At 41.2% G+C, this 72089-nt stretch overlaps 2 protein-coding genes and 1 pseudogene across 2 annotated transcripts; all 3 read right to left on the bottom strand.

Annotated features, from left to right (window-relative positions):
* Positions 1-20720: 20720 nt before the first annotated feature.
* LOC101613180 lies at positions 20721-21120 on the bottom strand (annotated as a pseudogene).
* A 24630-nt stretch (positions 21121-45750) lies between these two features.
* LOC123456650 (DDB1- and CUL4-associated factor 8-like) lies at positions 45751-47595 on the bottom strand. The gene has a single exon (XM_045140485.1). It carries the CDS (start codon positions 47593-47595, stop codon positions 45751-45753), a length of 1845 nt encoding a protein of 614 aa, XP_044996420.1.
* Positions 47596-52217: 4622 nt separating this feature from the next.
* LOC101605056 (DDB1- and CUL4-associated factor 8-like) lies at positions 52218-54065 on the bottom strand. The gene has a single exon (XM_045140484.1). It carries the CDS (start codon positions 54063-54065, stop codon positions 52218-52220), a length of 1848 nt encoding a protein of 615 aa, XP_044996419.1.
* Between the last annotated feature and the right edge of the window lie 18024 nt (positions 54066-72089).

Below are 72089 nucleotides of genomic sequence, written 5' to 3'. Positions count from 1 at the left end.
GCGTGATTGCAGAAATTGAAACCAGGCCCTCGCATATTCCAAAGAGGCTCTCCACAACTGAACTACACCACCACAATAACAAAATTTTGAGATTTGTTTGCTATTCTAGATAAATCTTGCCTGAAAGTAACCATATACCTGTCTCAGCTTCCTGACTGTTGAAATTCGAGAGGTGCACCACAACGTGTTCTGTGAAACTATCCCTCACATATTAGAGTTGTCTCAGCAATAAAAGACCCAGAGGGTCTTTAAGAAAATCCTGAGGAAGGGCGGGTCATCTGTGAAAATCCAAATGTAGCTGTTGGTAAGAGAGGTGGAGCACAATGAGAGGTTCCTAGCAGAGTGGTAACACAGATATCCAAGTGTATGTGGCAGTGAAAGGGCATGGAATCGGAAGCTTCATGCCCAAATGTGACTCTAAGATGGTGGTGGGGAATAAAGTGTAACACTGGACTTCCACTCTTAGCTATCCCACAGAATGAGGGTATTAGCTTGGATGTCTTGTAAGGTTATTAATGGAATTCTTAGACTCTAGCACAGATGAATGAATCTGCTGTGTGAGTTAGGTGGGAGCTGTGTCTGTAGAAGAATGAAAGCCTTACATATCCATCCATTTTCTTTGCTTAAATTTTCAATGATCAAGGGGTGTATAAATACCTGAGTCTAGTGCTAGATAATTTAAGACAACAGAAGTAGTCTTTGGAGTGACTGTGTGGTAGTTTGAATTAGATATTCTACACCATCTCACTGTGTTTTGGATACTTGGACCCCAGGTGGCAATTTTGGAGGTGGAGTCTTGATGGCTGAGGTGTGTCATTGAGATGCAGTGCTAGATATTTTAGCTCACTCTTATTGAATTTTTGCCAGATGCTGTGGTCAGATGTGATGTCTAGCCTCTGGCATCATTTGTCTGTCATCATGAAACATCCCCTTAAAGTTGTAGGCAGAGATAACCCTTTCTTCCTGTCAGCTGGTTTTGGTTGAGGGTCTTGTCCTAGCTAGATGAAAGTAACTACTACAGAAATTTGGTGGTGAGGAGTTGGGCTATTGCTGTGATAAGCCTAACTATTATGTTTTATATATTTTTGTGGTTTTTATGTTATTTATTTTACTTATTTGAGAGACACACACAGAGAGAAAGAGGCAGATAGAGAAAGAGAGAAAAAGAAAGAAGAGAGAGAGAATTGGCATTTCAGGGCCTTTAGTCACTGCAAACAAACTCCAGTCTCTTGCACCACCTAGTGTATGTAGTTTATGTGTGTCCTGGGGAAATTGAACCTGGGTGCTTTGGCTTATAAGGCAAGCACCTTAATCACTAAGCCATCTCTTTAGCCCTGTTTTCTAGATTTTTGAAGTGACTTCTGGGAGAAATATTCAAGGATTTTGAACCTTGAACTAAAGCATCCTTGCATTGCTATAATCAGAACTGACAGAATATTCTGGTGAGGATCTGAAAGACTTAAATGCAACAAGAAATGTGGAGGCTCTCAAAGGGAAAAGGCACTTTCTCGGCACTGGTCTCGAAGCTGGATGCATCCTTCCTATGTCCTGAGAACTTGAGTAAAGTTGAATTGTTAATGGGCTGCTTATTTGACATGGAAGGCAATAGAAGGATATAAGTTGACACAGAAAGAAATTAAAGCTTAAGGCCAGAAACTACAGCCCAATTCAGCTGTAGTTTTTGAGAGATTACCACCATTCATATTGGATTAGAAGAAAGGGGCAATAAAAAAGAATGGCGGCAAAATTTTCTGCTCTAATTTTTTTTTTTTTTTTCTGCTCTTCACTCAACTTTATTCCACTCTAGATCAACAAATTTGGTAGCTCACCTGGTACTGGTTTTGGAAGTATGACAAATGCAGAAAAAGAGATAGATGGCCAATGAATTTGCAACATTATTCTTTGTAGATGGTCTGTAGTCAATGTGGAACAGGGTCATGGTCCCCAAATAGAGGTCATGAGAGTTCAAAACAAGGAACCATGAAGACAAATCATGGATTTCAGTGGAGACCTCAGAATTTTGGAGATGCCAGGACTCTGGCAAAGGAAAACTGTGAGCTTGACATGAATTTTTCCCAAAACTGTAAGCAACCTACTAAGGAGGGTGTAATTTGTAGCCCATGGATTTCAACATAGGTCTTAGATGCCAGGAATAGAGCTGCAGGATTTGATGTGCGCACTTTTTGTTTATGATTATGCATTGGTTTTTTTCTTTCCTTGTTATGTCTCCTTTAGAAGTAGGGATGTTTCCTTTGGGCCATTATTTGTTGGAAGTATGTAACTTGTGCTTTGATTTTACAGGGTTCACAGAATGCTTCAGATGAGACTTTGGGCTTTATGAACAATGTTGACACTGGGAAGGACTATGGAGACTTTTAAAGTTGAATTGATTGTATTTTATATCATGAGATGGTTGTGAATCTTTGGCAGCCAAGAGTAGAATATGGTAGTTAGAATGAGATGCTCCCCTACAGTCTTGTGTGATTTGAATATTTGGTCTTCAGCTAGTAGCAATTTCGGAGGTGGAGCCTTGCTTGAGAGATATGTCACAGGGGGGTAGAGCATGAAATTTATTAGACTAGCTTGCCAAGGCTAGATAGTCCAGCTTACCCTTGTTGCTTTCTTCCAACTGTCACGGCAAGATGTGATGCCCAGATTCTACCATCCTTTCTTTGCCATGATAAAGCTTCTCCTCAAGACTGCAAGATAACATCATGGTTCTTTGCTGCCCATCAGAAATGAAAGTAAAGACTCTCTCTACAGCTGAATACCACACATCAGGTATGTACAAGACACAGATAAACCAAGTTGGAGCTGAGGCAGCAACTACCTTTTGCTGGCTACTTTTCATAGTGTTGGAAGGTATTATACAGGCTGCTAGCAGAGAATAATTATCTATAATATCACACAGTGGTGAATCCTGCATTGTACAGTATTGAGGCTCTAGGTAAAACAAGCCACCCTATGCAATAGTGGTATGTATGTAATGGGAATGACCAACAGTTTTCTGATTAGATTTGAGGCCTGTTTCACAGAAGGAGTACATACCGGTCACTGAAATAGGGGGAAAGGGAAAAGTAGTGAGAATATAGGCACAAGGGAAGAATCTAGGATTGATATATGGTTAAATGTAGGCACTGACAAAATGTCTCTATAGTTCATCTAACTAATGTTCTGTTCTTAGCCACAGACAGAAAAGCTTTTATTTTTGGGCAGTGGATGGTGGTCAATCTAAAGATTCATAACTGGTATAATGCTGAAGATAAGAGTGCATGGATCTGAACAAGACATAAGCATTACAAAATATCACAGAAGATGAGATGAGACAGAAGAAATGTATGAACTGTAGGATGGGGAGGCATGCTATGCAACCTTAGCAATTGGACATGACAACCCATTGCACTGTGAACTCCCAGCAGATGTGGTTGCCTACAAAATACCTAAACATGATGGGGCCTATCAGCATTCTATTACAGAAAGGGGAGGGGTTTGGAAAGCTACCCCCATCCCAAATGAGCTAATGACAGTTTTATTTTATTTCATTTATTTATTTTTATTTTTATTTATTTATTTATTTGATAGAGAAAGAGGGAGAGAGACAGAGAGAGAATGGGCACACCAGGGCTTCTAGCCACTGCAAATGAACTCCAGATGATTGTGCCCCCTTATGCTTCTGGCTTACATGGGTCCTGGGAAATCAAATCTAGGTTCTTTGGCTTTACAGGCAAATGCCTTAACTGCTAAGCCATCCCTCCAACCCAAAATTATTTTTTTAAAACAAATGAAAAACCAAATATTTTTATTAAAAAATTATGTAGGCCTCAGATTATAAGGTTTTCCCTGGGCATCCACATTAGAATGAAAGCACTTGAACCCCACCTGCTCTCAGTACTATTTCCTCATTATTATCTATCCATGACTGCTTAATATCATCTTCTGTGAAGGCTTTAAGCCTGTATCAGTCACACCAAAATATATACTTACTTGACATTACAAAATATGCAGTGCAGGGGCTGGAGAGATGGCTTAGTGGTTAAGTGCTTGCCTGAAAAGCCTAAGGACCCCAGTTCAAGGCTCGATTCCCCAGGACCCGCATAAGCCAGATACACAAGGGGGTGCATGCATCTGGAGTTCGTTTGCAGTGACTGGAGGCCCTGGCCCACCCATTCTCTCTCTCCCCACCCCCCTTCCTCTCTGTCTGTCTATCCTCTCAAAAAAACTAAATAAAAATAGCCAGGTGTGGTAGCACATGGCTTTAATCCCAGCACTTGGGAAGCGGAGGTAGGAGGATCACTGTGAGTTCAAGGCCACCCTGAGACTACATAGTGAATTTCAGGTCATCCTGGACTAAAGTGAAACCCTCCCTCAAAAAAAACAAATTAATTAATAAATTAATTAATTAATCAATTAATTAAATTAAATATGCAGTGCATCTGTGTGTTGAGGGTCAAGGAGTGCCTCACTAAATGAGACATCACTGTGGGGGTTCACAAGAGTCTCCACAGAGGCAGACCTGAATAATTCAAGTGGGTTCATTCTAATCACCTGCCACCATCCCATGAAAACAAAGCCCTTATCCCCTGTCACAAGCAAGAAGGAAGTGAACGGTACCTTAACCAAACTGTACTGCTTATGAAGTGAACCAACTCACAGAGTGGGTAATACAATACTGGGTCTCCTTTGTCCCCGGTGAGAATGCCTCCTCAGACTGTTGAATATTCTGCACCTAGCTGTGTCTGTTTGTGAAGGCCTGTAAGCCAGATACTTGGGAGACTAAGTCACAATCAGGGGCATTTTCTAAGTTCAGTGTGTCCCTGGGCTACAGAGTGAGTTCAAATCCAGCCTAAGTCAATTAATGAGACCCTTTTCAAAAAAAATAAAATAAAGAAAAGGGCTCAGTGTGTAGCTCTGTATTAAAGTGCTTGCTTATTATGCATGAAGCTCTAACAAGCTGTAGTGTCATGGGACCAAAAAAAAAAAAAAACAGATTCTGAAATTAACACCTATTACCTCAGAAGACCTCTCCCTCTGCTGATTTATACTGTGTTAGTCTAGACAGGATTTTATACCCTCCACTATAACTGAAAGTGTAAGCAATGTCAGTGGCTTCCCCAGGGCCTGATGGCAGATACCAGTCTGTAAAGCCTTCACTCTTCTGGGGAGGGTTTTACACAACCGCAGTGGCCACGCCTAAGATTCATGCTAATAATCTGAGCAGACTCCTGGGATAACACCCTCACCTCCAGGTGCCCTGTAAGTGGAAGGACTTTGTAATGTTTTTAAATCCCACCACCAATTAGCAATCTCCAAGTTACCTCCCTGTTTGGCCTTTCCAAGCTCAGTATACTTGAAATGTCCCAGAATTTCCCTCCTTTCTTCCTACACCCCTGCCACTTTGGCCTCTGCGAATCTTCCATGTCCTTCTGTCTTATTGGAAGAGACTTCCAGGCAACTCACCACAACAGGCTCCCAGGGCCTCACTTTGCCGGGCAAACCCTGTGATACTGATTCCAGCATTCAGCAGGCTGTGGCAGGAAGGAATATGGCCTCTTCCAGGTCAGCTTTGATGAAGTCTTTAAAGCTCTAAAAACAACCAACCAGAGGAACTAAGTAAAGACAAACATTAAAGCTGGACGTGGTGGCGCAAGCATTTAATCCCAAAACTCCGGAGGCAGAGGGATCATGGCTGTGAGTACGAGACCACCCTGAGACTACATAGTGAATTTCAGGTCAGCTTGGGCTAGAGCAGAGACCCTTCCTCAAAAAACAAACCAAAACAGGGCTGGAGAGATGGCTTAGTGGTTAAGCGCTTGCCTGTGAAGCCTATGAACCCCGGTTCGAAGCTCGGTTCCCCAGGACCCACAATAGCCAGATGCACAAGGGGGCGCACGCGTCTGGAGTTCGTTTGCAGAGGCTGGAAGCCCTGGCGCGCCCATTCTCTCTCTCTCTCTTCCTCTATCTGTCTTTCTCTCTGTGTCTGTCACTCTCAAATAAATAAATAAAAAATGAACAAAAAAAAATAAATAAAATATATTTTAAAAAATCAAAACAAAAACCAAAAGTACAAACAAACAAACATTAAAAACTTCTATAGAGCTGAAAATGTATTTCTGGGCTGAGGCGCTGCTTTTAATTTCTGGGATGACAAAAATCCAGCGAATGGACCAACCAACATACAAACTTCAAATTCTTTTTTTTTTAATTATTTTTGTTGTTGTTCATTTTTTATTTGTTTATTTGAGAGCGACAGACATAGGGAGAAAGGCAGCTAGAGGGAGAGAGAGAGAATGGGCGCGCCAGGGCTTCCAGCCTCTGCAAACGAACTCCAGATGCATGCGCCCCCTTGTGCATCTGGCTAACGTGGGACCTGGGGAACCGAGCCTCGAACCGGGGTCCTTAGGCTTCACAGGCAAGCGCTTAACCGCTAAGCCATCTCTCCAGCCCTCAAATTCTTAATAATCTCTTTTGAGGTCTCAAAATATTCATATATCAAAACCATGCTGAATCTCCTGAATCAGAATTCAGCAGGACATTGGTGAAGGGACCCCGGAATGGGGCATTCGAGACTGAGGATAGCTTCTACTGGGACCACAGAGCCTATTCTCATTGCTTGGTAAGGTAGCTGTCACTCGACATCCTAACTACCTGGCCGGGACCCACTAGAGCTCTGCCAACAAAACGGCACCATTCCTACAATTTTTCCACCTCTCTCATATCGAAATGCTTAAGTCAGCGGGTAGCACCCAGGCACATTCGGGCCCAATCGCCTATAGCGTTTCAAGGCTGTCAACGCAGTGGCACAAAGCAGCACCTGATTGTGTGGCGCCCCCATCTGTTCTGGAGTGAACTTACCAAAAATCCTTTCTTCAGAGGAATAGCCTCATTTTTGCTTGGTGCGCTGACTAAAGGCTCAGTGGGGTAAAACACACCTTCTTGTAAAGCCCTGCAGACCCCCGACTTGAATTCTTACAGATAATGGGTTTATGTCCCAGGTGGGAGGTCAGATGGAGAGGATGCTGCCCACAGTGAATGGCCCAAGGCAGCATTTGAGATGGAGAAAATGTAGTCACCTTGGGATCTCCATCAACACATTTAGATTTTTGGGAAACTTTTATTCTAAAAGATATATTTTCTCCACAGAAAATGTGTATTTTCTCAGTTTGTTGAGATCCCAGATCTACAGCTTTATCTAACAGTGCATTGTACTCTATAGTAAATTTACTTGAACTTTTAACTTAAAATTTGACATCATATATATGCATGGCCTAATAATGAGTGTATTGGCAGTAAGGCTCTTCATTTGAATGCCTTCAGAACTAAATTATGTATTTATGTATTATTATGTATTTGCTGTTCCTAAAATGATGATAATAATTTCACCAAATAACCTTTTTTCTTTTAAATAATCTATCCTTTACTACTTTTCATTTCTTAATTTCATCCAGTTATGTATTTCATGGAAATGTAGTGCAATCATGTACCTTCATGGGGATGCTCTCCACATTTGACATATCACACTTGTCTGAATGCAGTAGATTTGAAGATAGTTTTCTTTTAAGGTTATAAATGCATTTTTGTTACTGTTTGGTATCCTAACATTACATTTGTCCTATTTGCTCCTTTTTAATATATATTATTTTATATACTATATCTATCTATCTATCTATCTATCTATCTATCTATCTATTTATATATTATATCTTTATCTCTCTATATATGTGTATATATTTCTAAGCACAAAAAGAAAGAGAGATTATGGGCATCTTGCCTCCCCCCCCCACCCCCGCTGCACATCAACTCCAGACACATGCACCAATTTGGGTATCTGGCTTTACATGAGTACTGGGAAATCAAACTTGGGCTGGCAGGATTTGCCAGCAAGTGCCTTTTTCTTTTAATAAAACAAAAAATGCTGGGTGTGGTGGCACGCGCCTTTAATCCAAGCACTTGGGAGGCAGAGATAGGTGGATCGCCATGAGTTTGAAGCCACTCTGAGACTACATAGTGAATTCCAGGTCAGCCTGGGCTAAAGTGAGACCCTACCTCAAAAATCATACACACACACACACACACACACACACACACACACACATATATATATAAACACACATATATATATACATATATATGTGTCTGTGTGTGTGTGTGTGTATATATATATATATATATATATATATATATATATATATATATATATATATTAAGGAATGTATACTTGTTTATTGCAAATACTTTTTGATTTTTTATTACCATACAAAATAGCAAGGCTATGACATGACATTTTCATACATGTAAAACACTGCACTTTGCATATATATATGTGTGTGTGTGTGTGTGTGTGTGTGTGTGTGTGTTGTGTGTGTGTCCAAGTTCATGTTCTCCATGGGCTAAAGAATAATTTCAAGGTTTGATACTACCCAGTATGAATTAAAAAGTAGAGAAAATGAATGGTGATGCAGAATTCATGAATCTCTAAAAGCAATGTACAACAACAACAACAAAAAGAATCTCTATATAATATCCAGTTATCTTGAAGACAACTCTCTCTGATAATTTGAATTGTGTGACCCTAGACTGAAGTATTGATGCAGTCCACTGTTATTGAAAATTTAAGCAACACCAGTGACTTCCCCAGGGCCTGGAGGCAAGGGTCAATCTATAATGCCTACATGCTTCTGGGGAGGGTTTTCCATAGAACTCACATGGTCATTTTAGTCATGTGTGGTAATAAGACTCTGGATAAAAATCAGAGCCAACACCTGAATAGTATGCTCACCTTCAAGAGCACTTAGGAGTGGAAGTCCAGTGTAACACTTTAAGCCCTCATTACCACCATCTGGAAATCTCTAGGCTGACTTCCTACTTGGCATTTCTAAGTCCATGCCCATCCTCTGCCCAATATACTTGAAAGATCTCAGTGTTCCTCCCAACTTGGTCACCTACACTCAAGCAGGAATCTTGTAGTGTGGCTACCTTCCCAGTCATTAAGACTCATCAAACCCTGCACCTCCACCTTACTGTCTCCCAAGAAACTTCCCCTGCTCAGTCTCTCAGGGCCTTGCATTGCTTGGATACTCTGATTTGGGAGGGATAGTTCTACAGCAATGCTGATATAGCCCATGTCTGTCTAACTCCAGCACTTGTGAGGCTCAGGATAGAAGATGGCAACTTACAGAACAGAAAAAATTTAGCTAAATCTATTCTTAAATGAACAAGAAATTATACAACAATAAACCAGAAAGAAATATTAAAAGCTTCCTGGAGCTGGGGGTTTAGTACAGTGATAGAAAGCTTTTCTAGCATATGTGAGGTCCTCGGTTTGACTCTGGCATTATGAAGATCAACCAATAAACCTACCAGCAAACAAAACACCATGTTCCTAATAATCTCTTGGAATATAAAATACCTGTAATCCTATCAAAACCATCCTGGCTCTACAGAAGTACAATCAGAAGGCCCTACATGAAGCCATTCCAGACATCAGCCTTTGAGGCTGAAGGTAGTTGTAGGTGCAGCAGTAGAGCATTCTAGCCTTGAAAGGCAATGGATGAGTTTTCAAACCATACGTGATACCCTTCACTCCTGGCTGGGATTCCACTCAGCCGTTGCTAGCCAAATGGTTCCTACCCACAACAAAGCCCACCTCCCTCAAAATCCATTTCTCCCACTCTGAACTGCACAGTGAACCCAGGGCATCACATATGCCTCATAAATGCTCTTCTGCCGAGTCTTAACCCTTATGTTTTGTTTCTTTGGAGCCTGATTCCTCTTTCAAGATTGACATGAGACCTAGCAACACTCTCTCTCTCCCCTTCATGTTCTTGATACTAATGAAGACAAAAAAACAGGGAGGGAGGCTGGGATTGTAGCTTACTCATAGAGTGCAAGTCTAATGTGCCCTAAGTCCTAGGTCTATAACAGAAAATATCCTCTTTGACACCAGGTGTAGTGCTGCATGACTATACCACCAGCACTCAGGAGTGAAGCCATCATGTACAGCAGAGGGACATCAAAGCCAGTCTGGGCTACACAATGAGAGTTTGTCTCAATGGAATGCAACTGGGGAGATGCACAAGTAGAGGTGGGGTAGAGAGGGTTGAGCACAATTTAGGAGATATTAAAAAGCCATAACAAAACCTACTATATGGAAATAAATGCACACAGATATGAGTATATATTTGAGTGGACAAAGGTATCCTACAAAGTTGGATAATGCTGCTGTTGCTCCTGGTGGTCATTGGATATCAAATAATCAGTGCCAATCATGGGATACCTCCCATTGAGTTGTTGGGGTATAAGGCCTCTATGGACCATAAAATAATACAAGATATTGCTATGAATCTTGGCTGGCCAAGAAATGAAGAGGATAACCTATTGCTAAGATAAGTCAAGATGGAGCTGAGGCAGAAGCTTCTTTCCTGCTGGCCAGTTTTCACAGTGCTATTTGGTGCTATTCCGAATGCTGGCAAAGAACACTCATCAACAATACCACCCAGCAGTGAATCCCTCATTCTGCAATACTGACCCACCAGATAAAACATGCTATGCTGTGCAATAGTGGCATGAGGACAATGGGGGTAACCAATTGCTCTTTGAGTGGATTTGAGACCCATTCCATAGGAGAGAATGCAAGCCTGTTACTGAAGATCAGGTGAAAAGGCATGGGTGGGAATAATATAGATCCAAGGAATGAAACTATTATTGATGTGTTTAAATGGATAAAAGGATATGTTTTCAATCTGCCTGCTAAATATTAATCTTCATATCCAAGACTAGTTTTGCTCTCTGCTCACAGTGCTATTTCCTCATCGTTACATTTTACCTTGGCTCCTTGATTTCATCCCCTCTGTAGACTTTAGGCCTATACTACTCACACCAAGCCATATTCTCACCTGGTGTTACAAGATATGCATTGTATGTGTGTGTTTGTGGGAAGAGTGCACTACTAAATGACAGATTTTCCCAGGGCATCACCAGACTCTCTACAGAGGCAAAGTCTGACTTATCAGTCTATACCTTCATAAAAGTCCATGTTAGTACCCCATAATCACCAGCCACACCTGATGCATCAGGCCAAAGTTCTCACACTCTCGTAACCACTAAGAAGAAAATGAAGAATATCTCATACTAACAGTCATGCCTAAGAGGCGAACATATTCATTCTCTGTGTATTTGTGTTTCTCTCTTTCTCACTCTCTCCATGTCTCTTTCTCAAAAATAAAACAATAGCCAGGCATGGTGGCACACACCTTTAATCCCAGCACTCAGAAGGCAGAGGTAGGAGGATTGCCATGAGTTCAAAACCACCCTGAGACTCCATAGTGAGTTCTAGGTCAGCCTGGGCTAGAGCGAGAACCTACCTTGAAAACAAAAAAAAAAAGTAATAATAATAAAAATAAATAAATAAAATAATAGTGATTTTTTTAAAAAGGGCTGGAGAGATGGCTTAGCAGTTAACGCGCTTGCCCGTGAAGCCTAAGAACAAGTGTTCAAATTTCCCAAGTGACACAACCATGCAATGTCACACATGCACACAAGGGGGCGCAGATGTCGAGTTAGTTCACAGCTGCTGAAAGGCCCTGGTGCACCCATTCTCTCTCTCTCTCTCTCTCTCTCTCTCTCTCTCTCTCTCTCTCTCTCTCTCTCTCTCTATCTTTGCCTCTTATTCTCTCTCTCTGTCTGTCTCTAAAAAATAAAATAATAATAAATAATATTTTTTTAAAAAAGAGTTGAACATAGCTCCCAGCAATAGGAGTACACTATGGGGCGGGGTTTTTGTGTGTGAGTCTGCTCAGTCTATTCAAGATTCTGAACTTTGCTGGGCCTGATTATCAAGGAATGTAAGCACTGGTATTTGGGAGACTGAGGCAACACTGAGGGAGATTCCAAGTTCAGTGTGTCCCTCGGCTACAGAGTTAGTTCAAGGTTAGTCTGTATGAATGAATGAGACCACATTTAAAAAGAAAAAAGACCTGGACGTGGTGGCTCACATCTTTAATCCCAGAACTCAGGAGGCAAAGGTAAAAGGATCACTGTGAGTTTGAGGCCGCTCTGAGACTACATAGTGAATTCCAGGTCAGCCTGGACTAGAGTGAGACCTTACCTGGAAAACAAACAAACAAACAAAACAAAACAAAACAAAACAAAACAAAACAAAACAAAAAAGAAAGAAATCATAGAGAAAAGGGTGGGGAATGTAGTTCAGTGTTAAAGTGATTACCTAGTATGCGTGAGGTACTAAATTCAAGCTGTGGCACCATGAATAAAGAAAGATTCTGAACTTAACACCAAGGCACCCAGAAGACTTCTGCTCTTATGAACTTTGTAATCCTAGACTAAGGATTTTATACACTGCACTGTAGCTAAAAATTTAATCAATGCCACTGGCTTCCCCAGGGTCTGGTTGGCAGAGACTGATCTGTAAGGATCCCAATTTTCTGGGGAGAATTTTCCACAGAACTTACCATTTCATTCATATGTAGTGGAATTTAAGACTCCTGCTAATAATCTCAGCTGATCACCTGGATTAATCCCCTCACTTTATGTGTCATTTGGACTAGAAGTCCAGTGTAGCAATTTAAATCCTGACCACCACTTTTGACTCTCCATGCTGCCTATCAGCATTGCATTTCCAAGTCCATCTCCCTGCCTTGCTTAATACACTTGAAATGTCCTGAAGTTACCCTAATTTTGCATATGCCCATTAGGACTCTCCCAGTGCCCCATACCTCTTTGAACCTTCAATGCACCCCCTACATGCATGTTCATGGAGAGTCCCAGGAGACTCACCTCCTCATGCTTCCAGGCTATTGCTTTACTGGGACCACTGTGATAGTGTAGGCATAGTACTTAGTACATGGTACACTTTTCTAATACCAGCACTCAGGAGGCAGAGTGATGAAGATGGCATATTGGTGGCTTGCTTCGACTAGACATTATATTAAAAGAGCAACAAGTAAGCAACACAACAAACCAAAAACAAACCTAAAAATGTTGTTTCTCATTGTTTGGCAAGTATTCCTGTGGGTGAGAGCCTCTTTTACATATGTTAGGTTCTAATTTCAATTTCCGGGATCACCAAAATCCAGACAATGGACCAACCACCACACAAATCCCACGTTCCCAATCATCTCCCTTGGAATTTCAAAATACTCACAATCATATCAAACTGATGCTGAGTATCCATATTGGGCATTCAGAAGGATACCAGAGAAGTGCTCCCTGGCAGGGGTCTTCAAGGCTGAGGGAATGTGCAGTAGAGCCTATTCTCGTTGCATGGTAAGAAGTCATTCAAAGCATACTTGATATCTTTACCTCCTGGAATAGACTCTATTTGACCTCTGCTAACAAAATGAAACCACTCCTACAATGTTTCCAGCTCTCTTAGATCCAGACATAGAAGTCAGTGGGTGGTGCCCAGGCACATCTGGGCTCAGCAGACTGCATTTTCAAGGCTGCCAAGAGGACTGCATGATGTAGCCCATATTTCTGTTAGCTCCCCTATCTGTTCTGGAGTGAACTCAATTATGAATGAACTTCCTTCAGAGCTACAGCCACATTTTTGGCTTGGTGCATGGATTAAAGACTCCAAGGGGCAAACATACCTCACTGTATGCTATGCTGTTTCAAAACGTGAACTCTTGGAGATAATGAATTTGTGTATCTGGTGGGAGGTCAGATGGAAAGGATGCAGTCCAAGGCAGGTGGTCCAAGGCAGTTTCTGAACTGTTGGAGAAAACCTTGGAATCTCCATCAACATATTTAGATTTCTGGGAACCTCATATTCTAAAAGATCTATTTACTCTAGGAAAGATGAAAATTTGCTTATTTATGCAAGACCCCAGATATTTGGCTTTATCTAACAGTGCATCCTCTAGTCAAATTCTGTTAGTTTTTATTCTAATTATTTATATCAAATATTTGCATGTTCTGATATGGCTATATTATCAGTATTTCTCTTCCTTTTTATACAGTGAACCATAAAACAACTTCAAGAATTCATTTATGCATTTAAATAGTCTGTGGCCTATTCCTTGTGTTTTCAAAAATGATGGCAATATTTTCACCAAATAACACTTTTCATAGTTTAGTGTTCTTATCCTTTAATTCTTTTCATTTTATTCTTCCAGCTATGTTTCCTGGAAATGTATTCCTATCATCTTCCTTACCTGGTGGGATTCATTTCCACATTTGATATTTGTGTTATCTTTTGGTATTATAATATTGCATCTGTGAAATTTTGTCATGTTTTGCTTTCAATAATGAACAAAACATACCAATGCTTATACACATGCTTAATGCATATCTTCTTGATTTATTGTTTTTAAATAATTTTACTTTTTTTATTTCTTCATCAAGAACCTCAAACTCAGATAAGAAGAAAATACAAAATAACTGTAAAAAAAGTTATCATGTTATCATGTCACTGATATTGTGTATACTTCCTTTTATAATTTGCTGATTGTTTTTAAATGAAAATTGCATACTTAAACTCATTAGCGAAATTACCCCACTTCTATAAATTTATCCTAAGGAAAGTTATAACCAGTGCTGCTGCACTCATAGGCAAATTTTTCTCACAACATATTATGAGTATAGAAAAATTATTGTTTTTCCCATTCATATGAAAATTGGCAACTTTCTGGACATATGGAGGTCACATACTGGTTTTCGAAATTTTAATATTTATGCAGAACAATAGAAATTTCCTCTTATTTTCTAAACAATGTTACTTAAACAAAATATATACATATTTAATGTGTACAATTAGATTGGTATATATATAATAAATGTATGTACAAAGCCATGATAATTTTTTTAACCCTCCAAATCCATTTTTCTTCTTTAAATATGGCAGAGACAAACACAGATACAGAAGGGAAAGGGACTAATACAGGGAATGGGCACACCACGGGCTCCAGCCCGCAGGAGAGCGAGCAAGCCCTGGTGCAACGGGCTTGTGAGCAACCTGGGGATTCGAACCCGAGTCCTTTGGCTTCATAGTCTGACGCCCTAACCGCTAAGCCATTTGCCCTTTCCGCCCACGATATTTTTTTTCATTTTAAAAGTATTTTTATTTATTTGAGAGAGACAATGAAGTAGACAGAGACAAAATGAGGATGGGCATGCCATCCACTGCAAGTGAACTCCATATGCATGTGCCACCTTGTGCATCTGGCTTTATATAGGCACTGGGGAATCAAACCCAGGTCATTAGGCTTTGCAAGGAAGTGCCTTACCGCTGAGCCATCATTATCATTTATTTTTTTTTATTAACTAGTTTTGTACTCAGTGAATACAGTCAAGTCATTTTTGGTCTGCTTCCATGATGAGGTGTTGGGGGCCTCTGGGTCTCTGGTTTGGTAGGAGTTGATTTTTCTCTGTGTTGATCTCCTTCACCCTTGTGTTTGTACCCAGTTTACCAAGAAAACAGCATCCTTACTGGTTTTGCCAATTGTTCTTGATTAATTGCTTTTTATCACCATACAAAATAATGAGGTTCATTATGACATTTTCATGCATGCATATCCCTTACTTTCCATACATTCACACTCCCCCAAGGACCCTCTATCCAGTAATTTGGTTCTTGCTCCAATAGTCTCACTTTGGCTTTCATGACAAGTGCACTCACACACACAAATACACATTTGTTTTTCTTATACATATTAGTTTGTAATACTGGGGATTGAATGTAGATACTCCCACATACTTGCCAAGAACTTTACTACTCATCAATATTCCCATCACTCTTTTTCATTTTGTAAGCTAGGTATCACTCGGTTGCTCAGCCTGGCCTTCAACTGACTCTCTATACCATAAAGGCCTTGGAATTGCAAACCTCCAGAATAGGTGCCATTCATACCTTCCCTACTAGGCCCAGTGTGTTTGTGTGTGTGTGTGTCAGGTTCATGGTCCCCCTGGGATAAAGACTGATTTTTAGGTGTTATGAGATCTAGTCTAAAAATTAAAAAAAAAAAAGGAGACTGGAGAGATGGCTCAGCAGCTAAGGCACTTGCCTATAAAGCCTAACAACCTGGGTTTAATTCTCCAGTACCCAAATAAATCCAGATGCACAAAGTGGCATATGCATCTGGAGTCCATTTGCAGCAGCTAAAGAGCCTGACATTTCCATTTTCTCTCTGTGTGTCTCTTCTCTCATTCTCTCTTCCTCCTTGCAAATAAAGAAAACACATAAATAATTTTTTTTAAGGAGAGAAAAAAACTGGAAATGATGCTCAATGTTCATGGAACATGCATAAAGCACTAAATGCAAGCTCTAATACCACCAAAACAAAAAGTGATTATAAAATCAATACCTAGGCATCAAGAATATTAAACTCTCTGCTGACTTGAACTGTGTGACCCTAGACTTATGTCATTGTTACTGAAAATTTAAGTCTCCCCAGGGCCTGGGTTCAGGGATAGTCTGTAGGGCCTCCAGAGTTCTGGGGAGTTCTCACAGCACTTACAGTCCTTCCATTATTCTATGGGATAGCCTAGAGCTCCTGTTCATAATATGAGCAGACACCAGGGCTATTATTCTCACATTCTGGAATAACTAGGAGTGGAAGCCCAGTGTAACACTTTATTTTTTTTAATTACTTTTTTTAAAAAACTTTTTTTCATTATTTATTTATTTATTTGAGAGTGGCAGAGAGAGAGAGAGAGAGAGAGAGAGAGAGAATGGGCATGCCAGGGCTTCCAGCCACTGCAAACAAACTCCAGACGTGTGCACCCTCTTGTGCATCTGGCTAACGTGGGCCCTAGGGAATTGAACCTCAAACCAGGGTCCTTAGGCTTCACAGGCAAGTGCTTAATCACTAAGCCATTTCTCCAGCCCCAGTGTAACACTTTAAATGAACATTACCACCTTGGCATGTCCAAGGTGATGTCCTGCTTGGTATTTCCAACTCCATGCCCCTCCTCTGCCTAGTACATTTGTAATATCCCAGTGTTCTTCCACCTTGATGCTTCCTTCAAGTAGGAGTTTGTCCATTCTCCCTGCCACTAGGAATCCCAAAGCCCTCTTTTGGTATCTCCGAAGCACTTCATCCCCTCAGACTCTTGATGACTTGTTTTGCTGGGACAACTGTGTGATAGACTTATAGGACTAATTCAAAAACTTTGGAGGCTGAGGCTAGAAGATGTCAACTTCTAAGACAGATTTAGCCAGAACTCATCTTAAACAAATAATAAATAATCAAACAGCAAACCAAAATCAAATGTCAAAATAGGTCTGGGAATAGGGGTATAGTTCAATGGTGGCATTATAAAAATCCAATCAATCAACCAACCAAACAACACACAAAACCCCAAGCTTCTAATCATCTCTCTTGGAGCTTGAAATACTCATAATTAAATAAAACCTACCCTGAATTCACAGAAGTGGAATCAGAAGGCCCTATATGAATCCATCCCTGACCGGAGCCTTCAAGGCTGATGACAGTGACAAGCATAGCATTGCAGCTTTCTATCCTTGAAAATGATACACAAGACACTCAAACCACACCCAAAAGCCATACCTCCTATCAGGGACTCCATTCAACCTTTACTTACCAAATGACATCCATCTTGCAACATAATTCCCCTACCTCAAAATCCTACTGTGAACTAGAGATTAAGCCCACAGAATTATACATGCTAGATAAATTCTCTCCAGCTAAGCCACCCTCTCAACTGTCATCTTTGCTTTCTTTCTGGCTTGATTCTTCTTGTTTCACTGACCTGAGACCTAGAAATTCAAAAAATGCATTCATAACATTTAAACTAAATAAAAACATTAGAGGGCTGGGAATTGTGCTCACTGTCTAGCATGCCTTAAGTCCTAGGTTTATCACAGAAAACATACATACACACACACACACACACACACACACACACACACACACACAGAGAGCCCTTTGACCCCAGGTGTTGTGCTGCATGCTTATAACACAAGTACATGGGAGTGAAGCCTGAGGATTGCAATGCGGTTGTGGTCAATATGTAGTGTATAAGCAGTTCAAAGACATCCTGGCTACACAGTGAGATCTTGTCTCAAAGGAGATAAAGATTAAGCTTCAGGGGCTGGGAAGACAGCTTATCAGTTAAGACACTTGCCTGCAAAGCCTAAGGGTTCAAGTTTGATTCCCCAGTACCCCACATAAGCCAGCTGCACAAGGTGGAGCTTGCGTCTGGAGTTTGTTTGCAGTGGCTAGAGGTCTTGGTGCACTCATTCTCTCTCTATTTGCTATCTGCCTTTTTTTACCCTCTCTCTCAAATAAATAAATAATTAAAAAATATTAAGCTTGATATCCAAGATTAATTCTGCTCTATCCCACAATCAGAAAACCTTTTTGCCAGTGAGTGATGGTCATTCAGTGAGACTCATACCTAGTCAAGTCTTGGATATAATGGACTAATGAGGTATAAACATCAATCTTACCCAGGGAACATTGCAGAAGATGTGATGAGGCAGAAGATCGATGGGGAGGTATGCTGTGAAACTCTAGCAACCTGAGTTGACAAAGCCATTGTACTCATGAACTCATATTAAATGTGGTTGCCTGCATAATAATTGAACATGATAGGACCTACCCGCATTCTATTACAGATAGAGAAGTGGCTTTGGAGGTTACTACCTGCTCTAATAAGCTTATAGGAGTTAAAGGTTGCCAAAGAGGGGAAGAAGCCATTCTTTTATGTTGCATGAGCACTTCCAAGAAATAAGAAGAGGTATGACAGTGAGACTGAGTATAAGGGAAGGTAATGTGAGGTACATATCATGAAAATGTAATATTCATGCATGAAAATGGAAAAAATCTAGTAAAAACCACATTAAAAAAGAAGAAAATACTTAATTAAAAACAAAGTAGGGAAGTCTCAGATTAAAATGCTTTCCTTGGGAACCAGTATAAGAATAACATAATGTGTACGACTAGGTGAAACCCCATCTGCTTTCAATACTCAGTTCCTTCACCAATATTTCTCAGTGGAAGTTGCTTGATATGACCTCCTCTGTAGACTTTAGGCCTATAACTTTTACACCAAGATACATATTCACCTGCTATTACAAAATGTGTAGTGTATTTTGTGGAGGGATGTTCAACAGAATGAGAAATCTGCCTGGCGCTTCACAAACTCTTCATCAAGGCAAAGCCTATCCTGTCATCCTTTATCTTCAAACAGCCAATGTTCATTCCCTCTAAGCCTCTGCCACTGAACCATTAGACCAAAGAACTTACGCCTCTGTCACCACCAAAAATGAAGAATATCTTAGCCAAATAACACTGCTTAAAAGTTGTGGGGAGCTAACAGTAGTGGGAGTATAGTATGGGTGGGGGCTCTTTTCCTGTGTAAGAATATCTCCTCAGTCTGTTCTAGAGTCTGAACTTAGTTGGTCCTGTTTGGAAAGGCCCATAAATCTAGATATTTAGGAAACTAGGATAGCTTAGGAGGGAGATTTTAAGTTCAGTTTGTCCCTGAGCTACTTAGTTCAAAGTCAGCCAGTGTGAATTACTAAGACCCTGCTTTTGAAAAAGTAGAGAAATGGCCTGGAAGTATAGCTAAGTTTTAAACCATCTTATAATGCATGAGACCTCAAATTCAAGGTCTTGTACTATCAAAAAACAGAGAGGGAGAGAGAGAGAGAGAGTCTGGACCTTACACTCAGTCACCAAGGAGACCCTAGGGTCAGGATTTTATATCCTCTAATCTCACTGTGATTATAAAAAATGCCATTGGCTTTCCCAGGGCCTGGTGGCTGAGACATGTCTACAAGGCTTCTTTTTACACAGAATTCCCACTATAATTCATTCACCTCTGACAAAGTCTAAGACTCATGCTAATAATATCAGCTAACTCCCTGGCTAATACCCTTACATTTTTGAGCACTGATAGTGAAAGTCCAGTGTAAAACTTTAATTTACCACCACCACCTGGGAGTATCCAACTAAGTGATCCTCTCTTCTCAGCATACTTTGTAAGTCCTAGAGGTCCCCTCCTTTTTATTCCTCCATTAGGAATCTGTCTGTGCCACCCATGTCTCTTGGAGTCTATGATACAGGAATTTTGTGTTTCTTGCAGGTGTTCCCAGGTCCTTGTCCTATGAATTTGAGGAATGAAATCCATGGACAATAGGACAAGGTTCAGAAAATTTTATTATAGCTTAAAACTTTAGAAGGAGTGCAGATAAATGGCTTAGTGGTTAAGGCATTTGCCTACAAAGCCTAAGAACCCAGGTTCAATTCCCCAGTACCCATGTAAACCAGATGTGCAAGATAGCACATGCAGCTGAAGTTCATTCACAGTGGCTAGTGGCCATGCCATACCCTTTCTCTCCCCCTCTCTTTCTGTCTTTCCCTCTCAAATAAATACAAAAAAGTAAAATATTTTTAAATAAAGAAATAAAGTCTTTTGAAGGAAGATGAGGAGCTGGGGATGTAAGCTTAGAATATGAGAGAAGAAAGCAAGGTGGACCTTCTGCCAAGCAAGGCAAGAGTGGGTTTGAGAAGTTCCATGAGGGAAGAAGGCATAGCTGTTACCTAGAGGAGATTTGATGATCCCACCTTGATAATCAGATCTGTTTTTTAATTTAATTTTATTTTTTTAATTGAGTGTGGCTACAACAGGATGAAGGCCAGTTTTCACTTTTTTTTTTTTTTTTTGAGGGGTATACTAGGAAAGACAGCGGGTTTTTCATGGTTTTATTTAAGCACAAATATAAGATGTACATAAGCTGTTTATTCACTTACTTCACTGTGCAGCCTGGCATTGGGATTGGTGACTCTAACAGCCAGCTGGACTGTTCTTTACACAAGGGCTTTGTGGTTCTTCAAAGAAATGTTGTGATACATCTCAGCATAGGAAGATTTGCTGCACATTGGGAGCTCTTCTAGCTCCTTGACATTGTGAACCAGGAATTTCCGGAAGCCACTGAACAGTGTGTGCTTTGTTTTCTTGTTGCTCCCATAACCAAGGTTGGGTATCAGAATTTAGCATTTGAATCTTTCTCCACACCCTGTTGTCAATACCTCTGGGTTTCTGCCAGTTATGATGAATTTTGACATATAGATCTGACTGATGCCGGATGAACTTCTTTTTGACAATCTTAGGCTTCACCAGAGGACTAAGGGCAGTCATGATGTCCAGCAGAACATGGCAGCCACCTCCGCAGACAGTATGTAAGAAGAGGGAGGGCTGGGAGTTCTGGTTAAGATAACAGCATAGGTACCATGCCAAAGCAGCCTAGGGGAAAAAGAACAAAAAAGCTCAGCAAAATACACACTTTTACTAAAAAGGGAGGTGTATAAGAAATTGAAGAAGCAGCAGAGAAGTAGAAGAGATCCAGAGCACCCAGAGCCCACACAGGCTGGCAAAAGCGCCCCAGCAGGTCTGCCAACCATGCGCACCAGAAAGCTGCCAGGCTCGGCTCAAGCGGCAGGAAAAGCCAGGTGAGGGGAGCTTCTACTCACACCAGAGCTCTCCACAACTCAGGAAATGTGAAGGGAGAGCAGCAGTAAACAACGGAGGAGCAGACCAAAAGGTAGAACACATGGAACTGCAAGAGAACTAGAGCAGCTACAGCTCTCTCCCCTCCCCCACCACTTGTGCCCAGCTCCAGCAAACAGAGCAGCGGTCCCGGGACCTGGACATACCAACTTGAGACAACAGCGGGACCCAAACAGGAGCAGAGTCCCACAGCAACATCAGCGGCTCCGGCACAGGTAACAGCGGACCCAGCAGCAGCACCAGATCAAGTAGCAGCAGCAGTGGCAGATCCAGCAGCAGCAGCTTCAGTGGCAGCAGCAGCAGTGGTGGACCCAGCAGCAGCAGCAGTGACAGAACCAGCAGAGGCAGCGTTAGCTGCAGCAGCGGCAGCTTTAGCAGCAGCAGTTCCAGGAGCGGGTGTGCTGATCTGCAGGGCCACAGTTACCATGCTCGGTTTGCCCTGCAGGAAATGCCAGTGCCCAGCTCCATAAATCAGAACAGCAGCCCGACGACCCAGGCAGCAAGTTGATTGAGACCAAAAATCATCCAAGGTAACTGGAATTGCACCAGGGAAGGGTCTCACTTGGTCACAAGCTGACTTGGATCCCTCAACAGACCAGAAATCTTAACCTCTTTGTTGATAGAGGATCTGGTTGTTATAGTAACTACTATTGCATACATACTCGGGGCTCTTTTTGATTGAATGTGTACAGTGTTTAGTTAAATTTTAGAATCTACCTGTATTTTATCCCACTCAGCCGACTTGAATGCTCCCATAGAAGGGAAACTCAACCCCTAGGAACACCTTTGTAGATACTCTGACAGTCTTAAGAGCCACACCTAACACCTTAAGCTCCTACCCTGAAAATAAATAACATCAAATCAATTGATACAGCTAAGAATACCCAGCTAGCTAGAAAATCCAAGCATTAACTTAATCCAAGATGCAAAAATATATATATTTTAACACAAGAAACACTAAAAAGCAATATAATATAAATCCTACTAAAAGTATTAATGCATCAGAAATGACCTCCAGTGAGAACGAGTTAGAGGAAATGCCTGAGAAAGATTTCAAAAGAATGATTGTAAATATGCTCAAAGAGGTCAAAGAACAAATCAAAGGAATCAAAGAAGAAATCAAAGGAATCAAAGAAAATGTGGGACACCCGTTTGATGAAATCAAGAAGGCAATACAAGACATAAATAAGGAAATAGAAATAATAAAGAAAAACCATTCAGAATTACTAGCAATGAAGAACACAGTTAATGAAATAAAAAACTCTGTAGAAAATCTCACCAGTAGGATAGATGAGGGAGAGGACAGAATATCTAAGCTAGAAGAAAAAGTGGCAGACCTAATACAGTCCAACAAAGAGAAAGACAAACTTATAGAAAAGTATGAGTGGGAATTTCAAGATATTCAGGACACTATGAAAAGATCAAATATAAGAATTCAAGGCATAGTAGAAGGAGAAGAATTCCACTCCAAAGGCATAGTAGGCGTCTTCAACAAAATCATAGAAGAAAATTTCCCCCAAATTGGGAAAGAGGTGCCAATACAGATACAGGAAGCCTTTAGAACCCCAGCCAGACAAAACCTGGAAAGAACCTCTCCTCACCATATTATAATCAAACTTCCAAACACGCACACCAAAGAAAAAATATTGAAAGCAGTTAGAGAGAAAAATCAAGTTACCTACAAAGGCAAGACGATCAGGATTACAGCAGATTATTCAACACAAACTTTTAAAGCCAAAAGGGCTTGGAGTGATATATTCCAAGTTCTGAAAGATAACAACTGTCAACAAAGGTTATTTTATCCTGCAAAGCTATCCATTCAAATAGATGGAGAAATGAGGACATTCCATGACAAAAGCAGGTTAAAGGAGTATTTGAAGACAAAACCAGCTCTACAGAAAAAATTTGATAGAATCCTCCATGCTGAAGAAAAGGAAAAGCACACATATAAGGAACCTAGAAAAAACAAGCACAAGAGAGCACAGGTAGAACCGGAACCACACACACAAAAAAAATGGCAAACATAAATACACACCTTTCAATAATATCTCTTAATATCAACAGCTTCAATGCCCCAATGAAAAGATATAGTTTGCAGACTGGGCTAAAAAGCAGGATCCTACAATTTGTTGTCTCTAAGAAACTCATCTTTCTACAAAGGATAGACATTATCTTAGGGTGAAATGCTGGAAGACGGTGTTTTAAGCAAATGGGCCTAGAAAACAAGCAGGGGTTGCTATCCTAATATCTGAGAAGGTAAACTTTAATCCAATGTTAGTCAAGAAAGATAAGGAAGGTCATTTTATATTGATTAAGGGCACGCTCCAACAGAACATTACAATCCTAAACATATATGCACCTAACATGGGGGCACCCAACAAACACTATTAAAACTAAGATCATAGATAACACCAAACACAGTGGTGGTGGGTGACATTAATACTCCACTCTCATCAAGTGACAGGTCATCCCGGGGAAAAAATAAACAGAGAGGCATTTGGACTAAATGAGGTCATAGAAGGAATGGACTTAACAGATATACACAGGACATTTCATCCAAAGGCTGCAGAATATACATTCTTTTCAGCAGCACATGGAACATTCTCTGAAATAGACCATATATTAGGACACAAAGCAAATCTTAACAAATTCAGGAAAATTGAAATAAACTTGCAGTCTATCAGACGACAATGGAATTAAACTACAAATCAGTAGCAAGAAAGGCTATATTGCATACACAAAATCATGAAAACTAAACAATACACTAGTAAATGATGAATGAGTCAATGAAGAAATCAAGAAAGAAATAAAAAAAAAAATTATAGAGTCAAAAGATAATGAGAATACAACATACCAAAATCTCTGGGACACAATGAAGGCAGTTTTAAGAGGTAAATTTATAGCCTTAAGTGCCTATATTAAGAAATTAGAGAGGTCACAATTAAACGACCTAATGCTTCACCTTAAAGCCTTGGAAAAAGAAGAACATGGCAAACCAAAAATCAGTAGATGGGAAGAAATAATAAATATTAGGGCAGAAATTAATGAATTTTAAACAAACAACAACAACAAAAAAAACAATCCAAAGAATTAATGAAACAAAGAGTTGGTTCTTTGAAAGGATAAATAAGATTGATAAACCCTTAGCAAATCTGACCAAAAGAAAGAAAGAAGAGACATAAATTAATAAAATCAGAGATGAAAAAGATAACATCACATAAGATTCCAGAGAAATTCAAAAAATAATAGGGACATACTATAAAAGCATATACTCCACAAAGTATGAAAATCTGAAAGAAATGGATGATTTCCTTGATTTATATGACCTACCTCAATTATATCAAGATGAGATAAATCACTTAAATAGGCCTATAACAAGCATGGAGAATCTGAAAAGTTATCAATAATCTCCCAACTAAAAAAGCCCAGGCCCAGATGGATTCACAGCTGAATTTTACCAGACCTTCAAAGAAGAGCTAACACCATTACTTCTTAAGCTTTTCCAGGAAATAGAAAAAGAAGGAATTCTACCAAACTCCTTCTATGAAGCCAGCATCACCCTGATACCAAAACCAGGCAAAGATAGAACAAAAAAAGAAAATTACAGACCAATCTCCCTCATGAACATAGATGCAAAAATTCTCAACAAAATATTGGCAAACAGAATACAAGAGTATATCAAAAAGATCATTCACCTTGACCAAGTAGGCTTTATCCCAGAGATGCAGAGATGGTTCAATATACACAAATCTATAAATGTAATACATTATATAAACCAGTTGAAGGACAAAAATCACATGATCATCTCATTGGATGCAGAGAAAGCATTTGACAAAATCCAACATTCCTTCATGATAAAAGTCCTACAGAGACTGGGAATAGAAGGAACATATCTCAATATAATAAAAGCTATTTATGACAAGCCTACAGCCAACATATTAGTAAATGGGGAAAAACTTGGAAGATTTTCCACTAAAATCAGGAACAAGACAAGGGTGTCCACTGTCCCCACTTTTATTTAACATAGTTTTGGAAGTCTTAGCCATAGCAATAAGGCAAGAGACACACATTAAAGGGATACAAATTGGAAAGGAAGAGATCAAGTTATCATTATTTGCAGATGACATGATTCTATACATAAAGGACCCTAAAAACTCTACTAGCAAACTGTTAGAGCTGATGAAAACCTACAGCCATATAGCAGGATACAAAATAAATACACAGAAATCAGTAGCCTTCATATATGCTAACAACAAACACACAGAGGATGAAATCAGAGAATCACTCCCATTCACAATTGCATCCGAAAAAATAAAGTACTTTGGAATAAACCTAACCAAGGAAGTAAAGAATCTCTACAATGAGAACTTTAAAACACTCAAGCGAGAAATTGCAGAAGACACTAGAAATTGGGGAAACATCCCTTGTTCCTGGATGGGAAGAATCAATATTGTGAAAATGGCAATATTACCAAAATCAATCTACACATTTAATGCAATCCCTATCAAAATTCCAAAGGCATTCTTCATGGAAATAGAAAAAAACAATCCAAAAATTCATTTGGAATCACAAAACACCTCACATATCTAAAATATTACTGAGCAACAAAAATAACGGTGGTGATATCACCATACCTGATTTTAACCTATACTACAGAGCCTTAGTAACAAAAACAGCGTGGTACTGGCATAAAAACAGACATGTAGATCTGTGTAACAGAATAGAGGACCCAGATATAAGTCCAGTTAGCTATAGTCACCAGATATTCGATTAAAATGCCACAAATACTCATTGGAGAAAAGAGCCTCTTCAGCAAATGGTGTTGGGAAAACTGTATATATATCTGTAGAAGGATGAAAGTAGATTCTTCTTTCTCTCCATGCACAAGAATTAAGTCCAAATGGATTAAAGACCTTAACATCAGACCTGAAACTCTGAAACTGCTAGAGGAAAAAGTAGGGGAAACCCTTCAACAGATTGGTCTTGGCAAAGACTTTCTGAATACAACCCCAGTTGCTCAGGCAATAAAACCACAGATTAATCACTGGGACCTCATGAAATTACAAAGATTTTGCACTGCAAAGGACATGGTGAAAAAAGCAGAGGCAACCTACAGAATGGGAAAAAAAATCTTGACCAACTATACATCTGATAGAGGATTAATATCTAGGATATACAAAGAACTCAAAAAGTTAAATAAAAAGGAAGCAAACAAGCCAATCAAAATATGGGCTATGGAGCTAAATAGAGCATTCTCAAAGGAAGAAATATGAATGGCATATAAGCATCTAAAAAGTGTTCTACATTACTAGTCATCATTGAGATTCCATCTCACTCCTGTCAGATTGGCTACCATCATGAAAATAAATGTTCATAAATGTTGGCTGGGATGTGGAAAAAGAGGAACTCTGCTGGTGGGAATGCAATCTGGTCCAGCCATTGTGGAAAACAGTGTGGGTTTCCTAAAACAGCTAAAGATTGAGCTACCATATGACCCAGCTATAGCACTCCTAGGCATATATCCTAAGGACTTATCTCATTTCCTTAGAAGTACGTGCTCAACCATGTTTATCACTGCTCAATTTATAATAGCTGGGAAATGGAACCAGCCTAGATGTCCCTCAACTGATGAGTGGATAATGAAGTTGTGGCACAGTTATACAATGGAGTTCTACTCAGCAGTGAAGAAAAATGAAGTTATGAAATTTGCAGAAAAAATGGATGGATCTGGAAAGGATTACACTAAGTGAAGTATCCCAGGCCAAGAAACCCAAGTACCACATGTTCTCCCTCATATGTGGATCCTAGCTACAGATGACTGGGCTTCTGCATGAGAAGGAAAACACTTAGTAGCAGAGGCCAGCAAGTTAAAAAGGATATATAAAGGAAAGAGAAAGGAAGGGAGGAGAGTATTTAATTGGTTGGTATTGTATATATTTAAGTACAATGGTTGAGATGGGGAGGTGATATGATGGAGAATGGAACTTCAAAGGAGAATGTGTGGGGGGGGGGAGGGAGGGTATTACCATGGGATATTTTTTATAATCATGGAAAATGTTAATAAAAATTGTGAAAAGAAGAGGGGGGGCCAGATTTCACTTTTTTATAAACCCCATGGATAGGTGGCTGGTTTAGCCAGGATACTCATGATAGAATCAGGAGTCCATGGCCAGGAACTTTGAAATTCTCTAGGAAGGGAATGGAAGGACCCCTAAGGGGACAGAGATAAGGAAAGTTCAGATCCTTCAGATGTTACTGACTTGTAGTACAGTGTAATGCCCTAGATTTATATTTTCTCCTACTGACCCAAGGACAATTCTTTTTATTTTGGGGGGGGAACTGTGAGAATATTTCTTTTTTTTTCTTTTCAATTTTTTTTTTATTAACAGCTTCATGATTATAAAAAAAATATCCCATGGTAATACCCTCCCTTGTGCCACTTTCCCCTTTGAAACTCCATTCTCCCCATCTCAATCAGTCTCTCTTTTTTTTAAATTTTTTGTTCATTTTTTTTTTATTTATTTGAGAGCGACAGACAGAGAGAGAAAGAAACAGATACAGCGAGAGAGAATGGGCGCCCCAGGGCCTCCAGCCACTGCGAATGAACTCCTGATGCATGTGACCCCTTGTGCATCTGGCTAACGTGGGTCCTGGGGAACCAAGCCTCGAACCGGGGTCCTTAGGCTTCACAGGCAAGCGCTTAACCGCTAAGCCATCTCTCCAGCCCACAATCAGTCTCTCTTTTATTTTGAAGTCATGATCTCTTCTTCCTATTATGATGGCCAAAAACAATTCTTACCCTTGGCCAGGAGAAGTCTATTCACTTTGGGGTCAGTCACCCCTAAGCTGCTTAGCCAGTTTCTGTCTCTTATCATCTCCAATGATCCCCTTGCCCATCTGTGGAAATTATATTCTATAGTTTCAAGGTAGAATGTTTTTGCAGGTGTTCAGTTAGAAACACAGGCCCTAAGCAACATGAGTGCCCCTGTCCTGGCAAAAATGGAACTCCAGTCTAATTCAGTCTCATAAAATATGGCTATAACCAACAGCAGTTTTCTGGTTCTTCCTCAACATTTTGTAAGCTTAGCACTTGTGGATGGGCCCTTCCTGAATCTGTAGAATCCTGAATCAGTGGAATCCTGGATCCCCAAACCAATCAAAATATTTCATATGCACTTGGATTTGACAATAAGGCTTACTCTAGTTGAAGGACTAATGAATATAAGGACCTGGTAGAAGCCTCCACATGAGATATTTCTGGGTTCCCTACTCCTCCAGCCCAACTGTGAGGGGGAAATTCCTCTTGCCTTGGGAACTTTCTTCCTATCCTATTATTTTCTTTTAATAAATGTTTCAGGAGTTACCATTCTCTGTGTGTCTGCATTTCTCAATTTTTAGCTAAATGTAGATGAAAATTCAAGACTTGTGGCTTCTAAGCTCACTCAGATCTGAGAAATTTTCCCACAACATATTAGTGGTGTTAGGTAGTACTGGGTCCCAAGATGGAGTTGCTGTGGATGGTGATAAGAAGAGGTGTAACAGAAGAACAAGAACCAAGCTGACAACATGCCCCAGAAGCCATCCCGCCCATTGTTTCTCCTTGCCCCTAGGCCACACTTTTCTGTTTACATTATCTCAAGAGTCTTTGTTTTGATGACACACCCTAACTGCCTGACCAGAATCTTGGGATTAACAGGAAAATTCCCCTGAAGAAATTCCCCTACCCAGCTTTACAAAGACTCCTCCCATTCCTCCTATTCCCCTATCCCCCACCCAGCACATGAGCCTTATAAAACCTGTCACTAACCCAAGGTGCTGTGCTCTTCTCTCACAGACAGCCTGGCAGCTGGTGCCTTTCCCAATAAAACTTTACTTTGCATCAGAGCAGTCTTGCATGATCTAGTCATTCTCAAATCTTACATCTGTTGCCAAATCCCGGGAACTTACATCTGGTGCCATGACTCCAATAGGAGGTTTCTGGTTGCCCTCTTGTGTGGTGTTGCAGTCAGGCCTGCATTAATGGTGGGAATCACCTGACCAAAAGAAGCTTCTAAGAAAAAGGTTTATTTTGGATTACAGGCTCAAGTGGGGAAGCTCCCTGATGACAGGGAAAACAATGACATGAGAAGAGGGTGGACATCACCTCCTGGCCAACATCAGGTAGACAACAGGAACAGGAGAATGTGCCAAACACTGGCAAGGGAAACTTGCTCTAATACCCATAAGCCTGCTCCCAACAATACACTGCCTTCAGGAGGTGTTAATTCCCAAATCTCTATCAGCTGAGAACCTAGCATTCAGAACACCTAAGTTTATGGGGAACACCTGAATCAAACCACTGCAGGTGGTCAGACCTTTTTTCCCTGACCAGACCACTGAACTGCTTTCCTCTTTTCCTGTCTCTTGTTAGTGTCTTCACCCCCTCCTTCTCACCTAAGATGGGAAACAAAGCCTCTAAATTGGTCCCTATTAGCCCCCTGGCTTGTTTCATTAAGAACTTAAAACCACTGGGATTGCAATGCAATGTTAAGCCTCACTGCCTTTTTTTTTTTTTTTTAGTGTAAAACAGCTTGACCACAATACAAATTGGACAATGGGTCTATATGACCTGAAACAGTGCTTGCAATTTCCAAATTCTTACTACTTTGTAGATAATATCTGTCACTGCACAGGCAAATTGTCTGAAATTCCCTATATTCAAGCATTTTTTGCTCTATGGGCCTATACTTCCATCTCCTTTGCTTGCCTTACTCATCAGATTCTTCTGGCCAAGGCTTCAGGGAAAAAATCAAATCCAACACCCCCACCTTAATCTTCCCTACCTTCAGCTCTTGATCCCAATGCCATCAACGACCTGCCCCATACTGCTCCTCCAGCTTCTCCTCAACCTCCAACTCACCTCCATCCTCTACCTTCCCTCCTGTGGTGGTTTGATTCAGGTGTCCCCCATAAACTTAGGTGTTGGGAATGCTAGCTCCCCAGCTGATGGATATTTGGGAATTAATGCCTCCTGGAGGGAGTGTATTGTTGGGGGTGGGCTTAAGGGCTTTATAGCCAGTTTCCCTCTGCCAATGTTTGGCACACCCTCCTGCTGCTGTGGTCCACCTTCTGTTGGCCAGGGGGTGATGTTCACCCTCTGCTCATGCCATTGTTTCCCCTGCTATCGTGGAGCTTCCCCTCAAGCCTGTAAGCCAGAATAAATCTCTTTTTCCCAGAAGCTGCTCTTGGTTGGGTGATTTCTACCAGCAATGCAAACCGGACTGCAACAGTAAAGTAGTACCAAGGAGTGGGATTGCTGCTAGACACCTGACTGTGTGGCTTTGGCCTTTTGGAGCTGGTTTTCAAGAGGAATGTGGGAGGAGTTGAAACCTTGGCCTAAGAGATGCCTTGTAGTGCTGTAAGTACAGCTTGATGGACTATTCTGGTCAGAGCTGCAAGACCTGAAGGCAGTAAGAACTATGGACTGTGAGGTTTGACTTATGAGGGTGAGAAAAAGCTTTGCCTGGACTGGGCTAGCAGTTTATGTGAGAAGCTTGCTCTTATGCCCGTGTCCTGAGAAGTTGCGCAGGGTTGCTTTGCGTAGAAATGAACTGGTGTGTGCAGAGGGATACGGCACAAAAAGAAAAACCTTTGGGTGAACTGTTGCCTGTTCAGCTGCAACTGAAAGATTACAACCTTTGAGACTGGGCTAGCTGACCTGCGCTGGGGCAACAAGAAGAATGTAGACTCTTTTGAAGGGGCCTGGGTGCTCAAGGAGTGTCCTGTTCTTCAAAGTTGGCTTTATTCCCCGCTGGATTAACAAATTGGCACCTTACCTGGTATCATGGAGTATAAGAAATGCTGGAAAGAGGGTCATTGAGTTTGCAACACGGTCTTGTGTTTTGGAAATAGCCACGGGCAGTGTGAGGCGGGCTTGCTGGTTGCCTGCATAGAGACCCCATGGGGCCATGAGGATGAACCGTGGCTTGCAGTGGAGACTCAGTGGAGATGCTAGGACCATGAGATGGCTGCCAAGGAGAGCTGCTGGCCCCGATGAAGTTTCCCAGGACTGTGAGTAGCCTAGCTGGAGGGGTGGAATTGGAATGCTAGACACTTGTTGCTGGTTAGAATTATCAGACTTGGAGATTTGTCACTGGCTAGAGTTGTTGGACTTGAAGCTACAGATGTTTGCCCTGGTTGTTTTAAATCTTGTATTGTTTGAATGTTTCTTTGCTATGCCCAATGCCATCTTTTGTAGTGTGAATATTTACTCTGTGCCATTATGGGTTTTTTGAGGTTATTTTTTGGTATTATGGCTCAGTTAAAAGATCTTGGACTATGGGGATGTATGAACATCTTTAGGATTGATAAAAACTATGGGGACTTTTAAAATGAGATGAATGCATTGCATTTTATATCATGTATGATTATCAGTTTATTGGGGCCAGGGGAAGAATGTGGTGGTTTGATTCAGGTGTCCCCCATAAACTTAGGTGTTGTGAATGCTAGCTCCCCAACTGATGGATATTTGGGAATTAATGCCTCCTGGAGGGAGTGTATTGTTGGGGGCGGGCTTATGGGCTTTATAGCCAGTTTCCCTATGCCAGTGTTTGGCACACCCTCCTGTTGCTGTGGTCCACCTTCTGTTGGCCAGGGGATGATGTCCACCCTCTGCTCATGCCATCGTTTTCCCCTGCCATCGTGGAGCTTCCCCTCGAGCCTGTAAGCCAAAAGAAATCTCTTTTTCCCAGAAGCTGCTCTTGGTTGGGTGATTTCTAACAGCAATGCAAATTGGACTGCAACACCTCCCCTCCCCTCTCTCCTCTTGCTCAAAGCACTCACTCAAGCACTAAACTTTTCCTCTAAGGGAGGTGACAGGGACAGAGAGGGAAATTGTATACATCCATGTCCCATTTCAATGCCTGACCTGTCTCAACTCGAAGCACATGTAGGTTCCCTTTCTTCTAACACTGTTCACTATACTAAAGAATTTCGCTACTTTACTCAGGCCTACAATCTTACCTGACATGATATCTATGCCATCCTGTCTACCACTCTCAATCTAGCACACGTAGGTGGCTTCCCAGGCCCACACTAAACAATATCCATTTAACTGAACCAATCTATTCAGTTGGTTCTGTGGCAGTTCCCAGAGAAGACCCAAACTGGGCCTACCAAGTCCCTGCCCCTACCACTTAAGATCCAACCCTCCTTCAACAGGGAGGGTGGCCCAGGACCAGATGGTTGTCTGTTGTTGGTGGGCCTCCAAAAGGCTTCCTTCCCATAAGGTTGTTAACATTAATAGACTCCTCTTAAGAACTCAAAATCTCCATGAAAACTCAGCAGAGTTCATGGGTCACGTAACATAGGCACTTCCTCAATACATCCACCTCCATCCCACTTCTCAGGAAGGTGTTTTGATCCTTAACACCCACTTCCTGTCTCAAACCCAACATTTGGAAAAAACTGAAACATATTGAGAAAGGCCCTCAAGCCCCCCAGGGTGATCTGCTTGAAATGGCCTTTAAGGTTTTTAACAGCCAAGAGGAACAAAAGCGGACTAGAAGGCTGGCCAGAGACACACAAAAATATCAGCTCCTGGCTGTGCCTCTCCAGGCTTCTCTGAAGAAGACATAGGGACCTCAACAATCACCACTGGGACCTTGCTTCAAGTGTGGCACCACTGGTCACTGAACAAGAGTTTGCCCCAACCCATATCTGTCACGAGGATCCTGCCCTCACTGTGGACTCCACAGACACTGGGAGGTTCACTGTCCCTCCCTGCCTTGCCAAGGAAGGCTAACTCCTTCCCTTCAGCCCATCCATGAGCTGCTCAGTGATCTCCTTGGCCTGGTGGCTGAAGACTGATGGTGCCCTCAGTTCTTAGCACCCAACAAGACTCTTCACATCACAAAGGAGGAGCCCAGGGTATCAGTCTAGGTGGCAAGCAGGCCTATCGCCTTTATATTATATATGGAAGCTACATGTTGATTCCTGCTATCCTACTCTGAGCAGACTTCCATTACAGATCTCCCTGGTGGGTGTAGATGGCTGGCCACATTCCCCTCATGTTATGGCTCCTCTGACCTGAAATTTTTGGGAAACTCTGTTCTCCCTCTCTCTTGTGAAGTCTTCTTGTCCTGCTCCACTTCTAGGCCCAAACCTCATCAAAATCTCTCCCTCTCCCTGACCCCTTACTCACCCTCCATCTTCAATCTCATCCCTACTCCCTCCCATACCAAGACCTCAACTTTTAATTTCTTGCTTCTAAGATTGATCCCCAAGTGTGGGACACTTCATCACTTACTCTGGCCAATCCTCACCCACCTGTTCATATCAAAATCAAGGATCCAACAGTGTTTCCTTGTCAGTCCAAGTATCTAATCTTACTCAAACACTGCCAGGGACTTAAACCCTTGCCTTAAATCTCTTGCCTCCTTCAGGTAGCCGCCTGTGCCTTACCTCTTCTCCCTACAATACCCCTATCCTGGCTAAATCATCAAGCCTGACAGAACCTACCAGTTGGTCCAAGACCTCCACTTAATCAATGCTGCTGTTTTGCCCATCCACCTTGTAGTGCCTAGCTCATATACCTTTCTCTCTCCCATTCCTTTTGCTACCAGTTGTTTTTCAGGGCCTGAACTTACAAAACCACCATGCCCAAGACCTCTTGACAGCTGACAAAAGAGAGGCTTGCCTCTTCTTAAACAATAAATGCTGCTATTATGTTTACCAACCAGGCAAGATGGAATTTAAAATAATAAAAAAAAGCACTTCAAAATCTGGTAAATCAACTTCAGGTCGGAATGCCACCTACTGCAGGGTCATGGAATATTTTTGGAGCTGTTTGGCCCTGGCTCTTGCCACTAGTGGGACCCATGACTGGAATACGCATACTACTCCTTCTGCCCCTGTGCCTCCTGAAGTCCATCCAAAATCAGGTAGACCGATTTTCCCATTAAAAGTTTAATCAACTTTTACTGATCTTTCCCTCTCCTATTCCATATCAGCTTATAGCCCCCAGGAAGCCATCTTCCCACCACGAGCTCTAAGGGGTCCCACAGACCGCAGGATCCATCATCCCCTAGAATACTCACTACCCCCACTTAGCAGGAAGTGGATACGGAAACTCAGATGAACATCCCATTATCATTAATAAAAGGCTGGAATATTAGGTCAGATCGCTGTGGATGACAAAGTGGTGATGAGAAGAGGTCTTACAGGAACGTACAAGAGCCAAGCTGACTGCATTCCTCAGAAACCATCCCAGCCATTATTTCTCCATGCCCCTAGGCCACAGTTTTCTTTTTATCTTTTTTCGTATAGGTGATTGTCTTTTAAAAATTTTAATATTTTTATTTATTTATTTATTTATTTCACATAGAAATAGGGACAGAGAAAGGAAGGATTGGCATACCAGGGCCTCCAGCCACTGCAAATGAACTCCAGATGCATATACCACCTTCTGTATCTGGCTTACATGGGCCCTTGGAAATTGAACCTGAGTCCTTTGGCTTTGCAGAGAAGTTCCTTAACCTCTAAGCCACCTCCTCCAGCCCTAGGCCACAATTTTCTGTTTACCTTATCTCAAGAGCCTCTGTTTTGATGACACACACTAACTGCTTTACCATAATCTTGGATTAACAGGAAAATTCTCCTTAAGAAATACCCCTAACCAACTTCACAAAGAAGCCTCTCATTCCCTTATCCCTACCCCGCAGATGAGCCCTTAGCCAGGCATGGTGGCACAAACCTTTAATCCCAGCACTTGGGAGGCAGAGGTAGGAGGATCGCCGTGAGTTCGAGGCTACCCTGAGACTACATAGTTAATTCCAGGTCAGCCTGGACCACAGTGAGACCGTACCTTAAAAAACCAAAACAACAAACAACAACAATAAATAAATCTAACCTTCACTATCTCATGAGACAGCCTGACAGCTCGTGAATTTTTCAAATAAAATCTTTATTTTGCTTCAGAGCAGTCTTGTGTGGTCTGGTCATTCACAAAGGGACTTAAGATATAAGAATTGTAAATTACCTGTCTCTTAAGTGTATACCATCTCCTTAAGCCTCACTGTGTTCCTACTCTTCTGTTGTCATTTGTTTTTCACCTATGGCACACCTGGCCTCAGCTCTGTGGTCCAAGAATTATTTCCGAAAGACATTTCTCTAGTGTCCTCACTGAGGAGTGCCTGAGACAAAAACTGAGAGAAATTAAATTGTGTAGGGGAGGACTTCTTATTGAGAAAGGACTTCTTAAATTGGGCAATAACTTATTTTTTGTTCCTATGGGCATTAAAGCTGCTTTTGGCTCTGCTGCTAAATTTTGCCTGTAGATATGCTAATGGTGTTCACATACTAATATCTGAAATTCCAGCCATTGTTCTCACCTGCCCTTCTCCATAAATCTGAAAAAATCTGTGGCTTTTTAACCCTAACTCTGAGAAATCTGCAGCTTTTAAGATGCTAGTTTATTTTTTTTAATCCTCTCTGCACAAAAGCCAAAGGCTTATTGGTAGGATGGCCTGTAGTTGCCAAACAAAATATGGTGGCAGCCACATGGGCTACAAATGACAGGGAGTCAGGTAGCTTTATTAGGTGACAGGGTGACTAAGACTTTGAAAATAAATAGTAGGAATATCCTTGGGCTTGCTAAAGATTAGAAAGAAAGCTGTCTTCTCCTTATCTCTTGCCTAAAGGAGTTCCATAGATTTGTTTTTCACAAGCAATCTGAGCCCCTCCTGAGAAGCATGTCCCGTTTCCTAGAATTTAAGTCTAATCCTGACATTGAGATGGGTTCAGTCCCAGAACTTGGTGTCATGGCTAGCCTATTCCTGAGACAGCCTCTCACCCATAGCAATCAGTTGTCTCTCTGGCTCACCTGAACGAGAAGATAAAGCCCCCTACAATAAGGGTATAGTTTACGAGGGGAGGGCAAGCTCTCTGGGCTGTCTGACTACACCTGAGCCTCCAGCTTCTGGTGAGTTTCCCCTTGTCTTGGCCTGGCTGGGCTGAAATGAAGGGCATATCTTTATAAGATGTACATGTTATACATTTGCTTCCATTCCGTAGGCTTTTTGCACTCTATTGAATGTTTGCTTTGACATAAAGAAGTCTTTTAGGCCAGGCGTGGTTGCACACGCCTTTAATCCCAGCACTCGGGAGGCAGAGGTAGGAGGATTGCTGATAGCTCGAGGCCACCCTGAGACTCCATAGTGAATCCCAGGTCAGCCGGGGCTAGAGTAAAAGCCTACCTTGAAAAAAAAAATATTATTTTAGTTTAATGTAATTTCATGTGTCTCCTTTTCATTTCATTTCATGTGTTCTTGGGATCTTGTCCCAAAACTACCTATCTTTTTTTGTTTGTTGGCTGGCATGTGTGTTGTGCATACATGTCAGGGGAATTTGTGCTGTGTCCCGTGTGCCCCATACCTTCAATGGAGACAACTCACCTATGTACTTGCCTACAGTGGCTGGATTGGAATGGTGGATATCCCACTCCATCACTCTTCCCAGGTCTTGTTTTGAGCTGGAGTCTCTTGACTGATTCCGAAGCTTGTGGGGCTCTAGTAATTATTAGATCACTGCTCCCCTGAGGGACTGGAGTTACAGGTTCATGTGGACATGCTCAGGCATTTAAATGGCACCTGGAGATTCAAACTCTGGTGGTTCTAGGCTCATGAAGTACACTTAACTTCTGAGCCATCACACCAGTGCCCAAAGCTGCTTTTTCTTTAAAATAATCTGAAGTATTCCCCCATCAGTGTTCTTATAGTAATTTCATAGATTAAGGCCACACATTTAAATCTTAAATGCATTTCAAGTTGTATTTTATAACTGGTGAGTGGTACACATATAGCTACAGTTTTTTTTTGGATGTGTATATTCCGTTTTCCCAACACCATTTATTGAAACCTGTCCTTTATTCAATGCAGGTTCTTAGTGTTACTGGCAGTCTTGTCTGATGAACAGCTTGTTCACATCTTGCAGAAAGAATTGAAGAGAGTTGCGCACAAGTAGTTAAACACAAAGGCACTTTATTAAGAGGAAAACAACAGTAAAGGGGCAGCAGGCTTGAGTAGAGAGACTTCAAGGATACCAGGAAGTAGCCTGTGGTTTCTCTTTGCAGGATTTTTAGAGGAGGACGGATCTGTTGCTAGGGGTGTAATTTGAGTCATATAGTTTGATTGACAGATTTGGGCTAAGTAACATTTTCTCTATTGCCTTTGTTCCTTCCCATAATTCTTGTGATTTAATCAGTTATGAGACAGAGACTGGGCATGCCAGGGCCTCCAGCCACTGTAAATAAACTCCAGATGTGTGTACCCCCCTTGTCCACCTGACTTATGGTGGTCCTGGGGAATTGAACCTGTGTCCTTTGGCTTTGCAGGCAACTGCCTTAACCACTAAGCCATTTCTCCAGACCTAATTCCTTACATGTAATATTTTACTAATATTTTATTTATTTATTTGAAAAGGGAGAGAGAGAGAGAGAGAGAGAGAGAGAGAGAGAGAGAGAGAGGGAGAGAGAGGGAGAGGATGGTAACACCAGGAATTCTTGCCACTGAAAACCAGCTCTAGATGCATGTGCCACATTGTGTGTTTGAGCTTTAGGTGGATACTGGGGAATCAAACCCAGGCTGGCAGGCTTTGAGAGCAAGTGCCTTTAACTGTTGACTCATACCCCCAGATGTAGCTTCTTAAAATATTTATGTTTGAGTCAGAGGCCAGAAAGATTTAGTCTATGTAGTTCATTAGATAGAATTAAAGTTGTATATAAAGTATTTTAAGAACTGAAGCAAAAACTTGAGACCATGAGGCGATCTCATTGTGCATGATGAAGCAGATTCTGGTGCTACTGGAGCATGTCTTGGAGGCAGTGAGGTCTTAAACAAAAGGATCATTGATGGAAATTAGAATCACACAGAAGATTCACTCATGGCCCAGAAGACCATTGACGCCTAAAGAAGTAGCAGAAATAGGCTGGATTCTCCCCTCTATTCATCTACAGACACCTTGCCGGTGACTGCCCTTTATTCAGAGAATGTAGTCACAAGCTGATTTGTAACTGGTAAAGGTTATACACTTGTAGAGCTCAGCCACTTGGTGCACAGGGCAGATCAGGGCATGGAAGGAAAGAAAATATTCTTTCATGTATGAAAGGCCAATGAATAGAATACTCAAAGGAGTAGACATAACATTTTTGTCTAGCATAATATCATATTCTCCAATCTGTAGAAGGCTGAAGATAATTAGAATAAAAATGACAAACTATTAATACTTGCAGGGGTGAAAGTGGTAAAAGATTTAAGAATAATGTGAAATATCAACAAAGAATTAATATTCATAATATATAAAGTCTGTTAGATATTATGCTATATCCAATGAAAAAATAGCCAAGTACTCAGAACAGTGGTTTGATTCAGGTGTTCCCCATAAATGTTCTGAATGCTAGGTTCTCAGCTGACAGAGATTTGGGAATTAACACCTCCTGGAGGCAATGTATTGTTGGGGGCGGGCTTATGAGTATTACAGCCAGTGTCCCCTTACTAGTGCTTGGCACACTCTCCTGTTGCTATTGCCCACCTTATGTGGGCCAGGGTATGATGTCCACCCTCTGTTCATGTCATTGTTTTCCCCTGCCATTGTGGAGCTTCCCCTCGAGCCTGTAAGCCAAAAATAAACCAATTATTTTTTTCCCCCACAGGCTGCTCTTGGTTTGGTGATTTCTACCAGCAACATGAACCTGACTGAAACAGTAAAGAGGTACCGAGGAGTGGAGTTGCTGCTAGACACCTTACTGTGTGGTTTTGACCTTTTGAAGCTAATTTTCAAGAGGGATGTGGAAGAATTTGAAATCTTGGCCAAAGATATGCTTTGCAGTGCTGTAAGTACAGCTTGATGGACTATTCTGGTTAGAGTTGAAAGACCTGAATACAGTTAAGAACTATGGACTGTGAGGTTTGGTTTATGAGGGTGAGAAAGAGCTTTGCTTGGACTGGGCTGGCGGTCTGTGTGAAGCTTGCTGTTATGCTTATGTCCTGAGAAGTTAGGCAGGGTTGTTTTGCATAGAAATCAACTGCTGTGAGCAGAGGGATATGGCACAGAAACAACAACAACAAAAAATCTGGGTGAACTGCTGACAATTCAGCTTCAATTGAGAGATTACACCTTTTGAGGAAAAATTGGTTTCAATTCTTCTGTGAAAGTTTGATAGATTCAGTGGAGAAGCCATCTGGTCCTGGACTCTTCTTTTTGGGGAGGTTTTTTAAATTACCTTTTCAATCTCGATGACTATGATAGGTTTGTTTAGATTAACTTGCTCTGAGTTTAGCTTTGGTAGGTGGTATGTATCCAGAAATTCATCCATTTCCTCCGTATTATCCAGTTTTGTGGAGGGGACTGAGTGCTCAAGGAGTATCCTGTTCTTCAAAGTCTGCTTTATCCCCCCCCCCCCCCCAACAAATTTGCACCCTACCTGGTATTGTGGAGTATAAGAAATTCAGGAAAGAGAGGGTCTTTGAGTTTGCAACATGGTCTTGTGTTGGAAATGGCCATGGGCAGTGTGAAGCTGGTTTGCTGAATGCCTGCATGAAGTTTTCCAGGACTGTGAGTAGCCTAGCTGGAGGGGTGGAATTGGAATACCAGAGACTTGTTGCTGGTTAGAATTATCAGATTTGGAGTTAAAGAGTTTGATGTTTCCCCTGGTTATTTTAAATTTTGTATTGGTTGAATATTTCTTTGCTATGCCCAATGCCATCTTTTACAGTGTGAATGTTTATTCTGTACCATTATGGGTGTTTGAGTGTTTTTTTGGGAGGGGTCTTATGATTCAGTTAAAAGATCTTGGACTATGGAAATGTATGAACATCACTGGAATTGATAAAAACTATGGGGACTACTTTTAAAGTTGGATGAATGCATTACATTTTACATCATGGATGGTTAACAGTTTATGGGGGCCAGGGGTGGAATGTGGTGGTTTGATTCAAGTGTCCCCCATAAACTTAGGTATTCTGAATGCTAGGTTCCCAGTTGATGGATATTTGGGAATTTATGCCTCCTAGAGGCAGTGTATTGTTGGGGGTGGGCTTATGGGTATTATAGCCAGTTTTTTGCACATTCTCAGGGTGGGCTTATGGGTATTATAGCCAGTTTTTGGCACATTTTCCGGTTGCCATGGTCCACCTTCTGTTGGCCAGGGGGTGATGTCCACCCTCTGCTCATGCCATCGTTTCCCCCTACCATCATGGAGCTTCCCCTCAAGTCTGAAAGCCAAAATAATCCTTTTCCCCCGACAAGCTGCTCTTGGTCAGGTGATTTCTGCCAGCAGTTCGAGCCTGACTGTAATACTCTCAAAAGAAAATATGTGTGTACATATAGGCAATACATACACCAAACATGCTCAGTACCATTGGCCAGCCGAAAAACTACAATGAGACACTCTGAGCCCGATTTGAATTATTATAAAAATAAAAGTACGAGCCAGGTGTAGTGGTGAACGCCTTCAATTCTAGCACTTGGGAGGTAGAAGTAGGAGGATCACTGTGAGTTCAAGGCCAGCCTAGGACTACAGAATGATTTTTAGGCTAGTCTGGGCTATAATAAGATCCTACGTTGGGGCTGGAGAAATGGCTTAGCAGTTGAATGCTTGCCTGTGAAGCCTAAGGATCCCGGTTTGAGGCTCGATTCCCCAGGTCCCACGTTAGCCAGATTCCCAAGGGGGCGCACATGTCTGGAGTTTGTTTGCAGCGGCTGGAAGCCCTGGTGCAACCATTCTCTCTATCTATTTGCCTCTTTCTCTCTCTGTTGCTCTCAAATAAATAAAAATAAATGAAAAAATAAAAAAAAATACTAAGCATTAAAAAAAAAAGATCCTACCTTGGAAAACAAAACAAAACAAAAATCCTAGCCAAGATTAAGATAAATTGGATAATCTGTTGGTGAAATACAAATTAGGACAACTATTATGGAGCACAGTATAGAAGTTTCTCAAAAGAAATACCAAACTAAAAATAGGTCTTGGGAGGTAGTTCAGTTTCTAAAGTATTTGCCTCACAAGCACGAAAACCTGAATTCAATCCCCAGAGGCCATGTAAAATGGGATATGGTGGTGTGTATTTTCAATGTTGGTGCTTGGGAAACAGAGATAGAAGAGTCCCTGGAATTTCCAGACAAACTGGTAAGGTCTAAGTCAATGAGATAGACTGTCTCAGAAAATGGAGAAAGCATCCCTGAAGAACTGGACACACACATACACATGCACACACATGTGCAAGTGCACTTGTATGCACACATATTCACCCATACACACACAGGCATGCACCCACACATGCAAACACACACATTAAAACAACTACCATATGCTCTAGCTATGCCACTTCTAGCTATATATCCAAGAGAGATGAAATTAGCATATTATATAGGTACCATGTCTACTGGCCATGTCTATTGTGGTATTATTTATAATAGCAGTGATGTGAAACAATATAAGTATCCAATGGTAAGTGGAAAAAGAAAATGTGGTATGCATAAAAAATAGAACATTACTTACTGTGGTGATTTGAATGTGAATGTGTATCCCTCATAGTCTTGGGAATTTTTGATTAAGGTTAAACTTCCTATAGAAGTCTCCAGCAGCCTGCTGGAGGAGGTGTCACTTGAGGTGGATTTTGCAGTGGCAGGAGGCCCTGGCATGCCCACTCTTTCTTTGTCTCTGTCCTTGCAAATAAGCAAATAAAATGAAAATATCTTAGAGAACAACTAAAAGAGGATTGGCTAGGGAATTGTGAACCCAGGAGTTGCCTGACACAAACAAGTGTCTACCAGCGTTTGAGTAACCATGTACATGAGTCATATATAGCAGCACCTAATATACGTGCTTTTATTGAGAATAAAAAAAGAAGCCAGTAGCTACCACTCAAATCTTTTTACCAAATGCTGTCTATAGTAGTCTCATATCCCTCAGGGAGCCCTGAACAGTCTTTGATTGTTACGCTGATAGACTAAAATTCCCCACAGTAAAAGACCTGTTTAAAAGCAGCAAATAGAGAAGGAACTGACTAATTAATCTACTTTTGCCATTCTCCTGACCCTGTCATTTAAAATCTCAAATGGGGCTGGAGAGATGGCCCAGTTCTTAAAGCACTTGCCTATGAAGCCTAAGGACCCAGGTTTGATTCTCCAGATCCCATGTATGCCACATGCACATGATAGTGCATGCATCGGAGTTCATTTGCAGTGACTAGAGGTCCTGGCATGCCCATTCTCTCTCTCTCTTCCATTTTCTTTCTCACCTTCTATTTCTAATAAATCTTTAATAAATACATAAAAATATTTTTTCATCTTAAATGATGGTTGCTGTCCTAGTTTTGTCATATGGAGAGCACACATCCCACCACTGTTTTAGAGGGCACCCTGAGCATGAGATCCTAGTTAATGACCCTCTTTCTCCCATGTCCTAATTTATTTTTTCTTTTTATTATTACTATTTTTTTGGTTTTCCGAGGTAGGGTCTTCACTCTAGCCCAGGCTGACCTAGAATTCACTATGTACTCTCAGGGAGGCCTCATATTCAAGGAGATACTCCTACCTCTGCCTCCCAAGTGCTGGATTAAAGGCATGCTAATAGACATGCACCACCACACCCGGGTTCATGTCCTATTTTAATCGAAAGTGGAGTACTGAAACTTACTTGATTATGAAAGTTAGGCTTCTTATTTTTTTATTTTATTTTTTTAGTTTTTTTGAGGTAGGGTCTCACTCTAGCTCAGGATGACCTGGAATTCACTATGTAGTCTCAGGGTGGCCTCAAATTCACAGAGGTCCACCTATATCTGCCTCCCGCATGATGGAATTAAAGGCCTGTGCCACCACACCCAGCTACAGTTTTTTAATCTTTTAATGCTCTTTCTTGACAGCACACAAGCAGGGGTTTCTACGGGCCTCTAGGTACCTACACACTTGTATTTAGCTTTGCATTTCAGTGAACAGAAACTGGCGATGGTATTGTCCAGTCTAATCTCATCAGAAACATTTCTCTACTTGTTCCCTTAGTAGCAGACATAACGACCATTTCAGAAAATATTATCAAGGGATGGCCACTGTCAGTTTATAGGACCTTTCATGACTCCCTTCTTTTATTTTTCAAAATGTCTGAAAAGAAGGATATAATTCATGGATTTGGTGGGGGGATGATCTGCATTTCCTTACCTAATAACATGTTTACAACAAAATAGTAATGTTACCACTCAATACCTTAAAATTGCGTTAAATGAGACTTAACATAAATTTAAAGCACATTAAACTATTTTAAAACATTGCAGAGAATTTTAAGCACTGAATAAATACCTGAAATATTTTCTACTGGTGTAATATGTGGTTGTATATAAACCACCCTTTATTGAAATACTATTTATTAAGTAACTAAAATGCATATTTTCAATGATGAGGAATTCTTAAATGGCAATTTACATACAGTTAACAATGAGAGACTTCCTGCATGGTGGTTACATGGTTCCATCCATGACACTTCAAAAAATTGAAGTGGCAAAGTGAATAATATTGTGATTAAATTTAATGTCTTACCAGCTTTAATGTGCTCAAATAATTCCATACTATTAACATAAATTCACAAAGTGTGAATAAACCCAAATTATTTATTCAAATAGGTGAATTACTTAATTGGGGTATAAACTGTTTGCTTCTTTTTTCTTTACCCGTGGGAGGAAAAAAAAAAGAGAAAAAGATGCAAAGAAAAATCACGGTTTATTTTGATTTATTTCTACAGCCCAAACATTTCCAAAATTTTCACATCAACTGAAAAATCTAACAGTGAGAATTAAAAGTACTAAAGATTTCTGGGCTGGGGAAATGGCTCAGAAGTTAAGGAGACTTGGTTACAAAGCCCCTCAACCCTGGTTAATTCCCCAGCGCCTGCATAAAGCGGGATGCAATCCAAAGCTCACAGCAGTTGACCAGGGAAGAGATCCTGTCTCAGAAGATGAAGCCCAGACTCCTTGGAGTTGTCCTCTGAATTCCACATGCACGCTATGGCATGGGCATGCCCCACCAACACATGCAAAGATAAATTTAAAGAAATTACTGAACATTTCAAAACTGACATTCTGAAACTTTTAAATGCCAACTGAAATATTTAACATTCAGAATTAAAGTTACTGAAGATATCTGGGCAAGGGAAAGTGCTCAGCAGTAAAAGGCACCTGGTGGCAAAGCCCACTGGCCCTGGTTCAACTCTCTAGCACTTACATGTAGCAGGATGCAATTCAAGGGTTGCAGCAGCAAGAGAAATACACACACACACACACACACACAAGTAAAAATTACTGAAGATTTCAGAACTGATATTCTAAAGTTTATATGTCAACTGAGAAACAACACTCAGAATGAAAATTACTGAAGATTTTAAAACTGATAATTTTTAGTATCAAAAATCAATAGTTATTTTTTAAAGGGTCAATTTTTAATTTTTTTGTTTATTTTTATCTATTTGAGAGTGACAGAGAGAGAAAGATGCAGAGACAGAGAGAGAGGAGAGAGAGAGAGAGGAAGATGGAAAAAGAAGGGGCATGGTAGGCCTACCAGCACTGGAAACTAACTCCAGATGCATGTGCCCCATTGTGCATCTGGCTAACGTGGATCCTAGTGAATCGAGCCTCCTACCATGGTCCTTAGGCTTCACATACAAGCACTTAACCACTTAGCCATCTCTCCAGCCCAAATGGGCAATTTTTAAAAATTTTTGTTTTTATTTTTATTTATTAATTTTAGAGCGACAGACAAGAGAGAGAAAGAGGCATATATATAGAGAGCGAATGGGCGAGCCAGGGCCTCCAGCCACTGCAAACAAACTCCAGATGCATGCACCCCCTTGTGCATCTGGCTAACGTGGATCCTGGGGAATCGAGCCTCAAGCTGGGGTCCTTAGGCTTCACAGGCAAGCGGTTAACCACTAAGCCATCTCTCCAGTCCCAAATGGACAATTTTTAACAAGATTTAGAAAACTCTCACTGAAAGATCATAAAGGGAAAAAGATATATTCTAGTTTTATTTTTACATAAGAATAGGGAGTATAGAAACCAGGAGAGACAAAGCATAAGAGAGGAAGAAATTGGAAAGAAGGCATATAGCAATGAGATAAAAGAATCACAGATTCTATAAGAAAATAGAAGTCAAAGGGGAAAAAAATGATCAAGTTGCATTTTAAAGTCCAATCTACTGACCTGGGAGCTCTGCTTCAGAAGACACTGGGCCTTTAGGGTGTCATGGACTGAGGTTTCTCCTGGATTTCCTCTCCTCTTCAGAGCTGCTAGAAGAATCTGGAAAATCAGTGCTCTCATTGTTGGCAGGAAATGTGGGACTATTCCAAGGCAGCCAGAAAGGATGGGTCATGTGATCTGTGGAGGGCCAAAACATGTGGCTGTTGTACAGTGGAGTACACTGCATGGTAAAGTCATCTTGCTTCCACCTGTTGATCTGAAGGAAATCCCGTATCCCAGCAAGCTTAGTTGGAGCTTCAGCTGTGGGTGCCCAGATCTTTACTTCATGATCGAGGCCACTGCTTGCCATCACAGGTAGGTTAGGATGAGGATCAATAGAGTTTATGGTTCCTCCCTCATCCGCCTCCAAGAATTGAACAATCTGGCAGGACGATTTTTCCCATATATATATGTGTCCACAGTCACTACCACTTGCCACAAATTCACTTCTGGGGCCGTAGAAATTGACACCTTTCACTGTGGCATAATTTCTGTGTCCCTTGTATCTCTTAAGGTACTGAGCTCCATCATCATCAGAGGAATTGAAGAGGTAGATGTCGTCATCATTATAGCTGGCTAGGAGCTCTGTGCCATCGTGACTGTACACAAGGCAGGTGATGAATGGTGGGTATTCTCTGTGGACCAAGTGATGAGGACAGAACTTCTTGAGCACTCCATTGTTCTCTCTGTCATCAATTTTCCTCTGGTCGTAAATCCTTACATACTGGTCTTCTCCACCCACTGCAAACTGGTAGATCTTAGCAGGATTCATATAGATTGTATACAGCCCCACATTTGTATCATTTTCTTTGGCCACCAATAATTGTGAAGCTGGCGGGCTTTGTCGGAGGTCGATGCTGAACACAACACCATCTTCACCACACGTGAGGAACTTAAAAGGAGAGTCTGGCTCAAGAGCACACTTGTGAGATGCTCCCCTATGCCTCACCAAATGCTCAGTAATGGTGGAAGGCACTGCGCACAGGTGTGCCACCCGTACCTGCCCATCACTGCCACACAGGACCAACGTAGAATCATCACAATTAGGAAGAAACTTAGCCTGCAGGACATCACTTTGGTGGCCACTAGGAAAGTTCAGTAATGGCTTCCTATGTACCCAGTCCCACACAATCACATGCACGTCATCACTGCCACTGGCCAGGAGGGTCCCACGCTGGTTAAAGTGCACAGTGTTCACACGTCGTGTATGGCCTTCAAGAGAATACTGGAGGCAGAAGCGCTGGACAAAGGCTCTTGCCCCACAGGCGTCGTACACGAAGCGAGGACTTGATCCCAATTGCCTGTCCCGCAGCCCAGAAATGACTTTCCAGCGAGGCCTCGGGAGAGCAGATGTCTCGGAGGCTAGCCACTCCTCTAGTGACTTGGTGTCCTTAAATATATTTTGCACACTGCTGGCCCCATTGGGGTGGACACATACCTCAGGCTCTTCTTCTTCATCACTATTTTCCTCCATGAACTCCACCTCATGTTCTTCCTGTATGTCGTAGTAGGCCATTTTGACTACGTTGCTTTCAGCAGAGGCCGAGTTCTCCAGGCCGGTAAGATGCATTTGGCCTCCATCTCTGTCATCGGCACCAGCTCCATCACCATCACTACATTCACCACCATCTCCTGGGCCTGAACCTTGAAATTCTGTACTGCCATGGCTAAGCGCATGGCTATCTCCAGTACCAGCACCATCTCCAGTTGCCATCAAGCCCAGTTCTGTGACGTCAATTTCAATTTCAAAGGACATGTCGCTCCCCACGTCGGCGCCATCTCTCTCTTCAGAGTGGTCTAGGTTCGCAAAGTTTGGTGCCCTATTTGCACTAGTCTCCTCGTCTGACATTTTGAAGGGCCTCAGTAATATCTGGTTCAAATTGGGGAAATTGAAAACCTCTAGAAATTCAGAGAAGAAATCAGTCCCACCTTCAACGAAGTCCCACTACCAAGCGTCAGACCAAGAGCAACAGCAAGGACAACGTGCTAGTCGAAAGGAGAACCAACCGGAACGACCTTTGCTGATGTCTTGTTTTAAAAGTATAGTATGGCAGCCAATGTGGTTTGAAAGTTTAGTCTCATCTAATCTCGCGTTATTTGTGGATTTTCTTCCCTGCCCCCACCCGGGCCTTGATTTTTTTTGCCAATCCTAGAGCTCCACCTCCATAACCATGGGACAGCTGTTTGTGGTATACTTCCGAAGACTGAAACTTGCTACACCTTGGAAATTATTCTTATTGGAGAACTAGCAGCAAAATGTGATACTCGGGGCTGGAGAGATGGCTTAGGGTTAAGGGCTTGCTTGTGAAGCCTAAGGACCCTGGTTCGAGGCTCGGTTCCCCAGGTCCCACGTTAGCCAGATGCACAAGGGGGCGCACGCGTCTGTAGTTCGTTTGCAGTGGCTGGATGCCCTGGCGCACCGATTCTCTCTCTTCATCTATCTGCCTCTTTCTCTCTCTCTGTCACTGTCAAATAAATTATAAATAAATAAAAGTGATACTCTTGCAAAATCATTTTCACAAGCCTCTAAATGCTCTGATTATAGTAAATACGAAGTATGTGATGATAATATAGGCAAGAGCAATGGAATGTTAGAAAACCACAACTAGTGACTTAGAGCAACTCGCAAGAAATATCTTTCTAGGGCTGGAGAGTTCGCTCAGTGGTTAAACGTGCTTGATTTAAAGCCGGACAGCACAGATTTGGTTCCCCAGTACCCATGTAAATCCAGATGCACAAATTATCACATGTGTCTGGAGTTTGTTTGCAGTGGTAGGGGCCCTTGCTAACCCATACTCTCATAGGTAAAAGAGGGCTGGAGTGATGGCTTAGCAGTTAAGCGCTTGCCTGTGAAGCCTAAGGACCCCAGTTAAAGGATCAATTCCCCAGGAACCATGTAAGCCAGATGCACAAAGTGGCACATGCGTCTGCAGTTCATTTGCAGTTCTTGGAGGTCCTGCGCCCAATTTTCTCTCTCTCTCTTTCTCTGTCTTTTACTGCTGTACTCAAATAAATAAATAAATATAAAAAGAAATATCTTTTTGAAAATTAAAATTTCAGTATTTCATACATGTATATAATGTAACGAACATATTCATCTCCTTTACTCTCTTTTATTACCTTAACTCTCCCACTACTGCTAAATGATTTATTCTCATCAAGTACACTTCCTACTTTTATGACTTGTTTGTGACCCACTCAGTTTAACTAGGATTTCTTGAATAGGTAGAGGTTATATACTAAAGCATGTGTACATGTCTATCTAAACATTAAGTATGATATTCAACAAAGCAAGTACCAATCCTCAACAATCATGAATTGTGCCATTAGTTCCTCAGGGAGCAGTGGGGCTTTATGAGCCCCTCGCAGTCCAAGGTTGAATATTTTATTTTATATTTGAGAGAGAGGAAAAAAAGACATAGGAGAGATGGTCTAGTGGTTAAGGCACTTGCCTGCTAAGCCAAAGGACCCAGGTTCAACTTCCCAGAACCCACATAAGCAAGATGCACAAGGCGGTGCACGCATCTGGAGTTCTTTTGCAGTGGCTGGAGGCTTTGGTGCACCCATTCTCTTTCCCTGTCTCTCTACCGGCCTATGTCTGTATGTCTCTCTCTCTCTTTCAAATAAATATATTTAAAAAAAAAAACAAAAACAGAAAATGAGGCAGAAAGAGAGAAAATGGAATTGCAGGACGTTCAGATGCTGCAATCATAGCCTAGACGCATGTTCAACCCTGTGCATCTGGTGTTATGTGGCTCCTGGGAAATTAAACATGGGTCCTTTGGCTTTACAAGCAAGCACTTTAAACACTAAGCCATCTCACTAGCCCTCATTATGGAATACTTTTTTATAATTTTTTGTTTACATTTATTCATTTGACAGCAACAGACAAAGAGGCAGATAGGCGAAATAGAGAGAATGGGCGTGCCAGGGCCTCCATCCACTGCAAAGGCACTTCAGAAGCGTGCACCCCCTTCTGCATCTACCTAACATGGGTCCTGGAGAACCGAATCTTGTACTGGGGTCCTTAGGCTTCACAGGCAAGGGCTTAGCCTCTAAGCCTCCATGAGAGAGAATTTTAAGCAACTCAAACAGTTTGTGGGAAGCCATGACAATTTTAATCTGACAAAATTGGTATAAAGTTTCTGGACAAAATAAAAAGAAGCCTAGTTAGCTGCTTCTTAGTTAAATTATGTATGTGCACTCCTCTTAAATCTAGGTATTACAATAAGCATCCTGATACTGAAATCTTTTTTTCGTGTTTTTTTTTTTTTTTCTTTTTCAAAGTAGGGTCTCACTCTAGCTCAGGCTGACCTGGAATTCACTATGGAGTCTCAGGGTGGCCTCAAATTCACAGTGATCCTCCTACCTCTGCCTCCTGAGTGCTGGGATTAAAGGCGTGTGCCACCATGCCCGGTTTGTATGTGTGTGTGTCTTGTTGTTTTGTTTTTTGAGCTACCTACGCTCCCATTCTACCTCAGGCTGAACTTCAATTCACTATGTAGTCTCAGGGTGGCCTCAAACTCACAGTGCTCCTCCTACATCTGCCGCCCTAATGCTGGAATTAAAGGCGTGTGCCACCACGCCTGGCTAGAGTTTTTCAATCTTTTAATGCTAATCTTTTAATGCTCTTTATTGACAGCAGACAAGCAGGGGTTTCTTCAGATCTCTAGGTACCTATACCCTTATCTTTAGCTTTGAATTTCAGGGAAGAAAAACTTTGATGATGGTATTGTCAAGTATAATCTCATCAGGAACATTTCTCTACTTGTTCCCTTAATAGCAGACATAATGAACCATTTCAGAAAATATTATCAAGGGATAGCCACTGTCAATCTATAGGACCTTTCATGATATCCTTCTTTATTTTTTAACATGTCGGAAAAGAAGAAATAATTCATGGATTTGAGGGGGGGATGATCTGCATTTCCTTATATAATAACATGTTTAAAACAAAATAGTAATGTGGCCTTAAATTTGCATTAAATGAGACTAAGAAATTTAAAGCAAATTAACCTCTTTTAAGCCATTGCAGAGAATCATAAGCACTGAATAAATACCTGAAACATTTTCTACTGGTGTAATATGTGGTTGTATATAAACCACCATTTATTGAAATATTATTTCCTAAGTAACTAAAATGCACATTTTCAACTATGAGGAATTCTTGAATGGCAATTTACATATACAGGGAGACTTCCTGTATGGTGGTGACATTATTCCATCCACAACACTTCAAAAATATTGAAGTGGCAAAGTAAATAATATTGTGGTTAAATTTAATGTCTTACCAGCTTTAATGTGCTCAATAATTCCATACTATTAACATAAATTCACAAAGTGTGAATAAACCCAAATTATTTATTCAAATAGGTGAATTACTTAATTGGGGTATAAACTGTTTACTCCTTTTTTCTTTACCTGTGGGAGAAAAAATAACAGTGAGAAAAAGATGCAAAGAAAAATCACGGTTTATTTTGATTTATTTCTAGAGCCCAAACATTTCCAAAATTTTTACATCAACTGAAAAATCTAACAGTGAGAATTAAAAGTACTAAAGATTTCTGGGCTGGAGAAATGGCTCAGAAGTTAAGGAGACTTGGTTACAAAGCCCCTCAACCCTGGTTAATTCCCCAGCGCCTGCATAAAGCGGGATGCAATCCAAAGCTCACAGCAGTTGGCCAGGGAAGAGATCCTGTCTCAGAAGATGAAGCCCAGACTCCTTGGAGTTGTCCTCTGAATTCCACATGCACGCTATGGCATGGGCATGCCCCACCAACACATGCAAAGATAAATTTAAAGAAATTATTGAACATTTTAAAACGGACATTCTGAAACTTATAAACGCCAACTGAAATACTTAACATTCAGAAATAAAGTTACTGAAGTTATCTGGGCAAGGGAAAGTGCTCAGCAGTAAAAGGCACCTGGTGGCAAAGCCCACTGGCCCTGGTTCAACTCTCTAGCACTTACATGTAGCAGGATGCAATTCAAGGGTTGCAGCAGCAAGAGAAATACACACACATACACAAAAGTAAAGATTATTGAATATTTCAAGACTGATATTCTGAAGCTTGTATGTCAACTGAGAAGCAACATTTAGAATTAAAATTATTAAAGATTTCAAAACTGACAATTTTTAGTATGAAAAATCAGTAGTTATTTTAAAAAATGGTCAATTTTTAACCAGAATTAGGAAACTCTCAATGAAAGATAACGAAGGAAAAAAAGACACATTTTACTTTTAACTTTACATAAGTATACGGAGTATAGAAACCAAGAGACAAGGAATGAGAGAGGAAGAAAAGTGGAAAGAAGGCATATAGCAATGAGATAAACGAATCATAGTTTCCATAAGATAACAGAAGTCAAAGGGAAAAAAGTTGACCTAATTGCTTTTTAAAGTCCAATCTGTTGACGTGGTACTCTGCTTTAGAAGACACTGGGCCTTTAAAGTGACATGGAGTGAGTTCACTCTTGGATTTCGTCCTCTTCAGAGCTTCTAGAAGAATCTGTGAAATCTAAGTTCACATCATTGTCACCAAATGTAGGAGTATTCCAAGGCTGCCAGGAAGGCTGGGTCATGTGATCTGTGGAGGGCCAAAAAATTTGGCTGTTGTACAGTGGAGTACACTGCATGGTAAAGTCATCTTGCTTCCACCTGTTACTCTGAAGGAAATCCCATATCCCAGCAAGCTTAGTTGGAGCTTCAGCTGTGGGTGCCCAGATCTTTACTTCATGATCGAGGCCACTGCTTGCCATCACAGGTAGGTTAGGATGAGGATCAATAGAGTTTATGGTTCCTCCCTCATCCGCCTCCAAGAATTGAACAATCTGGCAGGACGATTTTTCCCATATATATATGTGTCCACAGTCACTACCACTTGCCACAAATTCACTTCTGGGGCCGTAGAAATTGACACCTTTCACTGTGGCATAATTTCTGTGTCCCTTGTATCTCTTAAGGTACTTAGCTCCACCACCATCTGAGGAATTGAAGAGGTAGATGTCGTCATCATTATAGCTGGCTAGGAGCTCTGTGCCATCGTGACTGTACACAAGGCAGGTGATGTATGGTGGGTATTCTCTGTGGACCAAGTGATGAGGACAGAACTTCTTGAGCACTCCATTGTTCTCTCTGTTATCAAATTTCCTCTGGTCGTAAATCCTTACATACTGGTCTTCTCCACCCACTGCAAACTGGTAGATCTTAGCAGGATTCATATAGATTGTATACAGTCCCACTTTTGTATTATTTTCTTTGGCTACCAGTAATTTTGAAGCTGGCGGTCTTTGTCGGAGGTCAATGTTGAACACAACACCATCTTCACCACACGTGAGGAACTTAAAAGGAGAGTCTGGCTCAAGAGCACACTTGTGAGATGCTCCCCTATGCCTCACCAAATGCTCAGTAATGGTGGAAGGCACTGCGCACAGGTGTGCCACCCGTACCTGCCCATCACTGCCACACAGGACCAACGTAGAATCATCACAATTAGGAAGAAACTTAGCCTGCAGGACATCACTTTGGTGGCCACTAGGAAAGTTCAGTAATGGCTTCCTATGTACCCAGTCCCACACAATCACATGCACGTCATCACTGCCACTGGCCAGGAGGGTCCCACGCTGGTTAAAGTGCACAGTGTTCACACGTTGTACATGGCCTTCAAGAGAATACTGGAGGCAGAAGCGCTGGACAAAGGCTCTTGCCCCACAGGCGTCGTACACAAAGCGAGGACTTGATCCCAATTGCCTGTCCCGCAGCCCAGAAATGACTTTCCAGCGAGGCCTCGGGAGAGCAGATGTCTCCGAGGCTAGCCACTCCTCTAGTGACCTGGTGTAATTAAACATATTGTGCCCGCCGATGGTCCCGATGGGCTGGACACATACCTCAGGCTCTTCTTCTTCATCACTATTTTCCTCCATGAACTCCACCTCATGTTCTTCCTGTATGTCATAGTAGACCATTTTGACTACGTTGCTTTCAGCAGAGGCCAAGTTCTCCAGGCCGGTAAGATGCGTTTGGCCTCCATCACTGTCATCGGCACCAGCCCCATCACCATCACTACATTCACCACCATCTCCTGGGCCTGAACCTTGAAATTCTGTACTGCCATGGCTAAGCGCATGGCTATCTCCAGTACCAGCACCATCTCCAGTTGCCATCAGACCCAGTTCTGTGATCTCAATTTCGATGTCAAAGGACAAGTCACTCCCCAAGTCAGCGCCATCTCTCTCCTCAGCGCCATGTGTCTCCTCAGAGAGGTGTAGGCTCGCAAGTTTTGGTGCCCTATTTGCACTAGCCTCCTTGTCTGCCATTTTGAACGGCCTCAGTAATATCTGGTTAATTTGGGGAAATTGAAAACCCCTAGGAATTCAGAGAACAAAGCTGTCCCACCTTCAAGGAAGACACACTACCAAGCAGCCAACCAACGGCAACCGCAACGGCAACGGCAACAACGGCAACGGCAACGGCAACTACAAGGTGCTAGGTCAAAGGGGAACCGGAAACACCCTTGCTGATGCCTTCTTTTAAAAGTATAGTACGGCAGCCAATGAAGTTCCAAAGCTTAGTCTCATCTAATCTCGCGATATTTGGAGATTTTCTTCACTGCCCTCACCCTTGCCTTTGCTCCACCTCCACAACTGTGGGACTGCTGCATGCGGTATACTTTTGAAGCCTGAAACTTGCTACACCTTGGGAAACATTCTTATTGGAGAAATAACAACAGAGAATGATCCTCATTATGCAAAATCATTTTCATAAGCCTCTAAATGCTCTGGTTACAGTAAATGTGTACTATGTGATTATAGTATAGGCTAGAACAATGGAATGTTAGAACCCCACAAGTAGTGACTTAGAGTAACTCACAAGACATATCTTTCTAAGGCTGGGGAGTTCGCTCAGTGGTTAAACGTGCTTGATTTAAAGCCTGACAGCACCGATTCTGTTCCCCAGTACCTATGGAAAGCCAGATGCACAAAATAGTACTGTGTCTATAGTTTGTTTGTCTTTGAAGGGGCCTCTGGATCACCCATACTCTCTCCATTTCTTCTTGAAAATAAATAAGTAAAATACATAAAAGAGGGCTTGAGAGATGGCTTAGCATTTAAATGCTTGCTTGTAAATTCTAAGGACCCCTGTTCAGAAGTTAATTCTCCAGGACCCATGTAAGCCAAATGCACAAGGTGGCACATGCGTCTGCAGTTCGTTTGCAGTGGTTGGAGGCCCTGGTGTGCCCATTCTCTCCCTCCCTCCCTCCTTCCCTCTCTCTCCTCTCTCTCTCTCGCCTGCTGCTCTCAAGTAAATAGATAAATAAATAAATATAAAAATATCTTTTTGAATATGAAAATTTAACTATCTCATACATTTATATAATGTAATGAACATATTCATCTCCATTACTCTCTTGTATTACCTTCTCTTTCTCACTCCTGCTGAATGTTTTATTCTAAGTACACTTCATACTTTGATGACTTGTTTTGTGATCCACTCAGTTTAAATAGTGTTTCTTGCATGGACAGAGGTTATTTACTAAAGCATGTGTATTTTATCTGTAAGTATGATATTGAACAAAGCATGTACCCATCCTCCACAGTCAACAACTTTGCCAGTAGTTCCTCAGGGAGCAGTGGGGCTTCATGAGACCCTCACTGTCCATTGTTGAATATTTTATTTTATATTAGAGAGAGAGAAAAAAAAGCTGGAGATATGGCTTATCCATAAGGCGCTTGCCTGCCAAGCCAATGGACCCAAGTTTGACTCCCCAGATCCCACGTAAGCCAGATCCACAAGTGAGCTCACGCATCTGGAGTTGGTTTGCAGTATCTGGAGGCTCTGGCATGCCTATTCTCCCTACCTTCCAGTCTAACCTGGAATTCACTATGTAGTCTCAGGGTGGGCTCAGACTCACAGTGGTCCTCCTACATCTGCCTCCCCAGTGCTGAGATTAAAGTCCTGTGCCACCATGCCCGGATAGAGTTCTTTTTTTTAATATTTATTTTTTATCTTTTAATGCTCTTTCTTGACAGCAGGCAACCAGGGGTTTCTTCAGGCCTCTAGGTACTTACACACTAGTCTTTAGGTTTGAATTTCAGCCAACAGAAACTTTGGTGATGGTATTGTCAAGTCTAATCTCATCAGGTGTTGGGCCCCGAAAGGCCCAGGCATGAGGCCTAGTGGAACTTCATGAGCATACCTAAAGTTTGGTGACCTGTCTCTGGCCAGCTATGAGTCAGCAAGATGCCTAATATTTTCTTGCCTGCCACTTTCACGAAGGAGTTGGAATTATCATTTCAATAGTCACAGTTTACTATTGGCCCTTACCTCTTTCCCCCATCCTAAAATCCCCATCTTCGTCCCCAACATGATATAGGCAACTGCTTTTAACAATAAAGAGAGTTCCTGTGAGTCCCTGCTTCCACAAGACTCCGGACTCAGTGTGGTTTTTCTCCAGTAACTAGGAGAGATTCTGGGTCATCTGACGTCTACCCTCTTCTTCCACCCCTTGGGAGGAACCAGCAGGCCTGGTCCTTCCTCGGCATTACCTGTCCGCCGGCAGAGCCTGGCAATAAGGAACATTTCTCTACTTGTTCCCTTAGTAGCAGACATAATGATCATTACAGAAAATATTATCAAGGGATGGCCACTGTCAGTCTATAGGACCTTTCTTGACATCCTTCTTTTATTTTTCAACAAGTCTGGAAAGAAGGATATAATTCATGTATTTGTGGGGTTGATCTGTATTTCCTTACCTAATAACATGTTTACAACAAAATAGTAGACGCACAAGGTGATGCATGCATCTGCAGTTCATTTGTAGTGTTTAGAGGCCCTGGAGCATCCATTTTCTCTCTCTCTGTTGCTGAAAAATAAAAATAAAAATATAAAAGAAATATCTCTTCTCCTCAGTGAGCAGTGGGGCTTCATGACTTCCTCACCATCCACTGTTGAGTATTTTATTTTGTATTTGAGAGAGAGAGAAAAAAATGAGGCAGATGGAGAGAGAATGGGTATGCCGGGACCTTCAGACACTGTAATCACACACATGTTCCACCTTGTGCATCTGGTGTTATGTGGATGCTTGGGAATTGAACCTGGGTCCTTTGGCCTTATAAACAAGCACCTTAACCACTAAGCAATCTCATCAGCCCCTATGATGGAATATTTTAAGCAACTCAGTTTGTGGGAAACCTTGAGAATTTTAATATGACAAAATTGTTACAAAGTTTTATGGACAAAATAACAGGATGCCCAGTTAGTTGCTTTTCAGTTAAAATTGTATATGTGCATTCTTCTTAGGTCTCAGTATTACAAAAGGTATACTGCTATTGAAATATTATTATTATTATTATTATCATTATTATTATTTTGGTTTTTCGAGGTAGGCTCTCACTCTACCCAGGCTGACCTGGAATTCACTATGTAGTCTCAGGGTATCCTTGAACTCACAGTGATCCTCCTACTTCAGTCTCCCAAGTGTTGGGATTAAAGGCAAGCACCAAAACACCCTACTTTGGGCTGGAGAGATGGCTTAGTGGTTAAGTGCTTGCCTGTGAAGCCTAAGGACCCCGGTTCGAGGCTCACTTCCCCAAGTCCCACGTTAGCCAGATGTACAAGGGGGTGCACGTATCTGGAGTTCGTTTGCAGAGGCTGGAAGCCCTGGTGCGCCCATTCTTTCTCTCTCTCCCTCTATCTGCCTTTCTCTTTGTGTCTGTCGCTCTCAAATAAATAAAAAATAAAAAATAAAAAAAAATCAAAACACCCGACTTTATTCATTATTTAATTGAACGCAAATTTACATTGCCTCAAGCTAGTCAAGGTGGCTCATGTCTTAATCCCAGCACTTGAGGTGCAGACATTAAAGGGTCACTGTGATTTCCAGGCCACCCTGAGATGACATAGTGAATTCTAGGTCAATCTGAGCTAGGGTGAGACCCTAGTTAAAAAAAAAAAAATTAACATTGTCTCATGTATTTTCATTTCTTATATCTGTCTGACTTCCTTAGTGAGAAAGGGACTAATTAAGTCCTTCAGTTTAATCAAGGTTAAAACCAATTGGTAAACTGGGTGTCCTTAGTTTATACCTTTAATCCCAGCACTTAGGAGGTAGAGGTAGGAGGATTGCCATGAGTTCAAGGACATTCTTTGACTACCCATTAAATTCCAGGTCAGCCTGCACTAGAGACCTTACCTCAAAAAAATGGTAAATTTAAAGTGGACACTGAAATGGGTAATTGCCCCAACAATTTAAAATAGAACTATAGGACCTTCTTTTGTTCCATCAAACTGTACATATACCTTTTTAGAGTTAATTTTACTTAAGTTACAGATGGAACATCAATATTATGAAAACAAAATGAAGATATTATAGAACTTCCAAGATCTCTTAGAATTTATTGTTTTTTCTTTGTTTTTTTTTTTGTTTTTTGTTTTTTGTTTTCTTGCAGGAGATGCCTTCAAGGAAAATAACACAATTCTACAAAGACAATCGCTTGGCTATTCTGTGTCAACTTCAGGTTTTCTCTGATGAATTTCCCATAAGGTGATGTGAGTATATTTTCTAGGGGATACAATAAATTGCTATAGCAGTTACAGAATAAATGTAAAATTGACTATATATAGAAGCATAAAGTCATATTTTTATTTTTTTTTTTTTTGAGGTAGGGTCTCACTCTGGTCCAGGCTGACCTGGAATTAACTCTGTCATCTCAGGGTGGCCTGGAACTCATAGTGATCCTCCAACCTCTGCCTCCCGAGTGCTGAGATTAAAGGCATGCACCACCATGCCTGACCTTATTATTTATTTGAAATCAAATTTACATTTCCTCAATCCAGGCATGATGATGGCACATGCTTTTAATCTCAGCACTTGGAAGGCAGAGGCTGAAGGATCACTATGAGTTCCAGGCTAGAGTGAGAAAAAAATAACATTGTTGCATGTATTTTTATTTCTTACATCTGTCAGGCTTCCTTAGTGAGCGAGGGACTAAGTCCTAAATTCAGTTTAATCAAGGTTAGAACCAATTGTTGTTAAACTGGGTGTGGTGTCTTATTGCTTTAATCCCAACACTTGAGAGGCAGAGGTAGGAGGATGTCCATGAATTTAAGGGCAACCTGATACTACCTAGTGAATTCCAGGTCCGCCTGGGATAGAGTGAAACCCTGCCTCAAAAAAAAAAAAAAAAAAAAAAAAAAGGTAAATTTAAAGTGGACACCAAAATGGGTAATTGCCCCAACAATTTAAAATAGAACTACAAGACCTTCTTTTGTTCCATCAAACTGTATACATACTTTTTTAGAGTTAATTTAACTTAAGTTACAGATGAAACACCAATGCCATGAAAACAAAGTGATGATATTATAGATCTTCCAAAATATTCCAAGATCTCTCAGAATTTTCTGGAGTATTTTTTTTTTTGGAGGGGGGAACAGTGTGGGGCCTTCAAGGAATAGAACACAGTTCTAAAGAGACAATTACTTGGCCGTTCCATGTTAACTTCAGATTTTTCTGATGAATTTTCCATAAGGTAATGTGAGTATATTTTCTATGGGATACAGTAAATTGCTAAAACCAGAATAGAAATATAATAGTGTCCTCAAGGTAATTACAGAATAAATGAAAATTTATTATATATAGAAGTATAAATTCTTTTTTTTTGTTTGTTTGTTTGTTTTTTTGAGGCAGGGTCTCATTCTAGCTCAGGCTGACCTGGAATTCACAATGTAGTCTCAGGGTGGCCTCAAATGCATGATGATCCTCCAACCTCTGCTTCCCAAGTGTTGGGATTAAAGGTGTGTGCCACAATGTCCAGCTACATAAAGTCTTAATTGAAATGATGGTTCCAGTAAGAGAAAGATATACAAAAATATTCATGATAAATTGGATAGAAGAACAGAATAACCTGAAATCCATCTGAAAGCCAATTATGAGTGGCAAATTAATTAGCATGTAACCCAATAATAAATAATATGCAGAAGTGACAATGAGTGAATTAAAATTTCAGGCATCAGCATGAATATATCTTAAAGTCACACTTGAGTGGAAAACAAAAGTGAAAGAATTATGTTCAATAATTTGTTTTCATGAACATCTTTATTGCTTTTCTTAGTAACAGAACTGGTTTGAAAGGCAAGGAAATAGTTATTTCACAAGCCAGAATAATCATTAACTTAGAATGAAGGAAGAATTTAAAGGCTGGTTGAGGGAGATTGAAAAATCCTTGGCGTATTTATAGTTTACTATGCGAATGGGGAAGGAAGAATTTGAAGTAGAAATCTCTCTTGAATGTGTTCCACCACTACCAAACTTGAATAGGTAAGGTGGAGATGAAAGGTAGCATGGGAAATGTCACATGGAGAGGTCCAAGAAAAGCCTCTGTTTTCCAGTCAATATCTATTTGCCTTTCCAGACTTCTCAAGATAGTAGTTTCTGATGTCTAAGGCATATCCGTTTCTCAGGCAGGCTACCCGCTCGTATCATCCATAGAGTGTGTGCTTTCTGATGTCTATGGTGCTTTTTGGTGACCGTTGGATGGGGAAGTCCTTCTGATCAATCAAGGTGAAAGGTGTGGCCCTCCATTGTTGTGGGTAGGTAAATAGTTAGGCTTCTCAGAGATCTGGTCCAGATCACAAGGAAGCTTCAGTGTGGGGAAGATGGGCAAGAAATCACAGGCTAGTAGTATAGATAAGACCCCCATCCACCTCACAAGTCAAACCACAAAAGTGGGGCAAGATTTCTTTAACCCAAGTCTAGCACTGGTGGCAAACCTCACTGTCAACACCCTTCTAGAAATAGTGAAAAAAATGAGAAGGTGCAAGGAAATCATACTCTTTTCTATTCCAAAGATGGCCTCTCCTCTGGGACTCCTATCTTTTCCTAGCCTGGCATCCAGTACCTCCTTAGTTCACACCCCTTGCAATAAAGGTCTTTTAAATATGTATCTGATCCTCTCCTAGACCAATGCCCCTGTTTTCTCACTGTGTTGCTCTTGCAGGTATGAAATGACATATGGAAAGCAAAGAGATCCAGGACAAAAGTACCCAAGAAGGAAGACCTCTGTGACAACTACCATCTCCATGAAACACCATAGGAAATGCAGGGGAGCCACATTGTCCACTGACCAGCCATATCGGAATGAGGAGGTGAATATGAATGGGCAGGAACAGGAGCTGACCAGTGTGGAGAGCTTCAGCATTTATACTGAGGACCTGGCCATACCAGACATCAGCATTGCCTGTGTAGAGGCCTGTCTTCAGAGTCATGTCCATCCATGTGGGGCCATGAATCTCACAACAGCATACTTTCATAGTGGTGACAATAAAGTCAATCTCACTAAAAAGATATATGTCTCCATGAGTCTCTGATGGCAGAGCTATTTCTACAGCATATGGGCCTGAGAAATAGATGTCCTGATAGGTAGACACTAGTGAATCAGGACTAAGCTGACCCAAAGCACTTCTTTCTCCTGATATTTTGTCCCATAGTTGAGAATGGAAAGCATTCTTAGGTGTGTCCTGGCAGGGGATGGTACCATGGTTTCAGGATTAGAGGTGGTGTGAGTGGCAGATCCATCCTCCCAAAACGGACAGCACATCATATGTAGGGAACCTATCTTCCAATGGTGTTTGTTGCAGCAAATTCTGTAACCTGGTCCACTAAATGTCCTGAGAAGGGCCAGAGGTGCCATACTATTAAATTGTGCCAGATAGCACTCTAGGAAAAAGACTGTTGATTGGAAGCTACCAATGTGGCACTGAGTACCCCACTTTCTTAAGAAATTGAGGTGGAGTTGGGCATTGGGAGTCATCTGTCTCCAGTGATGGCCAAAAAGCAGGAAGCATAGTTTACACAAAATTTTAAAACAATATTCATGCCCCAAACATCCTTTTTGATATATTAATTATACATAATGTGGTGGTTTGAATAGAATAGATGGCCCCCAATATATTCAGTTGTTTGTTTGTAGTTTGCATCTGTAGCCACCTGGATGGAGGCAGTATCCCTGGGTGGATCTTAAGGTGTGGTGGTGGGTTTCAGGTTTCAATCTAAAGATATGCAAAGTGTGCCTAGCTGGAGTTCCTGAAGTGTGCTGTGCTGTGTGGCTTTTAGGCTTGGACTTCTCTCTCTCTCTCTCTGCTTGGTCCTGTGAAGGCAGACCAGCTTCTTCTGCCATTATGGAACTTCCCCTGGATCTGTAAGCTTCAATAAATATCCCTTCCTCCATAACTATGCTTGGTCTGGAAGTTCATCTCAGCGAATCTGAAACTGTAAGAACCCATAAGAATGGGTTTTATGGCATTTGCATGCTTTGAATGCATATTTTGAAAATGTTCACCCCTCATATCCTGTCTTCCCTCTTTCTGCTCCATCCTGATGATCCACTTCTTCCAAAACTAATCAACATTCTAATTTCAGTCTTTTTTGTTTGTTTGTTGGTGATGGTGGTGATCAAATAAGTTTAACTAGAGTTGTTTATAGAAAAAATTGTGAGTAGTTATTTATAGGAGCATAGACAACTTAACAGTGTCTATAACACTGAAGAAAATCTCTCTTTCGCCCTAAGCAAACATCAGCTGCCAATAGATCCTCAGGAAGGGGTAGGGCCTGGTGAGCCATTCTTTTCTCTTTTTTTAAAACTTTTATTTATTTATTTATTTATTTGAGAGTGACAGACACAGAGAGAAAGACAGATAGAGGGAGAGAGAGAGAGAATGGGCGCGCCAGGGCTTCCAGCCTCTGCAAACGAACTCCAGACGCGTGCGCCCCCTTGTGCATCTGGCTAACATGGGACCTGGGGAACCAAGCCTCGAACCGGGGTCATTAGGCTTCACAGGCAAGCGCTTAACTGCTAAGCCATCTCTCCAGCCCCATTCTTTTCTTTTTTATGCAATATTGACGGGCCTAATTTTGTGCATTTGTGCATGTTACCACAGCTGCTGTGAATTCTTGAGTGCAATAGTCATGCTATGTTGAGAGGACAAAATTCCACAGGAATCTTTCTCATCTCTTGGCTCTTTTATTCTTTCTCCTTCCCATTTCTGCAACTTCCCTAGCCTTGAGGAGGTGATATTGATGTCTCAATCATGTCTGAGCACTCAATAATCACTTATTTTTAGCACCTTGGAAAGCTTATGAATCTTTCCACCACTTGCTAAAAGAAGGTTTAGAGGTGCACTAATCTATGACTATAAGCATAAATATTTAGATGATATTTTGACAACCTGTACATTTAGCATAATAGCAGTAGTAGATTCCACACTGGGGCCTATAGCCATCATGGCTATGGGCTTTTAACCAGGTTAAAGTACCAGACATAAATTCATTCCTGTTCAGTGGACCTCAAATCCAATTGGAAAGTTGTTGATGCACCAGCAGGCACAACTGACCTGAGAGGTCAGTAGTATAGTATGCAAGGCATACAGCTGGGTAAAACGACTGATGATAATTCTCCTTCAGCACTTTGAAAACTGTAAAAGCTAGCCAGGAAGGAAGAAACTCAGTTATGGCTTGATTTGTCTGTGTTCTGCCACTAAAGTATGTGGTGACTTCACCAGTAGGACCTTACCATTTAAATATGATAGGCAACCAAGAGCAGTGGCAATAATCTGTATCTTTGGTAGCCTCCATGGTCAACTACTCATAGGGAGGTAGAACAACACTGGCACTTGGATTTTTATTTAATAACTTTATGATTTCTATTGTTTGCTTTTTATTGTTTTATTTTCATTCCTTAGGGCAGTGCTACCTTTAGATGGGTTGAAGTATAATTGAAAAGCAAGAAAATATGCATGTTAAAAATAGGCAATGAGTGCTGGAGAGATGGCTTAGCACTGAAGGTGCTTGCCTGAATTGCCTAAGGACCCAGATTCGATTCTCCAGGTCTCACATAAACCAGATTCCCATGGTGGTGTATGGTTCTGGAGTTTGTTTGCAATGACTAGAATACCTGGCATGCCCATGCCCATGCTCATTCTCATTCTCATTCTCTCTCCCTCTCCCTCTCTCTCTCTCTCTTTCTCTTTCTCTTTCTCTCTATCTCCTCTACCTGTCTCTAATAAACAAGCAAACAAACAAATAGGTAATGATAAATAACTTTATTCTATGTATATTCTTGTAAAAAAAATAGGACGGGGTGTGGTGGCACACACCTTCAATCTCAGCACTTGGGAGGAGAGGATTGCTGATAGTTTAAGGCCTGCCTGAGACTACATGATGAATTCCAGGTCAGCCTGGGCTAGAGTGAGACCCTACCTTGAAAAAAAAAAAAAGTAGCATAACTTTAAGAGCAAACACATCTACAACTCCTGAAAGTTTTTTTTTTTTTTTAATTTTGTAGTCCATTTTTTGTTGATGTTCAGAAGTATTAGAGGCTGGACACTCACAAAGCAAAGAGGTTCCTTTATCTCACACTTATTGGAAGATGGAAATCTGAGATTGGACAGTTCTGATAGCCCTTTTGTTTTGTTTTTGTTTTTTTAAGGTAAGATCTCACTATGGCTCAGGATGATCTAGATTTCACTATGTAGCCTCGGGGTGGCCTCGAACTCATGGAAATCCTCCTACCTCTGCCTTCCGAGTGCTGGGATTAAAAGCATGTGCCACCACACCTGGAAAATTATTATGAATTTTGTTTGTTTGTTTGTTTTGAGGTAGGGTCTCACTCTAGTCCAGGCTGACCTGGAATTCACTATGTAGTCTCAGGGTGGCCTTGAACTCACAGTGATCTACCTACCTCTGCCTCCCAAATGCTGGGATTAAAGGCATGCACCACCATGCCCTGATAGCCCTCTTTGTCAAATTACATTTTACTTATTTGAGGGAGATAAAGAAGCAGATAGATAAAGGGAGAGAATGAGTGTGCCAGGACCTTCAGCCACTGAAGATGAACTCCAGACACATGTGCCACCTTGTGCCTCTGGCTTATGTGGATCCTGGGGAATCAAACCTGGGTCCTTTGACTTTGTAGGCAAATGCTTTAACTGCAAATCTATCTCTCCACCCCTGATAGTTCTTTATAATGCTTCATAGTGTGACTGATGACATCACTTGGTAAGGCTGACAGACAGAAAAAGAAAGTTTATCAAATATTTCATGGACTATGACCGTATTCAGCTCCTCCCATCTCTTCCTTTAGTTTCCACATCCTCCTATTCTTCTCCATTACTAGCTCTCTTCTTTAATGCCCTGTGTATGTGGGGGGGGTGGTAGGAAACAAAGTTTAGAATACTATTAATGTGAAAGTGAGAAATGACCACAGGACCACTTTAGAAAAAATAAATACTCTTATCAGGTTAGAGTGGACAATATCCAGAGAAACCACAAATGACATTTCATTCATCATATGGCTAAACTTCTTTGTGTATGTAGATGTTTTCTTTATCCCTTCATCCATTGATGGATACTTAGACTGATTTCCCTATTATGGCTTTGTGAATAGTGCTCCAACACAAACAAATGTGCTGGTGTAACTATACTATGCTACCTTTGAGTCCATTGGGTAGATCCACACAAGTAGTATAACTGGGTGCTCGTTCAAAATAACTGTGTTCTCATGTAAAATACCACCCTGCTAGAAGACTGTAAGACATAACTGCTGCTCCATTCTCTACTTGGGGTCATCATGACCTCATCATTTCCCTTTAGGCCTCATTTTTTATAGGCCTTACCACCTTTCAGCAGTGTGATATTGGTAACTAAGCTTCAATAAGTGGTTTGGTGAGGACAAACCATATAATGATTTTGACCATTATTTCCTTCTGACCCTTTCTGCACCTTCAGCTTCAGCTTCAGGGAACTGCTTCCTTGCTGTCACTACCAGTTTTGTTTCTTTTTTTTTCTATTTTCTATAGTTCATTAAGATGACTTACAAACTGTGTGTGTGTGTGTGAGTGTTTTGTATCTTAGAGTTATTTTCTTTCCCTCACACAAACTCTCTTTTGGTCCAAATTCTAAAAGATGATTGTGATCTTATGTAAAGTGACCAGAGTAGATTTTCACTATTCTTTATTAAGAAATATGGTATACAAGGGAATGAATTGGGACAATTTCCTGTTATGCTGCTGGCCACAGATGCCATCTAACACAGTTAAAGCTGAAACTTTCTACAATGTGTTTGTTCTTCAGGATCTGATATTTCTTGTACTGTGCTTGGGCTGGCTTGCCATGCACCTCTATTGTGTGCACATTTCAGATTTGAATAAAACTATTCAAATTATTAATCATAATACCATAATTGTTAAAAAGGTGAAGGACTTTAGTTTCTTATCCACTCTTATTTAGACACTTCCTAGTCATCAAACTTATGCCTAAGTCAATAAAACAGTGTAAGTCACATGACACAGAAATGTGATAAATTCTGCATTTCCACTGATATGATATTTATAGACAAGGCTTTTGTTTTCCCATCAGAACTTGATGCTAAGACCTTATTGCTAAGACTTCACATCCTTGGGCTGCAGGTCACTGAGAAATGAAGCTGGAGATGAGCTAGGATGTTCTTCCCTGTTGACAAGCTGTCAGAATGCTGGAAAGAGATCTGCTGCATACAGCCTTTTGAGAGAGAGAAGTCACCAATGGTGTTAACCAACAACAGTGGACCTGTACAACCTTACAGCTGGTGAGCCAGGCCAAATGTGCCAACTGGTGCAATAGTGGCAAAACTGTTATGAGGGCAACCAACTACTTTCTGATTGGACTGGAGGCCAGCTCCATGGGAGGAAATACATGTACCTGGTACTGACAGCCAATGAAAAGCTCTAGGTTAGGAGTTCTTAAGACCTAGCAGAGTAACAGCTATGTTTGTGTGGCTAAGTGGATATATTATACTATAAAACTTCCCTCTAAACACTTAGATTTATGTCTATACATTAATGGTACTCTCACTTTTGGTTTGAGAAGCTTTTCTTCTTCAGAAGCAGACTACTGAGGTAACCCAAAACTTGCCATAGTGCTGAGAAGATGTGAAAGTGGAGGGTTCAGCACCAAGTGAGATATCCCTATCACACCCTCCAAGACTCAGGGTGCATTGCAGAAGAGGTGACAGAAAGAATGTAAGAGTCAAAGAAGTAGTGCTTGTAATGCTGTCTTTCAGATACAAAATGGCTTTGATATTCATGATCTTACAGTTCCCACCACTATTTACACAAGACCTTCATAACATGTGGGAAAATGATGATATCAAAATAGAGGAGAGAATAAGTTGAAAGGAGGGATTCAATGGAGGGCTGGATACATAAGGGGAAAATGGGGGTAGAAGGAGGGAATTATCATAATGTGTTATCTATACTTATAGAAGTTGTTAATAAAAAGTTTCAAAACATGCTTCGCAGATGGTGAAGTACATCTTTAATAATAAAATTTTCTTTCTGTAATTTTCAGTGTTTATTTTAAAGCACTGAAAAACTCATGAATCCTAATGTTACATCTTCTGCAGCAATCATTTGATTAAATTTATGTGCTTTGAATGTCTTGTAATAATCAGTTTTTTTTAAGGATATGTAGACAATGTGCAATAAAAGGACTTTATATGATAGATTTTTTTTTTTTTGAGGTAGGGTCTCGCTCTAGCTCAGGATGAATTGGAATTCACTATGTAGTCTCAGGGTAGACTCAAGCTCATGGGGATCCTCCTAATTCTGCCCCCTGAGTGCTGGCATTAAAGGCGTGAGCCACCATGACTGGCTATGATGGATTTTTTCTAACTATTGTTATTACTTAATTTATGATTGTATAGTGAAAATGGGTTTTATTCAGGAGTAGCATTTAAAACACTCTCCAACTTGTGTTGAATGCATTACTCATGACAATATGTTAATTGCAGGGCTGGAGGGATGGCTAATAGGTTAAGGCGTTTGCCTGCAAAGCCAAAGGATCTTGGTTCGATTCCCCAGGACCCACGTAAGCCAGATGCACAAGGGGGCACACACATCTGGAGTTCATTTACAGTGGCTGGAGGTCCTGGCCTGCCCATTCTTTCTGACTCTCTCTCTCCACCTTCCTCTTTCTCTGTCAAATAAATAATAAAAATAAAATATTTAAAAAATATGTTAATTGCAGCACTAGTAGGAAGTAGGATTTTTTTTAACCTCCATACTTTGATCCCAAAATTAGATATCTTCTTTACTTAACTTTATTTTTGACAAGTTTATATTAATTTGATATATTTTGATTATATTCACCTCCATTACCATCTCATAGCCCTCTGACACCCCACTATGTGCATTCTTCTTCCCAGCTAGTCCCTTTCCCAATTTCATGTCTTCTGTTATGACTCACTGACTTTAATTAGGATTGCATACATATGCCTGAATGAGTGGTTATTTTGCCAGAGCATGTGAAGTTACCAGTGACTACATCACTGAATAACATGACTATCCCAGCAAATGTTCACTGCCAATAGTTTCTCAAGTATGGGTGGGGCTTTATTACCCCCCCACACATCCATGAAGGAATGTTAAAGGACTCACTCTCACGTAGGAAATCTGAGCTGGAGGTTGATGAGCTATGCTATGTCCAGAAGATTGCATTCCACAGCAATCTATTTCATCCTGTAGCATTACATTCTTTCTGCTCACACTTATGTGATGTTTCCTGAGCCTTGGATGTGGTGATATAGATTTCCTATTTAGAGATGAGCACACAGCCATCACTTATTCTCAGTACTTTAGCCAGATATAGTTCTCCCCATTAACTTCTGCCCTGTGCAGAAAGAAGGTTCTGTGATAGACTTTGAGAGCAGCACTAACCCAGCAACATGAATACAAATATTTACAAGGCATCTTGACATGCCCATTAAACAAGATAAAAGTAGTTTCCCTCACAGGGCCTATGACCTCCTTAGCCATGGACCTTTGATGAGTTTTACTGTACCAGGCATGAATTTCCTCTTGTGGATTGGGCTACAAAATTCGTTCAGGAAGTAGTTTTTTACTCCCTTAACAGTCATGTTTATAGTGCGTATTTACATGTATGCAGATGCATATGTGTGTAGGTGTGCATCTAAGAATGTATGTGTGTGTGTGGAGACAGAGGATAGCTCAAGGTATCATTCCCATTTTCTTATCCATTTTTTCAAATAGGGTCTTTTATTTACAAGGTGATAACCATGTAGGTGAGACTGGCTGCCCACTGACCCCAAGAATCCTCCTGTCTCTTTCTTCCCAGTTCTTGGATAAGCGATGTGTGCCACCATGCTTGGCACTTTTCTTTCTGTTCTGGAGATCAGAGGGCCTCATATATGTTAGGCAAACACACTACCAACTGAGCTATCTCTGCAGACTATAAGTGTTCATTAAGAAATCAATGTGACACCTAGGATACACAACCATTGACACTTTCCTTGTTTTTATTTTTTAATTTATTTATTATTTATTTTTTATTTATTTAATTGAGAGCGACAGACACAGAGAGAAAGACAGATAGAGGGAGAGAGAGAATGGGCGCGCCAGGGCTTCCAGCCTCTGCAAACGAACTCCAGACGCGTGCGCCCCCTTGTGCATCTGGCTAACGTGGGACCTGGGGAACCGAGCCTCGAACCGGGGTCCTTAGGCTTCACAGGCAAGCGCTTAACTGCTAAGCCATCTCTCCAGCCCACTTTCCTTGTTTTTAAAATAGATGATTACAAACAAAGCTCATCTGACATTGTTGTGTAAGATGTTAATTTATGAGCTGGAGAGATGGCTTAGCGGTTAAGCACTAGCCTGTGAAGCCTAAGGACCCCGATTTGAGGCTCAATTCCCCAGGACCCACATTAGCCAGATGCACAAGGGGGCGCACGTGTCTGGAATTTGTTTGCTGTGGCTGGAGGCCCTGGCGCACCCATTCTCTCTCTCTCTCTCTCTCTCTCTCTCTCTCTCTCTCTCTCCATTGCTTTCAAATAAATACATAAAAATAAAACAAAGAAAATAAAGATATTCATTCATTTATTATTATTGGTACCACGGATAGGAGACAAGGTGTGTAATCTACAACTGGGCTATATCCATTGCCATGTTTTATTTTTATTTGTAGTCAGGATATCACTAATTTGTCCAGGTAGACCTTGACCTTGTCTAACTCCTATGTCAACCTCTAGAATAGTTGGGATTATAGGATGGTGTTATAATGCTCAACTAAAGTGCAAGTTTTCCTTTTTTAACTTTTATTTATTTACCTACAAGCATAAAGAGATATAGAGAAGAGAGACATATATGCTGGGGCCTTCAGCTGCTGCAAACAAACTCCAGATACATGTGCCACTTTGTGCATAGACTTTACTTGGGAGTCAAACTGAGGTTGTCAGGCTTTGCAAGCAAGTGCCTTAACCACTGAACAGTCTCTCCAGCCCCTGTGCAAGTTTTCTTAGAATGTCATCTTTCATTTCTCTGGGACTAATGGGGAAGGATACAAGTGCTAGGTGTGGTGTTCTATTAAAGCTTGTAACTTGGGTCCTCAGCCACCTGGCTGAAGGAGGTGTCACTGGGGGAATATCTTGGGGCTCAGCCCAAAGGTGTGTGCAGGGACCAATGCTAATTCCAGTCCAAAGGTATGAAGAGAGGTTTGAGCTCTGGGGGGTCCTTCTTGATGCAACTTTGTGCTTGTTCCCTATTTTGTTGTTGTTGTTGTTGTTGTTTTGGCTTTTTTGGTTGATTCTTTCTTCTTAGGTACATGGAAGGAGCTTCTTCCACCACTGATGGAAATTCTCCCTGTATCTGTAAGCTTGAAATTAACCCTTCCTCCTATAAACTTTGTCTGGTTTGGATATTCATCCCAGTATCATAAAGCTGTGTATCATACTAGGTCATATGACAATGAGAAGATCAGTTTTGGAGAAAATTTCAAATGCTTTTCTAGGTTGGCCATAGGGTTATAAAATTTCTGGTACCAAACTTCCAATGATATGTCTTCTCTATATTCTCACCACCACTGAGAATTTGCTTTTATTTATTTAATTTGAAAGTTATTTGGGTGCATTCACTCTGATATCTCATTAAAGTTTATTTTGTTTACATGTCTCTGGTGGCTGTTGACAACTTTTTCTTTGCTTGTTTTTCTGTTTCCACATTCCTGCTCATTGAAAGGTCCATTCCTATCTCTGGATCATTATCAATCTACCATCTATTATATATCTATTATCTAGAGCTATCATATATCTATCATTTCTATTATCTACATACCATTTTTATTATTAAGAACATATTTTGTATGAACACATCATGTGTTGGTACCAGCATTTCCCTCCTCCCTGCCCCAATTACACAGGGACCCCTCCTCAGTGGGGTTTCTGGTATTCTCCATGGGTTTGTGGGTTATGTGTTGTGAGAGCAGCAGTCAGTTTTCAGGGGAAGGCAGTGCCTCTGAGCATTGACTCTTGCAATCTTTCCACTCCTTCTTTCACAAAATTCCCTGAGCCTCAGTGGGTGGATTTTAGGTCTACTTCAATGATAAACTCTTAGGAGGCTCTGGATTTCTGTTTTGGTATATGTTGAAACTCCTCAGTGTCTGTCGCCTTCACCCTGGCACTGCTTGTCAGATTCACCACGGAGGCAGCACACTTGTTTGTCATCCCACTACCTCTGTGGTTGTGACTGGGCTATCATCTATATATTTATCTAAAATCTTCCATCTCTACTCATTCACTCCCTGGGCATACTCAATCACTTAACTGCTACATTGGTGGTTTTGCTTCTATATAAGTCCCTGGAATCCTGTGTGCCAACATACTCCAATATTTTTTCAAAATTTTTTGTTGTTTATTTTATTTATTTATTTTGAGATCGACAGACAGAGAGAGAAAGAGGCAGAGAGAGAGAGAGTGGGAGGGAGAATGGGCACACCAGGGCTTCCACTCACTGCAAACGAACTTCAAATGCATATGCCCCCTTGTGCATCTGGCTAACGTAGGTCCTGGGGAATCGAGCCTCGAACTGGGGTCCTTAGGCTTCACAGGCAAGTGCTTAGCCGCTAAGCCATCTCTACAGCTCTACATCAATATTTTTGATTTGACAGTTGTCAACATGCATTATGATAAATATTAGAAATTTTTAGTGTGTGTTATCTTGTTTAGACTTTGCTTAGATTCTTGAAGCTTATTGTCTTGTTTCTCTGTTCATTTGAAGTTTATGTAATATTCAATTCATGCTTCTTTCAGGCTCACTCTGACTAATATTCTTCTGAAACACTGACAAAAATAAAATAAGTCTTTCCTTATTGTGCCACAGGTTTTATTTATTTTTCTAGGCAGGGTCTCACTCTAGCCCAGGCTGACCTGGAATTCACTATGTAGTCTCAGGATGGTCTCAAACTCATGGTGCTCCTCCTACCTCTGTCTCCTGAATGCTGGGATTAAAGGCATGTGCCACCA

Source organism: Jaculus jaculus, chromosome X, assembly GCF_020740685.1.
Source record: "Jaculus jaculus isolate mJacJac1 chromosome X, mJacJac1.mat.Y.cur, whole genome shotgun sequence".
Lineage (NCBI taxonomy): Eukaryota > Metazoa > Chordata > Mammalia > Rodentia > Dipodidae > Jaculus > Jaculus jaculus.
This window is presented reverse-complemented; position numbering and strand designations above follow the sequence as displayed.

Coding starts and splice junctions, on each gene's coding strand:
- LOC123456650 (XM_045140485.1), bottom strand. CDS start 47,595: ATGTCAGACGAGGAGACTAGTGCAAATAGGGCACCAAACTTTGCGAAC.
- LOC101605056 (XM_045140484.1), bottom strand. CDS start 54,065: ATGGCAGACAAGGAGGCTAGTGCAAATAGGGCACCAAAACTTGCGAGC.